At 38.7% G+C, this 53,014-nt stretch overlaps 3 protein-coding genes and 1 long non-coding RNA gene across 5 annotated transcripts; 1 reads left to right on the top strand and 3 right to left on the bottom strand.

The window, feature by feature from the left end:
• Nucleotides 1-5,147: 5,147 nt before the first annotated feature.
• nploc4 (NPL4 homolog, ubiquitin recognition factor) lies at nt 5,148-18,202 on the bottom strand. The gene is made up of 17 exons (XM_067575970.1): nt 18,008-18,202; nt 16,434-16,514; nt 14,517-14,626; nt 13,481-13,720; nt 13,329-13,377; nt 13,111-13,205; nt 12,899-13,022; nt 12,633-12,812; nt 12,390-12,476; nt 10,684-10,755; nt 10,460-10,586; nt 9,405-9,565; nt 9,211-9,282; nt 9,036-9,128; nt 8,428-8,544; nt 8,003-8,105; nt 5,148-7,041 (listed from the first exon to the last, which is right to left on the bottom strand). The coding sequence occupies exons 1-17, from the start codon at nt 18,020-18,022 to the stop codon at nt 6,881-6,883; spliced, it is 1,887 nt and encodes a 628-aa protein (XP_067432071.1). The 5' UTR covers nt 18,023-18,202; the 3' UTR covers nt 5,148-6,880.
• Nucleotides 18,203-25,430: 7,228 nt separating this feature from the next.
• Nucleotides 25,431-27,220, top strand: LOC137172388 (uncharacterized). The gene is made up of 3 exons (XR_010924963.1): nt 25,431-25,595; nt 25,712-25,758; nt 27,166-27,220. It is a non-coding gene; the product is annotated as an uncharacterized lncRNA (long non-coding RNA).
• A 1,699-nt stretch (nt 27,221-28,919) lies between these two features.
• Nucleotides 28,920-32,993, bottom strand: pde6gb (phosphodiesterase 6G, cGMP-specific, rod, gamma, paralog b). The gene is made up of 4 exons (XM_067576786.1): nt 32,903-32,993; nt 30,958-31,181; nt 30,832-30,872; nt 28,920-30,728 (listed from the first exon to the last, which is right to left on the bottom strand). The coding sequence occupies exons 2-4, from the start codon at nt 31,101-31,103 to the stop codon at nt 30,652-30,654; spliced, it is 264 nt and encodes an 87-aa protein (XP_067432887.1). The 5' UTR covers nt 31,104-31,181; nt 32,903-32,993; the 3' UTR covers nt 28,920-30,651.
• Nucleotides 32,994-38,948: 5,955 nt separating this feature from the next.
• oxld1 (oxidoreductase-like domain containing 1) lies at nt 38,949-42,991 on the bottom strand. 2 transcript variants are annotated; one of them, XR_010924893.1, is made up of 3 exons: nt 42,777-42,991; nt 39,642-40,918; nt 38,949-39,455 (listed from the first exon to the last, which is right to left on the bottom strand). XR_010924893.1 is itself a non-coding variant. In XM_067576393.1 (2 exons), the coding sequence occupies exons 1-2, from the start codon at nt 42,840-42,842 to the stop codon at nt 40,529-40,531; spliced, it is 456 nt and encodes a 151-aa protein (XP_067432494.1). In that variant the 5' UTR covers nt 42,843-42,991; the 3' UTR covers nt 38,949-40,528. The 2 variants fall into 2 exon arrangements, 1 of the variants encoding a protein (XP_067432494.1); XM_067576393.1 differs by having other exon boundaries at nt 38,949-40,918.
• Between the last annotated feature and the right edge of the window lie 10,023 nt (nt 42,992-53,014).

Below are 53,014 nucleotides of genomic sequence, written 5' to 3'. Positions count from 1 at the left end.
AACTTCAGATTTGATGACTTGCAAGTCAAAAGATGTCTAAATAAACTACATTTTAAAAGCTTTTAGATATCTAACTTACATACAACTTTTGTTAAAACTGCATTTCACTGATCATATCTTAAAGTATAACAGATTCCAGATGTAACTTTGACATGTGGACAGTTTTTTCCTACAAAACACTGAATCAGTACTCAGGCTACTTAGATTTAGAAGCATTTGCAATATTTCTCTCTGAAATGTGGTGAAGGAAAAGTAAAAAAAAACCTTCAAAAATGGAAATACACGAGTACTGTAAAGGTTCTTGAGTAAATGTTGTGTCCAACCTTCATTCTTATAATCCCACTCTGGTCTCTGGGTTATCTTCTGTTTCTGAGCAGCACACAGAGTCAGCGAGAAGATGATCAGAAGTCCAACAGTCTTCATCCTCACACCTTCATCTGTGAACAAACATACACAAACACACGTCACAAGTATCTTTTTTTACTATAAACCGGATTTGAAACGTGCACGTTTATCAAACCGACCTGCAGCGACAGACGCCTGAAGTCAAACAGTTCCAGTTTCTTTTGAAGAGATTATTATTAGGAGGGAGGAAGGAGGGTCTTAAGGCTCCACTCCCATCCGAGGCATCGTATGTCATGACTTCAGCTGAATCGCAGTCAAACAAGAACCTGTTGAAACTTGAAGAGCATCGCAAATGGCAACAAAGGTTTAAAATCGTTCCTACTAACACTTAACGTTTAATGATGTGCAACATTTCCACAGAGAGAGAGAAAAGAAGAACATGTACAGTATATGAATTATAAACGCTGTAATGTGAGAATGTGACTCTTCTGGGACCTTCAGCAGAGGTGTTTGATGTTTTTTTTACGGTCACGTCCGAACTTACACATTCCTTCATCTGTTGTCCATCTGCAGTCCGGAGGAGGCCGGCCGTCGTCTGAGATGATGAGGCTCACGATGCAAAAAAAGGATAAAAGTCTTATTTTTTCTTATCAAAGACAAATAATCTTGTCAAGCATCAGAAGCACTGTAGGAAATTTGTTTCAAGGTCATTTGTCTTGTGAAAAGTGAACAGTTATTGTCAGGGGCGTCACGATATACTGGTATTGGTGATAATCATGATATTTGAAAGATGAAATCTTGATATCATGTTAATAATACACATATGATAATATTGTTAAAATATGGATCTTTTGTTTATTACTATCCATTAAGTGTTCTTTTGTACAGTTACCTTCATTCTGAGTGTAATTAATTTGCCAGAAAAAGGGACAAAACACAAAGTTAAAGATGATTTTGACTGATAGCATTTTATACATTTTCTATAGATGTCGTGATAATATCGTTATTGTGAATTCTTTAGGCTGTGATCATCGTGTGATACTCGCTATATCTCTATTGTGAGAAAACAATAAAACAAAACTAAAATGTTTGAAAATATTAATCGCTAAACTGAGCTGAATTAAGGCCAGTTTAGTTTAAAGCATCTTTAACATTAGTTTCTGATGGTTCAACTCTTTTTTTTGGTAATTATCTTTATTTAATCAAATGTTTTCCATCATGAGGTTTTGCTAACAATCTAATAAATACCTAGAAACATAAGATATACTGTTAATTATGGCAGTCAAATACATGTACATTCATATTTCCTAAAACTGACAGTTTATTTCTTATATGAAGCCTTAAGTCTTTAAATGTTTGATGGTGGTTTCAACAAAACTTATTAAGTCTTTTTTTTTGCTTGAAATGATCAAATTTCACTAGTTTAAAAGAATATCATTCGGGGAGTTTTTGCAGCTCACTCACTGGGCTGCACATGCTCAGATAGCTTGTAAAAAGATTTATTTCAGTCCACACAGTGAGGCGAGTTACAATAAATCAGCAGAAATCTGAATGTATCCTGGAGATTAATGTACAACAGGACGAACTTCGGTTGTAGTTCAGCTGTGTAAAAATAAAATAATATTTCTGTGCAGCAGCCTGTTGACCCAGTTTTCATGTTGATATATTTGGTGTTTGACGTGCACATGATGATGAAAACCAGGCTGAATTCAAGTCTCATGAGACGATTGTCCACTTTTCAAAATATGCAATATGGCCAAAAGTATATGGACGCCCAATCGTGACTGTTGGACCACAGATATTAATTTAATTTAATTAAATTAATACACAGGTTCTTCACTTCAGGGATTAATATACTGGAACATGTGATGTATTGATTTTATTTTGAAAGGATCTAGCTTAAGGCTGCATTTAATGGTTATCTTCATTATCGATTCATCTGTTGATTATTATTTTCTCAATTAATCAGTTGTTTGTTCTATAAAATGTGAAAAATGTCAATCGTGGAACAGTCAAAGATATTCAGTTTAACTACAGAAGACTAAAGAAAGCAGGAAATATTCACATTTGAGAATCAGAGAATCTAGTTGATGCTTTCACTTGTAGAAATAGTTGAAGAGGCTGATAACAATAATAAAAAATACAGAGAGAGAACATTTTAATGGGTTCTACCTCATATCTTCAACTGCAAATAAAATCTTGCTTTCATGATACACTGCATGGCCAAAAGTATATGGACGTGTGAACATTACGCCCCCATATGTAACTGGATGTGTAATGTATGGATGTGTAATTCCACAACACAGCTATTAATCTGCTGCTTCAGGCTTTCCGGCAGATGTTGGAACACGGCTGCAGGGATGTTTTCATCACGTCTGGCTCACAGTTATTGTTCCAGTTCATCTCAAAGGTGTTGGATGGACGGGGGTCAGAGCACCGAACTGGGAAAAACCGTTTTAGGGCTGCAACTAACAATGAATCGTTTTATCTATAAAGTAGTCGTATTCAGAGCTCACGGTGTCGTCCTCAAAGGTTTTATTTTGTCTGATTAACAGTCTTAAAATAAATATTCAGTTTACTATCACGACAAAGAAAAGCCTCAAATCTTCACATTGGAGAAGCTGAAACCAGTTAATTTTTGGCATTTTTGTTTAAAAAGTGACTAAAACAAATGATCGAAATTGTTGCTGATTAATTATCTGTCAATCGACTAATCAATTAATCATTGCAGCTCTAAACTATTTCTTTATGGACATGGATTCGTGTCATGTAAGCACACTGCTGTCTAAAACAGAGCATCCTGCAGAGCTGAAATAATACATTGATTAGCTGATTGAAAGGAAATTAATTGGCAACTATTTTGATAATTGATTTATGATTCAGGCCTCTTAAATGTGAGAATTTGCTGCTTTTCCTCGTCTTAAGACATTTGATGACGAAACCTTTTTAAAAAGTATTGTCATAGGTTTTAAACACCAAGCAATTGATCAAAAAACTAATTTGAACAATAATTGATGATGAAAATAATTGTTAGTTGCAGCCCCAGTGTGCTGTAGCATTAAGATTTCCCTTAATTGACACTAAAGGGTTTTACCCAAATGAAAAAAAACAGCTCTAGAAGCAGAAAAGTGGTGGGGTGTCCAAATACTTTTGGCCATATAGTCTAAAAGTTTTCTAATCTTTGAGTTTGCAATTGTTATTTATTCCCTTTCTTCACTGCTTCTATTAAATTAAACCAGACACCCGAAACAAATCAGACGTTTCTCTCAGCAACAGGAATTCTTTGTCTTTTTTTTATTTTTATTTTTTTATTATTATTTTGTTTCAAATCCAGGTCAACAGCATACAACTTTCAGGGGTCCCCAGTTGCCTCCGTGGAAATCGAGGACCTGCTGTGACTCCAAGAGCATGCTTGCTCAGCAAACGGGCCCCTGGATCAATACAAAAGGAAAAAAAACAAAAAGAAAAGGTCGCTGCTGTCCATATTAGCATGACATCAGATAATCGCTCTCAAGAATTCACACATGGGGAGGGAGGGGGCGGAGGGGGGGCGAGAAAGATATCATCATCACCGGGCAAAAAAAACAAAAAAAAACAAACTTTTTTTTTTCTTTCTTCTCCTTTTAAGCATTTTCAAATTAATCTACAACTAAAAAATATATTCTCACTTCATCAATGGAATTACTGTCAAGCTTTTACAAAGAAGCAAACGTCTCATAAATAGTAAATCTGCAGCCCCGCTCTTAACCGAAGAGGCCCCGTTTCCCCCGGCAACAACCCGTCAGTATCTAGTGATTAGTCGCTCAGTTTTTTCCTGATCGTCCTTTAAGCTAAAAAAAAAAATCCCATGAAACTATTTAATATAACAGTGCACAAAGTTATGAGAGGAAACACTGAAGATGAAAAGTGAAAGTTGTCGGTCTACATCAGTCAGTGGTTAAAAAAAAACAAAACACATCAAGGACGTCGATTAAAAGAGATTCAAGAGGTTTTTTTTTTTTTTTTTTTAGAAATGTCCAAATGTGTTAAATAATCCAAGTTTATAACGAGCATTAGAAAAATTATAAATGCATTCAAGTCATGCACGCTCAATTTGGTCACAAACCTCAATACAATATTTGATTATGTTACAGTTAAATAGGATATTAGAGATGCTCTGTTAAGCTTTTATATGCAGATATTTTGTGTTATTTACATCTGGACTAAAGGTGATGCTACCAAAAATCATCCTTGCATCTCACTATGTTTTAAAAACACAACTGACTGTGTGAGGACAACAGCGATGTGTACTGCTTGTTGGAAACATTGTTTCGGGTGGAGCGGCTCAAATTAAATTAAATGTTATTGATGTGAAACCAGAACTGAACTTTCATGACTTAAATGATCTCACAAGTTTTGGTCCCAATGTTGTTGAAAATCCAAAAGAAACAAAAAATAAAGTAAAATAAAGTAAAAGGAACCAGTTTTAACCAAACATCCTGATATGCTCACTGACTGTATTATGTTAAAGGGTCAGTTCACACAAATTATTAAACAAAAACACCTACACTAGTTGTATCTATTCATGTTTTGAAAGGTTTTCACCGACTACTTTCTGCCGAAGGAATCTGCTGGCAGCTGGATCTTTTAAATATATATATATGTATATTTTTCAACACTGTGAGCACCACGAATTAAATTCCACACACGTCCATCGGACCGAGGCGGAGGCAGAGCGAAGAGGCAGATTAACTGCCATCATGGATAAATACAACTTATAGATGTAAGTGATGATTTTCTGGGGATTTTTTTTTTTTTCTTAAAGGTAATTTGGGTGAACTGACCCTTTAAAAGTGGCCTTTTTTTTTAGTGCTTTAGAGGAGAGTTAAGTGCTTTTCACATTGTTTTCAGGCTCAGACCCTTTTATTTTTTTTTAACACCACTGCTAACTGGAGAAACTTCTGCTGGAAGAAGAAGAAGCTCAGGGTTTTTTTGCTTGAAAGTCAACAAATCAAACAGACAATGCGATGCTCACTTCAAGGTTGTTCATTTCCTTTTTTTTTTTTTTTTGAAAAAAAGAAAACTGATCATCGTCGTCCTGCAGATTTACAGCGCAGACATCAGATGAGACATGCGATACGTTAGGCGTCTTTTTCTTTCCCTGCGGTGACCTTCGACCCCTTTTTTTGCACTCTGAGCAGCAAAGTCTTTGAAGGCTGAGTGATGGGAGAAAAAAAAAAAAAAAAAAGAATCCACCGGGGCCCATCAGCAGAAAAAAAACATTGGTTACGGCCTAGTTCCTCTGGACCGGCGCCAGCAAGAAACCAAAGAAGAAGAAGAACCACAGGTAGGGAGTGATAAAGAGGAAAAGTGGTGAGCACCAGTTGTTTCTAGAAGCACCTCACGACTAAAACAGTGCGAGTTAGTAACAATGATTATAAGTGACGGTGTCCTCGGCGAGGGGGGTGGAGGGTGGGGTGGGGGGGGGGGGGGGGGGGGGGACATACAGCTGATAGAATAAGCTACATATTGTGCCTGCTCAAATTCAAACCACCAAAATCTGAAAGCTACAATTCCAAACGAAGCAGCGAAAAGATGTTTAGGAAACACTTTTAAAAGAACGTCGCCAGCAGCACGTTGTTAAAGGAGAGTAGCCGTTTGCCTCGTCGAATTCTTTCTCAAAGTAATTTAATACTGAAAATATAAACTGTCTGCTTATAAGTGGAGCTCTCAGCGTTTTCAGGTCGTCTGGGATTGGACCGATGATTGTACTTTAAGAGAGAGAGAGAGAGAGAGAGAGAGAGAGAGAGGAGGGAGGGGGCCGCTTGTTAAAGAGACCTATAAAAACCTGACTGAGCACATTGAAGAATCAAAATTTTAAGGTATCGCTACGATCAGATAAAAAAAAAAGAAGCTTAATTAAATAAACAGTATCATTCCTCAAATGTATTTATACACAGCAAGATTTCCAGAAGACGTCGTGTGAGAGTGAGAGGGGCACTGATGTGAGAGAGATTCATCCAAACACTCGAGTCTTGTCGCTGTTGTCCTGAGTCACAGCAGGATTTATCTGAGCCATGAAGAGGCGGGTGATTATTTTGGGGGGGATGTGGTGGGTTGAGAGGGAAAAAGGGGCCTCAGTCAAAAGTGCTTTACCTAAACGTACTCCCCCCCCCTCCCCTCCCCTCCCCTCCTCATGCCGCCGCCGCCACTCACAAGAGCCGCTGTGAGGAGGGATACAAAAAAAAAAAAAAAAAAGAAACACAGTCTGGTTTTACTTTATTTACTGATGTAAACGAGTGCATCCTTCTGCGCGTCACAGCAGCCTGCGAGATGGGAAGGACAAGAGGCTTCGAAGTGAGGCGAAAGAAAAAAGGGGAAGAGAGGGAAGAGGGAGAGGGCGGGGCATCCAAATCTCACAGCTGGTCCAGGTGCAGTGATGTCATTGGCGAGTTAAGAGGAGGGCTGGGCGGGGCCGGATCAGATTAGGGACTAGCGGCGGAGCGTGGGAAGCGGGATGGGTGTAAAAGGGGGGTGGTGGCGGGGGGCGGGGGGTTTAACTGCGGGGCAGGCTGCACATTTCACAGTGCTCTGTGCCAGGCTGGTTCATGAAGGTGCAGTGGACGCAGGACCACATGGCTGAGGAGGAGGCGGGGGCGGAGGGGCCGCCCATCGCCCCGTAACCGAGAGAGCTGGAGGGCTGCCCGCCAACCGTACCTGGAGGGACGGGAGAGGACGGGACATTAGGACTTCAACTGTATCACTGATTCATTTTTCAATAAACTGATTCAACATTTGATCGATAAAATGTTACAAATGCTAACGAAGCTCTATGTAAAGTGGAAAAAAACGACATATTTCACATTTCAGCAACTAAAAAAAAGTTATTTACATGTAAAGCTGCAACTAAAAAAAATGATTTTCAGTATTGATTTATGTGTCAATTATTTTGTTGATTAACCGATTTGTCATTTGGTTCATAAAATGTCAGGAAATGGTGAAAAACAAACCAGAAATATTTAAATTTAGAGATTTTTTTCTTTCATCACGTTCCCAGAACCCAAAGTAACGGCTTCAAACTGCTTGTTTTCTTCAACCAACTAAGGCTGGAAAATACAACTCGCATTTTTATTCTTTTTTTTTTAAAAACACACTTTAAAAGACTAAATATGATTTAAATATCAACATGTTTAAAGGCTAACGGAGTAAACTAGATGAGCAAAAGTGACAGAAGTACTGACTGTCATCATAAAGTCTTCATGTATGAGACATCTAATGTAGCCAGTTATCACCTACACAACAACCTGACTGAAAATAACCTTTTCGTGCACATTGTAATAACTCGATTCTCACAACTTGGACAAACTGTGAATTAATCAAATTAATTTGATTTATCGCCGAGCACGACAACCAAAAGATCCCAAACCAGGATATGAAACAGCAACAGCAGCAAATCCTCACTTTTGAGAAGCTGAAACCAACAAATATTTGACTTTTTTTTTGCTTAATAAAAGACTTGAACAATTGTAAAATTAAAAATTGCCGTCAAATTTCTGTCGATCAGCCATCTTATGGACTGATTTAGTTTCAGCTCTACAGAACAGATACATACTGTGCACAAACTGAACTAAGATCAGGTAAAACTGAGCATGTGACTCATTGATCAGCAGCGACTTACTGCACAGCTGCTCGATTGTAGCCCACTGCTCTGACTTCTTCCAGGTCTGTGCTAGATCCTCGTTAGAAGTCTTCACTGCGTCTAGTAGCAGCCCGATGCTGTCCTGCAAAACATACAAACACAAAAACACATCACCTGCTTTTTGTTTGGAACATCTGGATTTCAGAGAAGACTTGCAAATCTGATCGAGCAGTTCATTATTATCTAAACATGTCGTCATGAACGGGGCCACGAGCCAGTTTGAAAATCTACTCGGCATGAAAGAGTCGCTGAGTGAAAACATCCTCACATCAGTAACGGCTTCCAGACCCGGACAGGAATGTGGCCATATTCTAACCTTTTCCTTGCATTACAAATGGAAAACAAATGAGACACCAGAGTAAGAAAAAGAAGAAGAAAAAAAAGGCTCGGAGGTAAAGACTTACGCTCAGAGGCATGACTTCATTGGTGACGAGGAAGAGGAGCAGATGGAAGTCCGACACGACGTCCAGGAATGCCGTGGAGGTGCACTGGGACAGGTATGTCGCTAAACTGTGGAAATCCTGCAGACACACATGAAATAAATAACGATGTATAACGTCCTCTGACCTCTGGAGGTTACGGCTTCGTAAGGGGACTCTAATTTTCTCAACTAGTGACCCGTCGTGTCAGAGAGAAATACAGACAGAGACTTTAATTATGTCAGTTAGTCTTTCGTTGCTGCATACGTGCTCGATAATTACACAACTCAGTGGACCTCAGTTGTCAGAGACATTTGATGATTACTGGGAAGTGAAACTGTGAATTTCAGACACAAACAGCATATAAATAAGATAACTTTGGATTTGTTTGTAGGCCTGGAGCTTTTTATTATTTTTCCAAGCGGCCAGTCTTTGTGCTAATTTCGGCTAAACTTGGTTTCTCTCTGTGCAGGACACATCGTCTTATCTGACGACAAGGAGGCATATTTCCCCAAAATGTGTCATTGTTTTTTCATCTCTTCATTGACACGAGTTGAATTAGAGGTGAGTCGGTTTATTCAAAAACGACTCACTTGTGTCTCTCCGAGGATATCACGATTCTCGATGGGGAAGCGTTGTGTGGAGCAGAAGGTGTACTGAGGGTCCTTTGGAAAAGTGGTGGTTATCTGTAGAGGAAAAACAAGGCAGGTGTCAGCACATTATATTATCTAAATATAAACATTGTATCTGCGAACACATCGTACTCACGTCTATAATAAGGTACTCCACAGGAAGAGGCCGGGCTAGAAATGTGACGTCATTTCCAAATTTGTCTTTGTCCTGTTGGATGGAAAGAAGAAGGAAAAAAAAAAAAGAGTCTTAACATGTGGAAGAACTGACTCATAATATCAGGCTGCAATTATATATATACACAGGTTGCCGTTAAATGTATGAAGTCTCACCTTGAAGAAGACGTCTGGTACGTACTGCTCGGGGCTGGACTCTTTAACGTAGCCCAGCTCGGGAGCGTCTTTGCAGGGCAGTAGGCACTCGTCTCTCACCAGAGCCATGCACTGATTGGACACCTGGTATCCCTCAAAGTGCACCTGGTTATCTGGACCACCTGCGCACGGAGACGGAGACGGAGAGATAATAACCTCAGTCATCAGATCATTTAAATCTTTTAAATCTTAACATAACTACAGCGCGGTCCAGTAACTACCCAGCCTTAGAGATCTCATATAAGCGCTGATCTCGGCTGCAGGAACTCCTTTAAATGGAATGAATCGCAAACTGCCTTCAAACTAGAGTCTTTCATACCTTTTACAGATTTAAAAAACTTTATTATAAGATGTTTTTATGACTCCTGTCACAGTTTTTATGAACTCATTGTTGATCGTCTGGCCTTAAGTTTTGTTGTTTCTATTTGCTGGTTGTGTGATTGTCTGATAACGTAAGTATAGGACCTGTTTTATATTCAAATACAATAAATACGGTTAATTCTATATAGGATTATTATAACATTATCAAACTGTGTCAGTGTGGTGTGTTCAGTGTCTGTCTAAAGCCTCTTCAGCTCCACATATGAAACTCATCATAAGAGAGGGAGAGTAAAAACAGATGGACTTTCCCCTGGCTGGCGTTAGATGTTTACCCATGATGCCAGTTTTGGCTGCCAGTTACTCATCGATGCAAATGACTGCTATGCGTTATGTTTTTTTTTGGGGGGGGGGGGGGGGGGGGGTAAATATATGAGGAATTTTGTAATGAAGGAAAGTGTAAACAGACGGCATGAATCCCAAAGAACAAACAAAGAGCGTCTGTCCTGGATTAAACTGCTTCACCAGCTTCAAAACTACCAAGTAAACCATGTCGATACTTAAGAATAAAAGAAAACTAACCCCGGGATTCCACCGAGCGCGTGTGCGCCACGTTCCGACACAGTTTTGCTCATATCATTTTAGTTTCACCCTGAAGCCAGACGGATAGTACAGAGATTATTTTCTGTCAAACATACCTGTCGCCACCACGGTCACAAATTTGGAGCCAAACTGGCCGTCTCGGGAGAGTCTGCAGGGGTTTGAGTGTTGATTCTGGAAGTATCCTGCTGTGATGCACTCCTCCGCGCTCAGGTAGTGTGAGTCCTGTACAGAAGGAGAGACGATGATAAAACGTCGGGTGGGGAAAGCGGTATACGTTAGTCTGGCGAACAGATCGTCTTTGAGGCGGCTGCATCCTCACATTGTTTCTCGTGTAGCGGACGGTGCCTCTCCTCATGTCCTCGGAGAGCAGGTCAGTGAAGATCCACCCCACCTGCACAGCGGAGGACAGGAAAACTGATCAGTCACCTTAATCCACATGTCACAAACATCCACAACAGTGCAGAGGAACTGCACCAAAGACAGGAAATATAAAAGCTGTTCACACACAAATCAGCCTGCACAAAAACAAAAAGGTCTTTTTTCCTTTTTGATGAATATTCTCTGTAATATATCAGGTTGATTTATAGCGTAGCTTTCCATTAGCCATGTAGCATGTTCAGGTTTTGCTAATAAATGCTCATTGAGCAGATTACATTTTTTAGATGAATTATAACTATTGCACACAGAGTATAATATGTAGAAATACAGCTGGTCTGACTGTTGTACACCGACACTTAAAGACAGAATCACTGCACCATTCAAGTCAGGTCATATACAGTATATAGCTTAAGTATTGTAAAGTTTATAGTCTATATAATGTACATAGACCTCTTTTTTTTTTTATTTATTACTCTTAGTTCTCATCTGTTTTCTGCCTCGTCTGCCTTGTTATAACATGTGAATTTCCCCTCTGGGCATCAATAAAGTTTTATCTTATCTTACACACCAATTCCTGTGCCAAAGCCGTCGATGTTTAGAAACACACTGATGGAAAAATATGAATCTGAGTTAAGCCTTGGGTTTACATTTCTGTCACACAGCTGGAGAACAATGAGTGTGAAACAAAACAAGGTAAGAAACAAGCTTATCAAGGTCACTGAGAAACACAAGCTGTGTCCTAAATCCAGACAACACACTGATTCTAAGCAGGTTTTGAGTCTGTGGTGTGTGTTCATACTGGAAAAGTGTCAAATCCCATAAAGCAATGCACAAAGGAAATAGAGGAGCTGCTCACAGAAGGAAAAAAATAATAAAAGGTAATAGTGGATGGTGGTGAAACTGCTCCAGGAGACACTCAAAAATGTGATAAAAAGGAAACATTTTCCTGTCTGTCTTTCTGTTCGGTTTGACTGGTGGTGACATTCTGAAGTCGTTGTTATTGCCTTCACACAGAGTAAATACAGCACCATTTCCTGTTCATACTGGCTATTAAAAGATCCTTCAAATGTGCTTTCAATGTAAGCGTCCACACAGTCATTTAAAGTTGATGTGAAGATTATATTCAGCTTCATCAGTCTGAGTTAGTCATATCAAGTGGATATCTGACACATTTACAGTCTTTTTAGCATCAAATTCCCTCTTTGTGTTTCCTCGGACAGTGTTTCCCTGTTGAGCTGCAGGTGGAAGTATAGTAACAAAAAGAGGAACTTTGGCACTAAAAAGACTGTAACGTTGAAAGATATCTACTTGATTTGACTCATTTGGACGCTGAAGCTTCAAATTAACTTCAGATAAACTTTTAAGTACATTTTTGCACAGAAGGAGAAGGTCATTATGAAGGGATCTTCTAATGGTCAGTATGAACAGGAGGAATGATTACAGCAAGAAAAAACAGGTTTCAATATTTATTTAAACTCCTGACTCTTGTTTTAAGAGACTTGAAACACTGTGAACCCGTCCTTTAAGCTGAGGATAAGCCACTTAAGATGCACCGAGGGGACATACTATGAAGATAAGTATATACTGTATACAATCAGTATGTAATATGACTGTCAAACAGAGCAGCTGAGAGAAAAGAAGGCCAACCTTGCGCAGGCCCAGTTTGGCAGCAATTTCATCCACAGCTGCAGCCTTGGGATCGTCCAACATTTCCAGGCTGTTCTGAGAGGCATTCTGAAACACAGCAGTGACAATATTAAAAGAATGAGTACAAGGTTAATAAGCTCTTTCACTCACAGATGGAAGGACGATTATAGCACATTAAACATATCAAGAAAAAGACTTGAAGAGTTGAAGCACACGGTGATATATTTAGAAGGAATCTCTCACCTGTGGGGGTTCGTAGATGGCGGCCACCTCGGCTCTGATTCCCAGAGGGATGTCTTTGTGCTCGGTGTACCTGCCGTACAAGTAGCCCATCCTCTGACTGCCCGTCTTCCTCCAGAAGTCCAGGAAGCGGTCAGCAATGGTATGGTTCTCAAACATGATGTTGTCCACGTGTCTGTATTTCTGGAAGAAGAAGAAGAAAAGAGAAAATTTAATTCATGCGTGTCTTCAGATCTGGCGAAAAACAACACGTCGGATCGAGGACGTACCTGTCTGTTTAGTGTGATGGCGCTGGGCTGGCATTTGGTGCAGATCCCCTCTGGCCAGGGAGGGTGGCCTTCACAGCCTGACTTGATCTTACAGCTAATGTTCTCCAGAGCTGCGAACTTCCCTCTGCGGGAGGTGAAAGCGGCGTTAGAATCTGACAGACAGATCGTGTGTATTTCCACAGATTAGATTAAAAATTGGTGGAGATTCTCACTTATCAGCTCCCCCGGTCAGCTTGCGAATGTATGCGTGGAATGACATGTGCTTGACCGGTGGGTCGAGGTGATTCAGGTAGTCTTCGTCAAAAGGCTGGAAACGAAAGAATCCAGAGCTTCAATTAATAAAATCAGGCTAAATCTGTCGTATAGCAGAGGTGCTATTATTGCAGCCTTTCAGGTTTAAGAAACTAAAAACAAGAACGGATTCTCTTACCTCTAACGGTACACAGTGCACACATTTGCCGAGGGAACCATGGCGACATCTGTAACAATAAAAGGACCATTTAGGGATCTTATCTGTTATCTTCATCTCTGTATTTAATCATAAATCGTTGGTGTAAAAACATGTGTGAGTCTCTTTCTCACAGCTGTGGATCTTTGTTCCTGTAGATCTTGCCGTCTTGCTTGGTCAGATACTGATCGATCTCATCCTCTGGGACCTGGGGTGCTGAGAAGGACCGAGGGATCATGGAGGACGATGAAGAGGAGGATGAAGAGGATGAGATGGATGGTAGTGATGAAGATGAATGTGGGGTAGCCGTGTCCATTACCTCCCCGGAGGAGGTTGAGGATCCTGAAGGGAACAGATATAGCATGTCGCCATGCCTGCGAGAAAAACCCAGATATAAAGACGATTAAAAGCTTCACAGTAGTTGTTCAAAGAATGGAGCTGAAAAACATAGCAGGTGGCAAGAAAACAAGGTTACCTGGTTGCTCGGGCAACACACTGTAACCTGGTTACCATAAATGGCCAAATACACGCAGCAGATCAGTAACCTACTGATCTGCAGTGAGCGTGACGGCATGAAAGTGTCTGAATTTAACAATCAGATGTTCGGCCGTGGTTATTAAATTATTTTAAATACGAGGGTCCTTTCGTCCAGCTGCTCCGCTGTGCTTTCTCTGTCTGCAGTCTTTTGTTGTGCACATGCGTACTCGTAAAAAAAAAACGATCAGAATCTCTGCTTTTACATGGCAGAGAAATCTATCAGAGGAAATCAGGTTTCTCTAATCCCCCAGTAACCCTGTTACTGAAGTGCATGTAAATGTACCATTTGTGTGTAAAAATATTACATAGCCGTCACACATGACTTCACTATGAACACTGCCAGAGTTAAAGTGTGTTTATGAGTCTTAGCTTCTATGTTTGAGTATTACTTTTTGTCTGATGGAATATTTGAATATCGCAGGTGATGTATTAGCAAAATGTGTACGATTCATTTTCATTCATTGAAGCAGACACATCTTCTAGCAGCCACACGTGATGTAAATTTGGCTTCATTAAAAACAAACACACTACTTGGTGTATCTTTCAAAGGATTCACGAAACTCATTTTGAAAATTAGACTAGGAAACTACTTTTTCTAGTTGCCAAATCTGACACTGGTTTGCTTTTACTCACTTGATCTTAAGCAGGCTGAGGGTTTTGTTCTGAGAAAGGATCTCCCCGGTCTTGTTGCGGTTCAGGTAAATAGAAAACCCGTTGGAATTGAATCCAAACTCTTTGGCCACCTGTGAGAGACACATATGTAATGTGCTGATTAGAGGAGTTGAAAAAGGCTCTGACAATTTATCAGCATACTGTCTAAAAAAAATCAACACATCCACGAAACTGATTTGATATCGAGAGGGTCAAAATACACAGTCTGAGATTATCACTGAGTATAAATGTCTTCAGAATCAACTAGCAGACAATTCAGATCAACATGTGCCAATGAAAAAGGTGCATGTAGAGGGTGTACCAATCTTTAAAAGATCCCGATCACCCAGTCAAAGCAGATTAGCAAAGAGCCTCTTGGCACGAGAGAATCTGAGCTAGCGGGAACTCCTCATGAGGTCGTCGTGGGTTGAGTGAGCCAAAATAAGCTATTAAGGGCACTGAGGTGGTTGGAAAGAGTATCCCATGGCACTTTTTAATCACCACAGTGCTTATCAAGCAGTGAATCAGCCCGGTGCTATATTTTGCCCCATCACTTGAGCTGTAAATAAGAGCTTAATGTACTTCTGAGCAGTACTGTTCACATAAGAAGAGGACGATTATCTCGGCATTAAATCTGAATTCCTAATGACACTTATTACAGAATAAATAGCTAAGACCACTTAACCAGCAGACCATCATAAACCATCTACCAGTGACTTTGTAGCATATTTCAAGGTGAAACCAGCATCACAGTTAGCACAGTGTGTGTTATTTATTCATCTTTAAGGTCAGAGTTGGCAAGACTAAGCGGAGAACAGTCAAGTATTCGAGTTCTTTGAGCATAAAATCATTATTTTATTCTCAAGCCGCAAAAATAGAACACAGTGTAAGATATAATCGATGCACGTCGGGTGAAACTGTTTCACTGTCAGCTGTATGAGACAGAATTTCGCTTTGAGCTCTTTTTATTCTGCCTCAGCTGCAGAAATATAACCCGCAGTGCTCAGACCTCAGTCTCTGTCCGTTCTGCCTCTCACCCGTGGTTTTCTATTCCACCCATCGCTGGCTGCACATCAGTCGGGAATGAACGCTACTCCTTCCATTGATCTCCAGGCTACATCATCCTGCCTCTACACAGATACATGAATTTTTAATGAGGTTCTGCTGCAATGCTCTTCTGTCTGTGACCGGCCTGCTGGAACACGCTTCTATTTTAGGCTTTTCATATCCCGTGATTCGAATGCATTTGTAATTATTATTTTTTTTGTGCTCATGTGTGAACAGAGAACAAAGCTGAGACATACCCTCTGTGGGAAGGCATGGAGAAGTACCTGGGCTGTAAATCATAACCTGTCAAGCAGTGATGACAAGGGTACAAAGTAATGCATCTACTACACTCCCTTAACACACATTCCCCCCGGAAAGCCACATGTCAATAGTGGAAACCAGAAGAGCGCTGCAGGAATGACCTGCTTTGCTAAAGCCTGCACGGCTTCATACATAAATGAACACTGAGCAGGCATAAGAAAAACCCAGGGAAACACAACTGTTCTTTATGACAACAATGTAAACCTCAGTGCTTGTACTGCTTTATTAAAAGATCCTTCAAATGTGTTTTCAATGTAAATGATGGAGGCCAAAATCCACAGTGTGTCCTCACAGTCATTTTGTGCAATTTAAAATGCATTTAAAAGTTCATGTGAAGCTTATATGAGGCTTCAGTGGAAGTATGGTAATACCAAATATGTGTTTTTTGTTGAAATTAATCAAAGAATTCAAGGTTTGAAGAGGCTAGAGTGACAAACAACAGTATGATGACCTCTGACGGCTAAAAAATACACATGTGAGAATTTGATATGACCCATTCTGACTTCAAAGATGTTGTTTTATACTCTGTACCTTCTTCAAAAAAGCAGCAGCAGTCTCCCTCTTGGTGGAAGGAATTTTCTTCATTCCATCTGGGGACTGTACCCTGATGATCTAAAAAAAAAAAAGACAACAACAAATAAAATGCATTCAGTTGTCAGAGTCAAAGTAACCACTTCAAACAGCTCTATTGTTAGCTACATACGAACAAAAATAACACGGGCCTAATATAGCACAGTACAGCACCTGTCAGCAGTGGTGGAAAGTAACAAAGTACATTTACTGAAGGACAGTTTTGAGGTACTTGTACTTTACTTGAGTATTTCCATTTGCTTCTACTTTATACTTCCACTCCACTACATTTCAGAGGGAAATATTGTACTTTCTACTCCACTACATTTATTTGACAGCTTTAGTTACTTTTCAAATGAAGATTTGACACAATGGATAATATGACAAGCTTTTAAAATACAACACATTGTTAAAGATGAAACCAGTGGTTTCCAACCTTTTTGGCTTTTGACGTCTTACAAAAAGCAGTGTGTAGTCACATTTCACATGTCTATGAGTTGTTAACAGCTCCACCAAATAGTGATTTTTCCCTCTAAACTTCTCACATGCTTTCATTTCAATAAATGTTCAAATGATCCAATATTTCAGCAAAAATCAAAGATTAGAGAAAAAACCCAAAAACTGAAAAGAGATTTGTGTATCGGAACTATCACGACCCCTCAGATTTATCTGTTGATCCTTTGGAGAGGCCCGACCCCTAGGTTGGGAACCACTGGACTAAACTAGCTACCTGTATATAAAGTAGTTGAAACTAGCTCAACCTCCAGCAGCTACAACAGTAACATGCTGCTCTAACACTGATGCTTCAGTATTAATAATCTAATGATGTCATATATAATAATATATCAGTCAGAGGGACCAAACCACTACTTTAACTGCAATACTTTCACTACATCAAGCTCATAATACTTATGTACTTTTACTGTAGTAGGATTTTGCATGCAGGACTTTTACTTGTAATGGAGTATTTTTATATTTCTGTATTGGCACTTTTACCTAAGTAAAGGATCTGAGTACTTCTTCCACCACTGCCTGTCAGTCAAAACACAGAAGCTACTCCCCCTCTGTGTCGGTGTCAGGACATTATGACAGCGATGACAGTGCAAAACAGTCATGTAAACGTTATCTCTCCTTAAAATTCATTCATGTGACTTTATGACATTTAGATTTAGACTGTGAACTAAGTAGAAATAAAGCTCAGTGTTGGGGTTATTCAGAGCCAGCAAAACAATGTCACTTTTAGTGAATCAACAACATGTTGTCATCCTTCACATCCACCGCGCGTATTCTAGCTCACGTTTAGCTACTAAGATGAGAAAAAGGAGAATTCAAGACATCTTTATTCGTGAATTTAGTTCTCCTGTTAGCCAGCAATGCCTCTTTTTCTTCGGATGTCGTCAGCTTAGAAGAGCCGGTTAGCTGAGCAGGCCCCGGCTAACGTTAGCTTCCAGGCTAATTCTGCTGCCTCATCACTCCGGACTTCGGCTAAGAGGCTAGCTGCCGTTAGCGTCAACACAACCAACCGTTATACTCACAATATTATCCGCCATATTGCTCAGGTGAGCGCTCCCGGTAGATGTACAGCCGTGTTATTAGACAGACTCGGTAAAAACAAAGTTCACGTAGCGTTTACTGTCTGTTTGTCAACGAAACTCCATCCCACACAACTCAAACACCGGGTGTAGCAGACATAAGTGCCCGATCGCCTCCCACCGGTCCCACACCGAAACGACCCCGGCTGAAACAAGCTGTGTTTCAACTGGAAGCGCGTTCCACCGTTCTGATTTTAATTACAGTGGTACAGTCTGGTTGTACAGCGGTGGAACAAGTTCTCACATCGTTTACTTGAGTAAAAGTAGCAATATGACAATATAAAATGATTCCATTACAAGTAAAATTCCTGCATTTAAGACCTACTTAAAGGACAGGTTCATTTTTTCAAGACTTTTAAAACAACAGTCAGGAGCTCAAATGAACATCGAAACATGTTTTTTCTTACAGTAATCATTCCTCCTGTTTATACTGACCATTAGAAGATCTTTTCATAATGCACTTACAATGTAAGTGACAGGAGACGACAAAATCCAAAGTCCTCCTTCTGTGCAAAAATGTATTTAAAAGTATATCTGAAGCTAATATGAAGCTTCCGTCCAAATGAGTCAGATCAAGTAGATATTTTTCAACATTACAGTCTTTTTAGTGCCAAAGTTCCCCTTTTGTTACCATACTTCTGCCGAAGCTCAATATGGAAACACTGTCACAACGCAAAGAGGGGATTTGATGCTAAAAAGGCTGCAAATATGGCAGATCAACTTTTAAATGCGTTTTTGCACAAAGTGACTGTGTGGACCAACTGTGGATTTTGGCCTCCGTCACTTACATTGAAAGCACATTTGAAGGGGATCTTTTAATAGCCAGTATGAACAGGAGGAATGATTACAGTGAGGAAAACCTCTTTCACTGTTCACATGGACACCTGACTGTTGTTTTAAGACACACTTCAAAAATTGTTAACCTGTCCTTTAATGTTAGCTCTGAATATCTTGTTAAGTTCTGAATAAAGCATAGTTATTGGCAGGCCCATGTGTTTTGTTTACTGCCAAAGAAAAGAAATAAATCTTTGGGTTATTTGCATAACCACAGTTCACTGAGCAGCAGGACATTGCCCTGCTGCCACCTCTTATCAGGCTCATTAACGCTACCAGCAGCTCTGTGTGAGAGGCACAAACTGAGGCTGCAGTTAGCAGTGTTATGATATCTATGCTCGGTGCTGCAGCTGATATATGAAATACACCTGAGTCTTGCCTTGGTATACTGTATATGTATTTGTTGGAAAAATCACCTAATCATCCCCCAGTCCCCCAATCACCATCATATGCCAATCGACCTATGTGATTATGTGTACAGTGTAAAAAAACAGTTTAGTGTGTAGTTCAGTGATGGAAAGTAAGTAAGTACATTTATTCAAGTACGGTAGGATGAAAATAAGGTACGAAGGAGGCCCCATAAGTACAATACTTGGAGGGGCCCATCCCTAGGTTGGAGGATTTGTTGGGACTGAGGGACCAAGAGTATTTTTACATTGCTGTATTGGTACTTTTACTCAAGTAAAGGACCTAAGTAACTACCATCACTGGTGTAGTTACACACAAAACACAGTGTCTTTGTTAGCATTTTAAAACTCCTTAGTCCTTCCTTTGTAGTCTGCTGTTGCCTAACAATAGAAACACAAGTTCTGCTTTTTACAGGACCTATATTTCAAGAAGTTAATCTCCTCTAGATATTTCCTGGTTAAAGTTTACTGTTACTTTTTCTCGCCATCGTGACAAGGATCATTTTCTCTGTGTGCAGTACAGGTAACTGACACTTTTCACTGTTTTATTGTTTTGTCTCCAGGGGCAAATTTAGTGATTTGGGGGCCCTGGACAAACTCAGTCATGGGGCCTCCTTTGTGCCTTATTTTCATCCTTTGTCTAATTGAGAATGTTGGTATTGGTGGTGGTAGATGAACTACTCAAAACGTGAAACTATTAATACCACCACCACCATAGTCTGTTAAAGTAAAAGTCTTGTATTTAAAAATGCACTTAGATATGAGTATGATCATATATTTTGTGTGTAAAATCTTAATCTCTAAAGTAACCAGTAACAAACTGTCAGATAAATGTAGTAGAATGACAAGTAGTGTTTCCTTCTGAAAGAGAAGGAACTGACTAAAGTTGCATAAAATTGAAATATTAAATTAATGTACATGTACCTCATGACTGTAAGCATAATACTTCAGCAAATGTACTTGGTTAGTTTTCAACAGATGGTACTAAATAGGTTGATGATTTCTATAATTTCTATGACTGCAATCATTTACCAGGTTTTTCCTTTCCTTCTCTGACATGAACTGCTCACTGAACCAGCCAGTGAAAAGTAACTCAATTCATTTACTCAAGTGAGGTAGGCTAATTGTACTCAAGGCTACTTGAATATTATACTACTTATACTACTTTATATCCTCCACTACATTTGCAGATTTGCAGTTTGCAGTTTTGATACAAAATATATGAACTGATAAAATAGGATGCATCATTATAGATTAAATTACCCAGTTTTTGGCCTATATAGGGTAGTCAAAGTTGCTTATAAGGTAATGCATCTGTAATAATAATACAAGTGACATGTAACATATTATAACAAAGTAAAACTTTAAATGCAGGACTTTGACTTGTTATGGAGTATTTCTATACTGCAGTCTGAATACTTCTTCCACCACTGAGCCCAGCAGATTGCTGCACATTGTCTTCCTCTGTCCCTCTGTCCTGAAAGCAGTTTTATTTTTTTATAAGCTACTAGTTGACTCTCTTTCTATATATTATCATCATTCTCTTTGACTGTTGTCATGGGGATTTGGGGGAAAGAGGGTCGGTGCTCCCATCATCTACCAAGTGAATCAATGGGACAGGAAAACATTAGAAACTGTGGTCCTGCTAGTTGTTTCGGGGGAACAACAGAGAAGCAGGTCACCTTCAATGATTGCATTACTTTTCCCCTTTGGTTTTTCCTTTGAAAGGCATAGCCCTGTCTCAATGCGTTGAATTGCACGTTACCTAAAGGAGTTTCTGCATCCTCAGCAACATGTTATTGTGCAACAGTCTCAGCTGCTCCTCCAGTGATGTAATAGTCCATTAATCTTTAGTGAGCATCGATAATGTTTTTTTTTTTTTTTTAAATGTGCTTGGGGGGTCCTTTTGCAAGTGCATGAGTTAGAATATTAACATAATTTTATGTTTTATATCATATCTAAATCATAATAATCTATAGCGACTGGAAGTGGCGTACCTTGCCTAATGGTAAAGTCTTCCCTGATCATCTCTCATTACTCTGATAATTTAATGTAAAAGGTGTTTGTGTTTGTCTTCAGATCAGATCAGATCAGATCTCTGTTAACCATTTGTGTTCAGGATCATGAACTGTTCTCAGGGTGGAGCTGGGCAGAGTCCTTAAATACCATCCTCAAGTACAAGTATTGTTTCTTTATAAGACATAATCAAAATAACTACTTGGGTAAGAAAGTATCTACTGAAAAAAATACTTGAATAGTGAGTAACTTCACAAGTAACTAAAATCAGTGTTCCATATTTTTCCCTATTCTTTTTGTGGACATGACTGACACCATTGATGTTGTTCCTCAGATGAAGGTAAAGAAGTGAGCACACACACCTGAAGGCCTAACGATATATATCTGTATCTGTTAACTACAAACAGTTAGATATACAGTGTAAGATCATATTCTCTAGTATTACCTCTTAAATGTAATCTCACAACACCAATGTAAATATTATATTACATTAATCCACAGTATCAGTACATTAATTAATTAATATTATATTACAACATGTTTTTATGCCGCACCTGCCATCTTGTCTCCTGTACTGTGAATGTGGATGTTTTTATATACATTAAGAACTAGTCCAAGAATTGATTCTTGAAGGCATTAGACAACTGTTTCCACAGACTGTGTAAATTAGTACTCCAGTAAAATAATTTTTTATGTATAAATATTTATGTGGCTTACTGCGTTGTTTGTTTCATTGCCATTATATTTTATTTGTTATTTTTACATGTTCGAAATAAAATAAATCTAAAAAATAATCTAATCTAAAAAAAATTAATAATAATCTAAAAGTAAACAAATTTAATGTGTGAAATAGCCAACCCTAACTGACAGTCAGGTCATTAACTTTAAGTAGTTTTTACTTCAATATTTTCATCATAGCCTACATGAATTACCATGTCTAATTAAATGTCTAATACCCCCACACAGACACACACTTTTAGCAGTGTAGCTTGAATATTTACATGTTGAGAGAAAGCACAAGTAGTTTAATGTTTAATATTAACAATAATAATGGATTAGATTTATATAGCACTTTATCTTGATACCCAAAATGTTTCTCAGTGAAGGGGGAAACTCACCTCAGCCAACACCAATGTGTAGCACCCACCTGAGTGATGCATGGCAGCCATTTTGCACCAGAACTCTCACCACACATCAGCTTGAGGTGGAGAGAGAGGGAATCATTGAGCCAGTTACACTGGGGAATGATTAGGTGGCCAGATGGAGAGAGCCAGGTTGGGGATTTTTGCCAGGACAGCAGGGAACCCCCCACTCTTTGCAATAAGTGCCATAGGATCTTTAATGACCACAGTGAGTCAGGCCCTCAGTTTAATGTTGCATCTGAAGGATGGCATCTCCAACAGCACAGTGTCTCCGTCACTGCACTGGGGCATTTGGGATTTATTAGGACTGGAAGGGAGAGTGCCCCCTACTGGCCCACCACCACCTCCAGCAGCAACTTAGTCCTTCCCAGGATGACCAAGATGATTATCAAGTGAGCTATAGATTTTAAAGGCAGTCACAGGTATACGGACATGAGAGGGAGAAAGGAGTAAATAAAAATTCACCAGAAAGACAAGCAGCCCTTTGTCCATGCTATTAGCAATCAGGAAGTTGCCCCTGTGCTTAGTCTTCAGTTCAGTCATCAGAATGATAATAATCACTGGCTAGCTTCATCAATGTTCAATCCAGTCACCACTTCAGATGCCGTACAGTCACCGCACAAATATAATGGGACAATAGGTAATGGCTATTTTCTGTACAGTGATAAGATGGAAAATTGTCTCAGCCAGAGCTCAGCAGCCGAGGTCAGAGGTTCCCAGTGATCAGTCTTCCCAGCAGCATCCAACAGACCTGCACTCCATATTTATGGTGTGTACATGTACAAACACACCTTTTACTATTAAATACTAAAGTACCATTCAGGTCTTAACAGTGTCCATGCTGCTCTGTTTAGACCAGCAGGCCTTCAGACTTACAGATGAATCAGATGTTTATCAGTTTAAATTAAATGTTCCGTTTTTCTCTGTTCCAGCTGCTGGAGGAGAACATTGTTACTTTTGTGAAGAATGAGCTGAGCAGAGTCCAGAGGGTTTTGAGTCCAGACTACCCAAAAGGCTTACAGAGTCAGAGGGAGGATGAGGAGGTGTTGGACAGTGAGGAGGAAGAGCAGAGGAGGAGCAGCAGAAAGGCATTTCTGAAGATCCCACTGCACTTCCTGAAGAGAATGAAGCAGGAGGGGCTGGCTGACCTTCTGCAGAGCAGTGAGATAATTTTAACAGATTTAACATGATAGAGAGGTAATGGAGACAACATGGGAGAAGTTTACATTTTGAAACTCTGATGCACACATATGCATCAGATCAGAGTCTGTTTGTACTCCACTGATGAGCTGAATAAAACTGATGGAGGATACAAATTATATAAATACACTTTAATGTTTGATCTTCCTGACTTTCTGTTGGACCCTATCACTGATTTTATTTATTGTTTGTTCATTCAAGAACATTCAGTTCTGCAGAGTGCCAACATAAACTCAAGTTTAACCTGAAGGAGAAGTTCCAGTGTGTGTTTGAGGGGATTGCTAAAGCAGGAAGCCCAAGCATTCTGAACCAGATCTACACAGAGCTCTACATCACAGAGGGAGGGACTGCAGAGGTCAGTGATGAACATGAGGTCAGACAGATTGAAACAGCATCCAGGAAACCTGTCAGACCAGAAACAACCATCAGATGTAAAGATATCTTTAAAGCCTCACCTGGAAGAGATGAATCAATCAGAATGGTGATGACAAAGGGAGTGGCTCGCATTGGTAAAACAGTCTTAACACAGAAGTTCACTCTGGACTGGGCTGAAGACAAAGCTAACCAGGACATACAGTTCATATTTCCATTCACTTTCAGGGAGCTGAATGTGCTGAAACAGAAAAAGTACAGCTTGGTGGAAAGAAAAAATAAAATTTTCAAACTGTTGTCATTAATATTTAGGCTTACTGGCTGTAAACTCTCAGAGAGAAGTTGTGAAGCTCTGTCCTAGGTTCTCAGCTCCCAGTCCTCTAATCTGAGAGAGCTGGAACTTAGTAACAGCAACCTACAGGATTCGGGAGTGAAGCTGCTGTCTGCTGGACTGGAAAGTCCCTACTGTACACTGGAATTTATCCGGTGAGGTCATAGTACAGTTTGTCTTAAATGAATTGAGAAATTTAACAAATATGAACTCTGGCTAAGACAGAGAATTCATTGATGCTTTGATATTGTGTATTTTATATTACTGAATGTTTGTTTTTCACTTTTTCAATCATAAACTGAGATCTTTGTTCCTTCTGTGTGTCCCTGTGACAAAAAAAAAATATTCGTCTTCTTGTTCATTATTGTCTCTTCAGGCTGAGTGGCTGTAACCTCTCAGAGAGAAGCTGTGCAGCTCTGTCCTCAGTTCTCAGCTCCCAGTCCTCTAGTCTTAGAGAGCTGGTCCGAGTAACAACAACCTGCAAGGTTCAGGAGTGAAGCTGCTGTCTGCGCTACTAGAGAGATCACACAGCAGACTGGTAACTCTCAGGTTAGTGTTCCATTGTTCAAAATGATGACCCTCTGAGCTCTAATTTACGTGAATTGACTGACTGAAATTCTTCTTCAGGCTGAGTGGCTGTAACCTCTCAGAGAAAAGCTGTGCAGCTCTGTCCTCAGTTCTCAGCTCGCAGTCTTCTAATTTGAGAGAACTGGATCTGAGTAACAACAACCTGTGGGATTCAGGTGTGAAGCCGCTGTCTGCTGGACTGGAGAGATCACATTGCAGACTGGAAACTCTCAAGTCAGTGTTCACATGTTTCTAAAGGTTATTTCAGCAAGTTTAGTTTGGATGAGTTGGCCTTCTAATTACATGAGTGGACCAACTGTTAAAGTGGAAACACTTCAAGGTTTGAAGATTGAGATTGAAACCTACAAAGACCTTACCCCAGTATATTTTTAGTCAGGGATTGCACTCTGAGAGTGACACTCTGTTTGCCAGAAATACTAATATTTTACCAAGTTTACCAAAGTTTGTGTGTGTGTTTGTGTATTTAGTCTGTCAGGGTGTCTGATCACAGAGGAAGGCTGTGCTTATCTGGCTTCAGCTCTGAGCTCCAACCCCTCTCATCTGAGAGAGCTAGACCTGAGCTACAATCATCCAGGAGACTCAGGAGAGAAGGTGCTGTCTGCTGGACTGAAGAATCCACACTGGAGACTGGACACTCTCAGGTATGAACAGACAGATGGACACACACTCTGACTAACTGAGGAACGCTGGTTCATGATAAATGGTGTATATGAGTTAAGTTGTATGAAGTTGATTGTGACTTTGTCTCTTCTTCCAGGGCGGACCATGGTGGACTGCAGAGACTGAAACCTGGTCTGAGGAAGTGTGAGTGTGTTTTAAGGATAATTACCGTTTATTTCAACTGGATGTATTTCCCATAAATGTTTTCATTGTGGCTTTATGGGTCAGGTTAACTTTACACTCTCAGCTCTGTTATAGAGATTTGGGGAAAATAAGGACTAAAACAAAACAATGTTTATTAGGACAAACTGCTGAGCCTTGTTGAAGAAATTATTCAAAAGCTCTCTTCTTTAAGATGCAAAATTAATTTTGAAGAACAAGACAAAAAGTTTGTATAAAATGTTGCTCCAGAACCTTTGCACATAGAGAGAGCAGAGGACTGGCCTCTGGCGTTGTTTCCTACACTACTGTATACCTAGTTACAAACAAGTCTCAAGTTACACCACTGGCCGTTGCTCTTTCAAAATGAATCAGTGCAAGATGATGGAAGCTTAGGACAACAGTGCAATGCAGAGTGACTCTGTTTCCTGCTCTGAGCTCTGATGCTCTAACCCTCGGCTCTGGTGTTAAATGCAGTGAAGTCAGCTAAACTAAAAAACTTTTTAAACAGACATGTACCAGTGTCTCTACCTACGCTTTTTATTTCTCTGACGTTTTCATATCACAAATGATGAACAACAGCATTAAAACATGAATCTTACAGGTAAACATGAGACTCATGTGGCTGTTATATCAATTTAGTGTGGGGCGGCTGCTCTGCAGGTGCACTTGATTTGATTTTAACTGCAGTAACCAGGTGGAGATAAGCATCCTGAATTTGCACTCGAAATGCTGTGAAAACTTTCATTTACAATTTCCACCGCAGCCTCCATGATAATCAAACGGGAAAGGCAGAAAAAAGGCATCATAGAGGCATGAGGGAGAGCGCACAGTTAAACCATTCCAAATAACAATCACTCTGATAAAACACTCAATGCAGAGTGAAAAATGAGAGACATCCGCAGAGTGAGACAGATGAAATAGCAGGGGGAGTCAACAGATAATTAGAATAGTTAGAATTAAAATTATTTCTCTTTCAAATCAAACATCCCGATATATGAGTGGACGACTTGTAACTGACTTTATAACCTTTTTTTGACTCAAACATTGCTTAACCATTTCATTAATATCATACCCTTATGAAGTAGCATATCACATTTCATGTGATATGCTACTTCAATACCCTTTACCATCAAATATTAGTGGGACAACTACAGAAAATTGTAGATGAACATTTGATATCCAGGAATTCACATTATAGACTAGTAATGATGCATTTGCACACATGAGGAATAAAACTGGTTTGTTGAATTATATCTAATATCATTCACAAAGGGGAAATCAACTATTAACAGCTATTAACATTTTAAGTGATTATGGATTATGGTTTTCTGTGAAACTAATATTTAACAGATGATAACCTGCAGCTGGATTGTGTCTTCTCTCGATCAGATGCCTGTGAACTGGAACTGGACACAAACACAACAAATGGATTCCTCAAAGTGTCAACAACAACAGGAAGGTTACACATGTGGAGGAGGATCAGTCATATCCTGATCATCCAGACAGATTTGACTCATGTCTTCAACTGCTGTGTAGAAATGAGCTGACTGGTCGCTGTTACTGGGAGGTCAAGTGGAGAGGAATGGTTCATATATCAGTGAGTTACAGAGGACTCAAAAGGAAAGAAGGGAAAGACAGAGCTGACTGTCTGTTTGGAATGAACGATCAGTCCTGGAGTCTGAGCTGCTCTGATGATGGTTACTATGTCTGTCACAATGACAGAAGAACACACATATCCATCCCCTCCTCCTCCTCTGCCTCTAACAGAGTAGCAGTGTATGTGGACTGCCCTGCTGGTATTCTGTCCTTCTACAGAGTCTCCTCTGGTACACTGATCCACCTCCACACCTCCAACACTACATTCTCTCAACCTCTGTACGCTGCATTTGGGTTTCAGCTGTTCTGGCCTTCTTCATCAGTGTCTCTGTGTTCCCTGTAGGAAGGAGAGTCTCTCCTGTGTACAGAGATTCAGAGAACATTACACACATTGCACTGTGAAGCAGAGCTGTCTCAGCATCAATTAGAAAATAATATTTTGTGTCATTTTGATTTCTTGTTTCTGTCAGTATCCAATGAGCAGCATCTAGCCCTGTATTCATGTTTTAATATAACAAAATCTTTAAACTGTCCAGTCACAGCGAGGGAGAATAAGCCATTTATCTTAACTAGTGCAGTGCAGTACTGTTTGGAACAGGCCGATTTACATCGGATGACTGGTTCTCGAGATGCGTGAAGGACAAACCCACATGCATACATACATAGAGACAGACAGAGATTCCTTGCTTTATATAGAGAGATGTATTTATCAATACATCATTCTACTATTTTTCAGCACACATATTGTATGTGCAGTTATTTTTCCCATTTACTGATTGGTTACTCACTGTTAAAAGAAGCTGAGTGAAACTGCTTTTATAGAGTTGTAATTGATCTTAAAAAGTTGTAATGTGATTCATGCTGTACACATTGCAACCTATTTGTTATTATTATAGTTTCTATTTTCTGTAACAATGCTACTTTAATTTCTTGATGTAGGATATATTATATATTCCATTATATAAATTACAGCTCTAATGATTAGCCAATTCATAACTGTAACTGTTTTCATTTCATTTTAGTCTTTATTTTTCTTTAGCAAATATGCCAACAGTTTGCTGGTTCCACCCTCTGAAATTAGATGATTTAATGTATTTTTTGTAGTCATCTTTAATTGACATAATGATTAATCAATTAATCTTTAAGCATTTTGTTAATTAATTGATTAAAAAATCAGCAGATCCATAATTTAAATAATTGTCAGCTGCAGTCTTATGTTATATTACATTTATTATGGTGTTTATTGAAATACTGTTCAAATAATTCAAATACTGACATTATAGTGATTTTTTTCTGAAAGACTGTTGACTTTAATAAACAATGAATACTTGGATACCTGCTTTTCACATTGTTAATCAAGTTGGAGATCACCCCTCCCTATTTTTGATTAAATACTGTATGAAAGCACCGATTATGAAATCCAAAATATCACATTATCAACTGTGTATGTATTCTTGTGTGTGCATGTGACTGTATATACATGTAGTGTACATGTACTTCAAGACCAAAATAAAGATCAATCAATCTCTCAATATCAAAGTACTGACTCATAATCTGAGGAACAATTTTAATGAGAATAAAGAAATCACAGTTTTTATTTTCCTCTTTTTATGCTTTATTTTTATTCCTCATCCTGTAGAGAGGGCAAAGCTCCATTACACATTTCCTCAGATCTGTGCATGTACTGAAACATCTATCCCACTTGTCCCTCTGCTGTCCTTTAATACTACAGTGCAATCATTCATTGTAAACATAATTTGAGAAAAAAAACCTCCAATGTTGCCATCACCAGCTTCTTATCATCAGGGCAAAACTTGTTTGTTGTTATCTTAAATATGAAAGACAAAGCCAAGATAATAGAAATTACATTGCAAATCTAAACACAACTCATGGTGTGAATGCACTTATCCTATATGTACAAATCACTGGTTTAATTATGGAGGTTAACACTTCACTGTCTAAACATGAACAGAATGAAGGATAAATGACGATGAAGAAGACAATGGAGATGAAACGATGATGATGAAATCAAAAACACTGAACGGACGGATGAATGGATGAAAGGCAGGACAATGAGGAAAAGAATGTAAAACTCTACAAGAAAACAACAAACAAGCTAAGATAATGAGCTTAAAAACACAAATATAAACACACAGGGAACAGTGTGAAGGTGTGATGAATAAACATGCAAACATAAAATACATATTATCATATACATTAATATTATACAAGGGAGATATACAAATAAGAAGATATGTCAACCTAATGTTAATACATGCAAACACAATGATGGAAGATGCTGTACCTCTTCGGTTAAGATGTGTTGTGGGTAAATGATGAACGATACACATTAATGCCCTACTAAATCACACACTGGTATGTTGCAAAGGTTTCTGTACCAGCAATTATTCTCTGCAAAGGTGATTTTGAAATGATTTTTATCATGAACATAAGGTCAAATGTTGCCTGAACTGTCAATTTTCCCTGAAAACACTTATACACATGTATCACCTATCCATTGACTTCCACACATTATGGTGGTAGAAAATTTAGCAAAAAAACCCCAAATGATCTATGTATCCTGACGAAGATGGGTGCAGTTAAAGGTTGTTCAGAACAGAGTGAAAAGAGGGACATCTGATGATGATTGACTTTTATCCCATTGAAAGTTTACGCTCAGCAATGGCAAGCTGGTGTCCAGTCTCTACAGAATTCAGGATTTGTATTTTATAAGTTCGGCATTGATGGATAAGCCCCTAAAGGTGACGAAAAAGAGCCGCCGAAGCACATGAAGTGGGAACCCACCCACTTCACAGGTTTGTCACTTAAACTCAATTTTGAGGCTGCCTTGCTTGCATAAGTTTCATGTTTTGTCCGTGAGAAGAATAGAAAAGTAGAAGAAAGTAGAAAAGCATGCAAGGAGAGAAAAGAGGAAGAAAGAAAGAGTGAAAGAGAGCAAGAATAGAGAAGAGGATGCGTTTTTAGCATAACAGTGCAGATCTAGTGAAGATCAAATCAACAGATGCTAAACGTGAGCAGATGTGTTTGAATTGCAGAATCAGAAGAAGAATCCAGAGTAAGAGAACAGAAAGTTTTTTGGTTTTTTTTGTAGATCTTTTTTTCTCTTTTTTCCATTTTTTGTGTTTGTTACAGTTTGTTGTAGTGGTTTGTTGGGAGTAGTTCCATTTAAAGCTATGAGACGGAGCCTGAGGCAGATGGTTTGAAGTGCGTGGACGTGGCCTGTAATCCTCAGGAGATTGCAGGGACATGCAGGAAGGCTCAGATGATACCATACTGGGCCAGCTCATGCAGCTCCAGGTGATTAAAGGCCTCCCAGGGGCAAATGACGGTGATGTCTGCACAAAAAAAAAAAAAAAGACAAAGATGTGATGTTGATCAGGCCTCTGAAAGTAGCAGCAACTGATATAAGGTACATTTTAAAAAGAAAACGTGTCTTACCAGTGCCTAAGCCCTCCATTCCAGGGATATCATCACCAAAGCTGCAAAGAAAAAGATCATTACACACCATAACTTGTTATAATTCTGCAAATTTCTAAGATAAATTGTGCATCTTTTAATGCATACCCCTGGATTCCCTTCTTTGGAGGCTTGCTCTTGAACTGACGGGTCTGCCTCTGCTTGAATTTGGGGGGTCCCTTGCGTGGGGTGGCAGGGCCTCCGGTGACACGGGTGGCCGACTTGATCTCAGCTTTGGGTGGCTCAAGATTCATTTTGAGCAGTTATGGTACCTGTGTGCAGGCTGTTGGCTTTCGATGCACCTCTCTGAAGTGTAGTCGTCGTGATGATATCTTTTCATTGTGGAAATGAGAGAGACAAGATAAGTGAGACAAGATATCACTTAAAAAATGGCCACTTTTACCTGTTTAGTCACTAAAGTATGATATAAAATGCTTTATTAAACCATTAATTGTGTGTAACAGTTAGCATGCAGCCTCTGTCACCTCTATCTGACATTACAGGCCTTAATCCTCTTACTGATCTGACAAGCACCAAGCAGGATTTACCCTCATATTTCACAGTAATTGAATATCTGAGATGGACTACCTGTGCACCGTGTTCTGCGAGGATGACCCAATTTCCCATAATCCCTGGCTCAAGTTAATAAGTACCCCCCTCTCTCTGTTTCAAGTCGACTGTCCACACGTAATCCTGTTAGAACAAGGACAGCGCAGCAGATATGCTGAGCTCGCACTGAGGCTCTAAATGATCAATCCGCTCACTGTGTCCCTGCTGACAATGACAGTCCTGATCAAGTCTTATCTAGTAATGTGGTTTTAGTGCTTTGATAACTGCATAAATGTATATAATAATTTATAACAACCAACAAACTTCATCCATGCAAAAGATTCTGTGAGTGTACAGTAGCTTTATATCAAGTCACATGTAACAAAATGTAACTCACAAAGAGGACGTTGACATGTGTATTTGTTAAAATAGTAGTAGTAAATACTGCTTTTTCATGTCAACAATCAACAAGTTAACCTGTTTAAAGATGCTGCAACCTCTTATTCACTCATTAAAATGTGTTAAATGCTCTAGAATTCATATTCTGAAAATGTTAATGTAAGTTGCACCTTTCATCGTAAAGCAATAACAAGTTATTCATAGGGCTGAGTATTCAACATCCATCCTTTAAGGTATTGACAGATACAGTATGTGTACATTTTTGTACCACTGCTTATGATTAGATAAAATGTAATATTTGAGAACTTTGTAGAAAAATACATTTATATTTCTCAAAGTAAGTGAAAAAAACATTATTGATATTTGTACAAAATATATCGACAGTAAAGTATCATAAAATGTTAAATAATACCAGCTGAAGCAAACCAAACACCTGACTGATAAATCTTCCACAAAAGGTACAAAGGAACGAAACTGTCTGGTAAACACTAACTAAATAGAAACTGTGTCTTCTACTTACTTCACAGTTTTTAAATATTTTTTCCTGAATCTTTTATCTACTGTCAAACTAACCTCAATACCACTAAAGGATATTTGCACTGTAGTCACTGTAAGCATTTTATCGACAGATCCATCATGTTGGTCTACTTATGGGTCCTAAAAGTGTCCCAAACTTCCTCTTTCATCACTATTGTTTGAAGCCTGATGGAGGTTACAGTGACAAAACAATCTTTATAGAATAAATTGTGCATCATTTGCAACACAAGACATCAATTAGTAGCTTATTTTCATATGTTTAACCACATTATGATTAAAAAAAAACCACTCTAGGTCTTGTCTTTTTAAAAAATGATGTCAAAATTTGTTATCTTGCTTTTATCTTTACCTCAAAAACAAAAAAACACTAACTTCAAAGCTTTCAAAGTAATAAAAGTAATATCCATTGCATTGCATGCATTGACTTCCATGCAGCTCCAGAGTCGCCACATCAATCATCCAAAAGCTGTCACAGTGGTCTCTAACACTACATTACATCTCAAATATCTCAATAACAACAGTGTTTGCGATGGTGGTGATGGTGATGTCTCTCAGTGAGTCTACTCACCGGCTGCTTGGGTGAAGAACAGCCAGACGAGTGTGTGTGAGCGCAGCACCGGTCTGTCCAGCAGATGAGTGGAGTTCTATGCTAGGATTGCTGTGAGGGCCAGTCAGGGCTTAGGGTCCCTCTTATATGCTGAGCCCCGCAGAAGATTACCAACGCACCGCCTACCTGCTCTAATGTCAACAGTTCACATGTTTCGGTTTGGGTCAAAGAGGGTGAGCATGTAAAGAAGACCAAACTCAAGGTTTTCATTTGTATTATGGATGAAACTCATATGTATCCGACTTTATAAAGTATGTGTGATAAAACTTTGGATTTGAGTTGTTTGCTTTGATCGCATGACAAAGACTTACTGTGCTGCGTGTCTCCAGAAAGTTCAAGAAAATACCAAGCAGTGCTAATCAATCCAACGATTTGAGACAATAGGATACATGAGATAATACAGTGTGTAATATATGTTGATGCAGATTAAGGTTGGAGCAGGAAGCTTCCTGAAAGGTCTCCTAGCCCACTCCTTCTTTGTTACACAATCACCACACCATCTGCTTCAGGCAAAACCCTTCAACTCACCATCCTGCAAAAGTCCATTCGATCGTCTTAACCTATGTTTCAGTGTCATTTCCTGCAGTGAGAATGTTCTCCAATGAGCAGAGCAAGTAGCCCAACACATCAACACCTTTGATACCATATCTACAGCATATCTATGGATATATCTACGACAACCTTTTGTTAAAGGGGTACTCCACTGATTTAGTTTTTTAGTTTCCAGTTGCGAGCGGTAGATTTAAAAAAAAGACGACTGTCAGAATTTCTGCAGCAAAGAGTAATAAAATGACTTTTAGATCTCCAAAATCTCTGGATCCTACAATTCCCATAATGCAACTCAATCTCAAACTCATCTCTCATTTGTAATGCAAGTTTACCATTAAAAACGGTGAAGTCTCTAAGCCCAACTTTAAACAGTCAGGGACTCCCTACTTACTATATAGTGCACCGTATTTACTGTACACCAATTTTAGCGTCAAAACTCTATAAATTATAAACTCTATAAACTCTATAAATTTATTCACTATATAAATTTCACAATATATAGGCATGTACACTACTTTCTGCAATCCCACAATGCGTCATAGATGTGAAAATGACGGTTGTGTGACTCTACAGCCATCAGTGACGACGCAAATTGATGATGATTAGTAAATGTCAGAAATCTGAGTGAACAACTGAGTGATTTCAGCCACAGAAGACATTAAACAAACGTGTTCAGAATCAGAATCATAGCAAAAAACTTTATTGTCCACCACAAGGTGATGGGAACTGATCTGATGGTGAAGACTGGAAGGTGTATGCAATTTTTCTTGCATTGTTGATGATCTGAGAAAGTTTTGAGATCCCGTTTAAGGTCAAATCCACCCGAAAACAAAGTGTCAACATTTCACTATCAAAATACTTTTGGACAATGACATCAACAAAAGTCCACCTGAAGTGATCATTTCATCAGGTTATACTTTTGGGGTTTTGGAGTGTGTCCATTGAATCTGAATTAGTGATTGACTTTGTGGGTTCATAGAACTTTAGTTTGAATTAATTTTTTCAGCTCTGAAACACAAGATGTGCAAATATTCCAGTGAAACGTCCTACAGGTTGAGGTTCAAAAGTCATTCTTGATCTCAACACAAGGTCCATTTAGCAGCTGTTTGTGGGCTTTTGATTATATCACATGATCTTCATCAACAGATGGAGGTTGCCCAGCTGTCACGAGATTGGTTAATTGGTTGATTAATCGATTAGTCAGTCAACACAAAATTAATTGCCAATTATTTTGATAATTAAATAATTGTTTCTGTCATATTTCAAACAAAATATGTCAAACTTTTGATGGTTCCAGCTTCATAAATGTGATAATTTGATGCTTTTTAGATTGCAAACGGAAGACATTCCTGTTCTATCTGAGAAATTGTGGATGCCATTTTTCCCTTATTTTTTAATATTTCATAGCCTAATAATGAGCAGCAGATTAATCAATTAGTTGCAGCTGTAGGGCAGTTTGAAGTCTGTCTCCACTCATGAATGTGTTTTTCCAGTTGGATGTTGGTCTCTTCTCTGTGAGTTTCTTTTCACATTCATCTGCCGAAAATCAAAGTTTCTGTTCACACCGTAAATCTGAGGTTTAAGTTCTGCATGTACGAGATGATTTTGCGACATCAAGACTAGTTTGGAAACCAGTTGTGGTCTAATGTGCAGCTTATGCAAGTGTGATGTAGAAACTTGAAGCCTCCTGTTCACAGACACACTGAGAATGAACTTTTAGGAGACTAAAACTTTTTAAATGAATGAATGAATGAGAGGGGAGAAGGAATAAATCTGCTTTTAAGAATGTTTAAGCAGTAGTAGTATCAGACAAACTATTCTGATATAGTTCTGTTTTGAATATATAAATTATTCTGTCTGTGGAGCAGCACGAGGACTTTTGTCTCAATGTCATCATCGCTACAGTTGAAGTTCAACGTTTTTTCTGTCTTGTGAAACAACAGTTGAGAAAACAATTAAGGCCCATTTAGCAGCTGCTGATGAAGACATTATGACCCTTCTGAAAGCTACTAAATGGATGTTGTGGTGAATTTGTTCTCTCAATCACTACAGTTTGTCTCTCTGCTGTTCATGTTTACATTCATAAATAAAAAATGTACATTTCAAGTCATTTATACCTTAATAAGCATCAGTGATGCTCCAACATTTCAGTGCCTCTGATGGTGATGTTTACGGTTTACGCTACGAATATTTGCACATTCCCTGTCAATATATTATATATACATTCAATTCTCTCCATTTAATCCCATAACAACCCATTTCTCCTTAAAGGAAAATGATGGGGAATATATAATATTTTTTTTGAAATTCAACCTTCAGTGTCAAAGATCTGTAATGTCACATATATGTCATAACGATATTTGCCTAACTTGTTTTATATCAATTTGTTCAAGAAATGTGGTCGGAACAGGTTAAATGTAATACAGGGCGTCTTATTAATGTATCAGAATTGTTAAATGGGTTGAAACCTACCTTTAGTAACAAAAAACAAGCTTTTTAAAATTAACTAGTTCTGTCACATTTGCTGACCAGGCACATCGCCGCCATTATGGAAGTGATGTCATGGGTACACAGATTCACACGTTGTCACATGACTGCACCACGATGTTCAGTAAATGTCACTTTAGGGACTTCATGAGTTAAAATCAAGGATAAAGCTGTATAAGGAATTTTCCAGAACATTGAAAGGGTTGGTGACACCTGTGTCACCGTGAGTTCTTATGGGTTAAACTCTTAGAGCTCTTTCCTATTTAGAATACATTTTTCATTTCTTTTATTGTAAATTTCTATTTTATATTATTTACAGTTGACTTGTCGCACTTGTATTCTCTCTTTAATTGTATATTCTGATAATTCACCACTTCAGGGCAAATTCCTTGTATGTGCAAACCTACTCAGCAATAAACGTGATTTTGATTGAATATAACCCCAAATTACTATAAAATGTTCATCTTACTCAATAAAATGATGGGTTAACAATTAAAAATTGATTTGTCCCAATCAATTTCCTAGGATATGTGCAGTGGGAGGGGCTTATTGTTGATGACCCCTGCTCTCTCAAGTGTATGATCCAGCAGAAATATATAAGGTGTTTCTTTCTATCTATCATTAACTGATTGCTAAATATTATAGGTTCTCAATTAAAAAAACATGTTATGCACTAAAAGTGATCAGCTAACATCAATATGATGAATAAGATCTCTAAATGTTATATATAATATAACAAATATATAATATATATATTATATATTTGCATATAATGAGATTTGGTGTGTTGTCTCTCTCATGCATGTCAAAGTGCAACAATATATACAGTGAATAATATAATATATAAAATAATTACAACTCATGGAGTCATAGAGTAATATTAAATACAGATATGTGTATCAGTGATGCAACCATTATCCATCTCTGTGACACTTTAAGTCCCCAAATTTAGCATTTATAAGCACTATAATGTAGTTGTAAGGAAATATAAGGACATTTTCCAGTGTTTATTAATGTACAGTATTTATCAGCAATTATCACCGATTATTATGACTCCAATGAAGACATAACTTATATTATTAAAACTGTTTTACTACATTGTTATTCTGTTTAAGATATGACTTTATTGTACAGAGTAATTCAACAGTAATACACATCATATATCTCATAAATACCTAAATAATAAATAGTTGTACATAATACATAAATCAGGATAAATACTAAAAATCAATAAAAACTCAAAATAAAAGAAAAAAAACACTCAAATACTTCATCCTATCAGGAGGAGTTATGGCTGTTGACGAATACATTAACACTTATATTTGCTTACAACTTCATTATAAAACATTTATTAATGGTTACAGTATATACTGATTATTAATGCTAAATAAGGGGACGTTAAATTAAGTGTTATAAGTTTTAATGATGTCAGACCTGAAGTGTCTGCATTTGACTGGTGATCAGTTTTCATTCCTTGCACCCTGGCATGATGCAGAGTGACACTGACATACAGTGATGCAGCGGTGGCATCAGCATTTATCTGTCTTGAGTATTTTTTTCCGTCACGTCACAGTCGGCGGGTTCATTGTGCTGTATAAGATCAGTGAAACACCTCATTTGTAATCCCCTGTATAACCCAGGTCAAACAATAACTGTGTATGCTGTGTGTCTGGCAGCTGCCCACTGGGCTGTGTAATCAGGACTTACAGTGCATCACTATTACCAGACTAGTGCTGACTCAGTGGTGGAGATCAGGGTCACTGTCACCTCAGAACCCGGACCTGTGAGACATTCAGGCAGCAGACGCTCAGCTGACTTAAAGACGTCACGCTTACATGGCAGGACTGAGCTCTGCTGCTGTTCTGACACAGCAGGTTTCTGGTCTGCATGTGTTCACATTGACATATTCTGTTAATTTTGGTCTTTTAATGCACATTACATACATTAGCTTTGCACTACCTGCACTCACACTACTGCCTCAAGCTTTTATGGCACTATAACTTGCATATTACATTTATTTTTCCACATATTGTGAAAACATGTGGGTACTAAATATACAGTATATACTATTTGCATGTGCACTCGAAAAGCACTTTATTAAGAACACCTGTGCAATTTAAGGCAATCCAATAAAACAGCACTGCCATAAATTCTGAATGTTTTTCAGTTTTTGTTAACATTTTTCAGAAAGGTGAAATTTATGTGGTGTACATGTTATATATGTTATATTGAAATTTCACCACCACCCATTACGACCTCAATAATAAAATAAAGTGGAATTATCACCTTTCTGACAGTGTGTTCCTAATAAAGTGCTTGATGAGTTCATCTATGTCACAGTATTAGAGCTGCAATAGAAGAATTTCTGTTTATTCTTTTTCATGAATATTTTAACATTTCATTGTTTTAGCAAATTAAAGATTGTGCAAGAAAATAATCAGCAAATTAATAGATAATAACAATAATCATTAGTCGGAGTCCTACGCTGTATATTCCTTGCAAATATAATGTAGTTTTTCCTTTAATTTCCTCTTCAGAGCTACTTTTGAATACTTACTTCTATTTTATTGCCTAATTGTTTTCTTCTGTTCTAATTTCAAACATTTTAATATTTGTGAACACACTCTCTATGTGAGTAGCGTGGAGGAGGTGAACTCATGGTGCAGTCCTGTATTGTATAACGACAATTCAAATGAAAACCACTTTTCAAACGTATTGAAAGATTTTGTTTTTCACTCAAGTGTTGTGCGTGAAAATTATGATTATTATAGTGAATACAGTCTGATGACAATCAACCCTGGAAAGCAGCTGCTCTGGTCTGCTGGATAAACACATGATGATGAAATGAACACATTAAGAGGATCAGAGAACATATTTTATCTTCATGAGAGCAGGAAGGTTCAGTGTCTCTCTGGCGCTGCCTCGTGGCTCCACCTTGTGCTGAAAAGACGCCGATGAAAAGAGATAAACACTGTTTGTTCACGTCATACGAGACTGAACATTTATTTAACAAACAGCTCTTAAAAATAAACTACACAATTTAAATAAACTCTTAAATATAATGAAGCAAATAAAAGTAAAGACATAAAAATAGACTTTAAGCACTTCAAGCTTCAAACTGATTGATAAAAAAATTGTGCAAATCACCTTCATGACTAAAAGAACATGACAATGAATCAATTATGTGTATAAATTATACAGATCACTGAATCAAACTGTAAAAAGTGAGACCTTCAGCAAGGACTTGTCTTATATTGAATATATATCTGATGCCACTTCTCTGTAGGAATATTATAATGCACACATCAACAAACTACAGCAAGGGTCAATCTGACAGTAATCTAGGGCTGCAACAACTAGTCGATTATCAATTATTCAGTCAAAGGAAAATTAATCAACAACTATTTTTCAAGCAGAAATGCAAAAGATCGGTGGTTCCAGCACATCAGATGTGAGGATTTGCTGCGTCTCTTTTAGACTGTTGGTCGAACACACAGAGACATCTGAAGAGGTCACACTGGCCTCTGGTGAACTGAGATTTTTTTTTTTTTTTTTTTTACTAAATTTTGACATTTCATAAACAAAATGTCAGAAGGTTAATTGATAATGAAAATAATCGTTAGTTGCAGCCCTACAAACAATTCAAGTATTTCTTAGGTGTAACAGGTTGGGCTTGTTGGTTTTGTTCTGAGTAGAAACCAAAAGAATCATTCAAGTTTCAAACATACTGTAGGTCTTAATTTCATAGTTCATTTCTATCAGTGATAATATCATTGTACTACACGTTAATTGCTGAGAAGGTCATGTGGTTGATAAGATTTTAAAAATTTCCAGCTACCTTAATAAAAGGAGGAGGGAGTGAAAACGTGGAGGTGAAATGGGTGAGCGGAGTGAGTTATAAAGTGCTTAAAGGTGCAATATGTAAGATTGGCCACCTGCCCCCCAAACAAATAGGGGGCAGCGTATCATCACGGAGACATTAGAGAGAGAGAGAATTACCAAAGTGCAGCACAGATCAGTTCACTGGGTCATGTAGCTGAGATGATCAGCAGCGGCATCTCCGACAACGTCAGAGCAAATTTCCAAATAGGCGTCATTTGGATAAGCTGACTGGGAATCTAAATGGTTACTTTCTCACCTGAAACTTAATAAAATGACATATTAACAGTCCTGCAGCGAAACCTACAGCAGCACCATTGCTGCCGTGACGGCTCAGCGCAGCGCTAATTCTTCTTCCTCTCATGTTGGACTGAGGACGCTACAGTGACTCACTATCGCCTCTTGAGGTACAAAGTGGTATTACAAGACCGGACGGGCCGGTGCTAGCTGGTTAGCACGCTAACTTCAGTAGATATCTCTGCAACACAATACATAGACGTCTTTGACAGAACATCAAAACTGTTATTTCTTCACATTATGTTATTTCTGATATTTTTTGTTAATTTTTGAATGTTTTAAACTAAGATTCTGGCCAAATCTTACATGCACCTTTAAACTCAGTCAGTGACATGTTTTTACATAAAAATATTCGTAAACATGTCGACATATCAGTCACGTCTTCTTCAGGAGCCTAATCTCCATCTTTAGGTAGGTTTTAAGGTTCTCGTCGAGGACATTTTCCTCGATAGCGGCGAGCGCGCGGTCGCCACCGTCATGGTAGTACTCCAACAGCTGCTCTGCGTGTTCGATCCACACGCAGTTATGACAGCCGCTCATGCAGCAGTGTGTGGGAGCGGGCGGTGGACCCTGCTCAGGGGACCAAGCAGAGGTGCTGCGACTGGGCTCTGCGTCGGTGCACTCAGACGAGTCCGTTAGTGCGGGAGGGGCAGGTGAATGTGGTCCAGCAGACAGGCTGCGAACAGTCCCGCTGTGCAAACTTCTACTCCACAACTGCTGATGGCCACGACATCTCCTCGTGTGTAGCAGGGAGAAGACGCACAGCTGAAAAACAGAAGAATATATCTGTTGGAGCTGTGTTTAGATGTAATTATAGTGTGGTGGTTTTATTTCCAGACAATCCTTTTATATTCTACAAAATTTTCATTTTAATAAGCTCAATAAAATTGTGTCAATCAACTACTTCAAGTGGCGTTTTCATAATTAAACTTTCAACACCTCTGGCTTCTTTGCCTGTTTGTATTTACCTATTCTAACTTTTGGTTCTGTTGGTTATTCAGATTGTTTTTTTTATACGGAAATCAGAGAGGACAGCAAACAACAATTCTTATTTAAGATAATGTATTTGTCGTTGTAAGGCAACACTGAGGCAGACAACACAGGATGAGGAAATAATTCAGACGTGTAAATTAAGTGAGACAGTTTGGTGACAAGGGGCCCGAGTAATAGCACAGCTAAATGGGATGCAGACCTTATTGTCATTATTAATATAAGGCTACAATGATTATTTTCATACTCGATTAATCTGCAGAGCATTTTCTCAGTTAATTGATGAATTGTTTGGTCTATAAAATATCAGAAAATAGTGAAAAATTCCCATCACATTTTCTCAGAGTTCATTCAGTTTACAGTGATGCAGCATATCCTCACACTGGTGAAGCTGCTACCTGAGAATTTTAAGGCATTTGTGGCACTAAAATGATTAAATAATTATCAAAATAGCTGGTGATTATTTTTCCCCCTGCATCTAATTGATTAATTGACTAATCTTTGCTGCTCTAGTTACAAAAATGTGCACTGAGACAGATCTATTACATACAGCTCAGGACACGTCAAGTCTTTTTTTAAAATCCTAAATAGAGATGATATATATCCAGTTTCTGCTTTTCATGTAACATCATCAATTTTATGTTGACACAATATGTTGATATTTTAATTTCACAGCAACATCCTTTTAAATGTCTTAAAGCTGCAACGATTAATCAGAAAATTAACTGCCAAATAATGTGATAACTGATTAATCGTTTAGAGTCATTATTTAAGAAAAAATGGCAACATTCTCTGGTTCCAGCTTCTAAAATATGAATATTTTCTGGTTTATTTAGTCCTCTGTGACAGTAAACTTATTATGTTTAGGTTATGGACAAAAAAATTTGAGGTTGATTGACAATTTACACCATTTTCTGACACTTCATAGATTGAGTCAAACCAAGTTTATTTATAAAGCACATTTAAAAACAACCAGAGTTGACCAAAGTGCTGTACAATAAAATAACTAAAATAAAATAAATTAACATGGTAACGACAAAAAAGGAGAAGTCATAACATAACAATACTATCCCATAAGCATACACAAATAAATACGTAGTAGTGAAACATAAAGCCTTAAGGACATTCAAAGGCCTGAGAAACAAATAACATCGATTAATCGAGAAAATAATCGAAAGATTAACCAACAATGAAAATACCAGTTAGATGCAGCTCTTGTTTAAAAACGGCTGATAGCGTTACATAAGAGGTACAAACTGGGACTAATGTTAGAGGTAATCAAGACTCTAATCTGAATGTCACCGGAAACTAAAGATTATGATGCTCCGATAGTTAAACTCGCAAACTGACATTTTGTGGGCTAATTTAATAACTTTAGAAAGGAGGTGATTTCTTCTCTGGCATCGAGCTTTAGCTCAAGCTAACTTTCATAATCTCAGTGGTACGTAACTACATGGAGCTCTGTCTCAGAAATGTAATTCAAAATATAATCGACACTTTCCGCTGTAATATAACCCATCATGTGTATTTATTTTTAAATAAACCAACAGAGCTGAATAAAGTAAAGGTTAGGCCAAAGTCATCCAACGTTTGGTATCTTAGCAGCTACGCTAATGTTAGCTAAGCTACCAACCTTTTGTACGGACACCGACGACCTCACCGCATTTACACCCGAACACAGCATCGTCGGCACAAACATTAAGCTTCGTTATGTGTCTAAATAATTCATTTTCTCGGGAATTGCGGGTTGACAAAGATAACTTCTCCCTCCAGGGATAAAATCCACGGCTCCCGGCAGCTTGCTATGTAGTTGCGTCACTTCATTTTCTCCTGAACTGTGACCTCAGTGTGGGATTGTAAACAAAGGCGTTGATTGGCCGAGAGAAAATAATATGACCAATCAACGGAAACTTCTCTGTATTTGAACCAATGGAAAGCGTTGAACAGCCTCTGGGCGGGACCATAACCCACGGGTTGCATTTACAGCCTCTGTCCAGCAGGTGTCAGTATTTTATATGTATGTAAGATCTAAAGATGCGATAAAAAGGTGGTATAATGATGTAATACAGAGAAACAGAAGAGAGAAACACCTCTATACATATATTACTAAGTTTTATTTATGTATTTTTAAACCAAATAATATATCTACCTATGTCTTTATAATTTTCTAATATTTTATGATGTATAACATTTTAATACATATAATTTGTCTTAGGCTATAATAAAGAATATATTATATGACAGTGAGCATTTTTTTTTCAGTGGAAGCGGCTGTAACTCTGAGGGCAGCACAAACCCTAGACTCCTTTCAAACAGGCTTAAAACCTTTTTATTCATGAAGGCTTTTTCATCTTATCTCATGTAATTTTCTTCATGTTATATGTTTTTAATGCTGTAGCACTTTGAAATTCACTGCAAATGAAAAGTGCAGTACAAATTAAATGCGTTTATTGTTGTTACTATTATTATGTTTTCATATAGTTGTTGATGCATCACTTTACAAGCCCAGCTAATTGCTCTGAAGTATACCATTTACAGCTGAGTGACTGCATGTACCTAATCAGTGCCATTTCTGTTGCTAAGACTGAGCAACATAATTTCTGTTTAGCTGTAAAGATCAGCACTTTGATATGACTTACCAAGTGTTTGTTAACAAGTGAGATTCTGGGCTTATTTGTTGTGTGCCCACAATTTCTTTTATAATGTTCTTTTGTCTGACTATGACAAAAAGGCTATGATACAGTATGTCTTTTCTCCTCACAGTTATTTGTCCTCTGTGTCACTCGCCATATTTTGGCCTTTTCTGTTCGTGATACCATGATCAGAAGTACTAGAGGACATAGGCGTGGATTTGAGTCACATGACCTGGACTTGAGTCACAAATCAGCACCAAAACTCTTTAACGTGTCTTGCCTTTTGACCCTTAATGATTTGATACTCCCATCAAGCTCAAACATAAAAAATGTATATTATACTGCAGCAGCCAATCACATTGTTTGAGCAGGAAGGACAGGTATGTTTTGCAGTACCGACCAGCAGGCAAACAAAACGTGAGACCTCTATTACGTAATAAAACGTTGAATGTAAAGACTGTGGTCAAAAAAAAAAAAAAAAAAAAAAAAAAAAAAGATGCAACATGCAAAACATTTGGTTCTCTAATAACTGTAACTGTGTCACATGAATAACACACCCAGGCAGGCACACAGGATCCATTTACTTTTAACACATTTAAAAAAGTACCTTACTGTTAGAATACTGTTAATATTTAAATTAAAAACGGCATTAAATTTGTAGAGGGGCATATGAAGAGTTTCTTAGGGACCTGAAACACAACCTTTAACTTGTAACTTGCAAAACAATGCCTTTGTCCCACCTCTGGTAGATGAAATCGATCTCCTAGTGTCTCATGCACCTGTATGGAAGCTGGAGTCATATTTAGATTATATAATGTAAGCAGAAACCATTATTAAAGGCTTAAAAATCTCCTCGAGGTTCTTTCACTGACCTATTTTGATGAATTATGTTTCACCGCGCTCAAAGAGCATTACAACCACAAGAAAGCAGATTTGGTCAGTTAAACGGCTCCTTTATGGTCATGAGTGAAAATAAACCCTCTTTTGATAGTGTTTCTTTGTGTGACTGTGGTTCAACACAATACTTTCCATACCCTGCCACTTATTTGACCCATTCACTGATGCGTGAGGAGATGTGTGTGTGTGTTTAGTATAAGGAAGAGAAGCAATGTGAGTCTGAGGTCCCCACAGACATCAGTGTTTGCAAGCCACATCCATGGTAACGTTGGGTGGAAACACAGCAGCTGCTCGGCCTGGCATGAGATACCAGGTGTGTGGTGGGGCATGTTATCTCACCAGAGGCCTGAATCACAATATGACTATATCCCAAGGAGAGGCTCTCCCACAGTCACAGTCACGCTTCATAGAAACTCAGACCTTTATTCAAACACATGAAGCTAACCGCACTTAAAACGCTGCTGGTATTCTTCTGAAAGAACAGTTGGATCACAAATAGACTACAGAAGGTATTTGTGTGCACAGACATCAGTTTTAATATCAACAATGACTCAGACATTCAGACTATTATTCAGTGGGTTTATCATTATCATAATAAAATCCATTCCACGGAGGATTTTGTTATCATGAGGTGTGTCAATCTATTACATCGTAAATGTGACATATCAGATAAACTGTGATGTGATAAGTGTGCAAACCATAGGATTACATTTTATACCCATGTATCTGTTTTTTTGTTTTTGATAGCAACAGTAGACTACTAGATAGGCAGAAAGACAGTTAAGGTGCCGTAAAACCAAGACAACGAGCTGAAAGACAATGAAACTCTCTGTCGAGCTGAGGGGAGCTGCAGAGTCTTTGTAGGTTTGTCACTACGAGCGACACCTCTCACATTACTCATACTCATTTGATCCACTCTTAATATACAGTAGAAATATTGTATCGGAGCAGTGCAATAAGCTAACACAACACTGACATATTATCACCTTATAAAGTTGATATGATGAAAGTGTTAGTTAACAGTCACCTGTTTCTGGCCACCTGATGACTGTTAGTCCAGTGTTCACTCTCTTTTATTCATGTTTTTGCTCTCTACTAACTCCTGAGGGAAATATCTGGCTCTCTAGCTGCTAAATGCTCCACTATGTTCACCAGCTAGTCGCTATCTTTGTCTGTCTGCCATTTGGTGCTGAGCAGGTAGTGTACAGTGGGTTTATCAGGGCTTTTTTTTACTGAAAATTGCCACCAGCTGTGGCTAGAAATGTGGTTGATGAGAGCGTTGAGACGGAACCAAAAGCAGTAAAACTGCAGGTTGTGACATCAAATCAATGAGCAGAAAGATGCTAAAACGCTCCGCAGAGCTGAGAGCAACTGCAGAGTCAGGGAATATTTTTCTGCAGGTTTGTCACTATTAGTTCAAATTAGATGTAATCATTTGATCAATTTTTACTATAAAATATTGATTAGTGCAGTTTTAAAGGGGAATACCACTGATTTTACATCGTGTTGGGGAGTACTACTATATATGTGTAAAAAGTAGTATAAAATATTTTGTGGCTCCAGAGGGAGTGTCACTTGAGTCAGCGTCGGTTAAAGACTACAAGTTTGACACACCCAAATCTCTAAACCAACTGTCTGCAGTCAAGCTGCATTGTGGGTAATTTAGTTGCTGATTGATCAATCTGTGGAGTACTCTTTTAAGTAACATTTTGCAACACTTCTACTTGTAACGAAATATCTTTTACATGGTGATATTGCTACTTAAGTAAAGGATGTTAATACTTTCTCCACTAACAGTTTTTATATGTACAGGGTATAATGACGTACACTACAGACATTTGACGCTAGCTAACACAATCACAGACAGCGAATGTTTGCTTTTCACATCATGTCAATAAGAGGTTGCTTTTCACTTACATTGTGATTTAATATAGCTCATGATTAAGATGACCTCAGAGTGTTCAGTGTCAGTTTGTGAGGGTCAGCTCAGAGTTTCTTAGGTATGTCAGGTATGTGAGCAAAGAGGAGGCTGAGGGGTCCATTTTCTCCAAGACTGCCACTAGCCTCTCCTCACAAACAGTCCCCCCACCCTCAGCCCCACTACTGGATTAGGTTTCTCTCAACACCTTTTCCCTTGGAAATCCTGGAGCCGAGACCCTGCTTTACCTCCGGCAGGCATTTCCTGAGGGGCCCATTTTCCTTGCAGATTGAGGGAAAGATAGATTAAGTAGGGCACATGACAAACAGCTAAAGACGCTGAGGGGAAGGAGGCTATTTTTGATAAAGTTTGATGCTTTTGAAACATTTCACATGACCCAGTGGTTCCCAAAGTAACTCCCACGGGTTCTCAGGGAATTACCAAAGGCCTCGTAAAGTTGTGTTACGGACATCTGCATAAAAATAATGTTGTATGTATAAGAAGGTGATTTTCCTAATTTTAAATTCCTACTCATACTGCTTGCAAACTCTGGTCAGCTCACAGTTTCATTTTACAATGTCAGCATCAAGATGTGTTTTTTTTTTAAGTTTGGGGTGGTATTGGCACTATTACAGTAAACAACAACAACAACAACAACAACACACACAGACACACACACACTCCCTCACTCTCTCTCTCACTCTCACACACACACAGCTCTGGCTGCAGGCATTCTGCAGGAGCTGATGGATTAGCTTCATCACTGATAATCCTGGTGAAACCCTGCATGCACAAAAGCCCTGGCAGTATTTCTAACAACTTGTTGCACAATCTACAACACTGTGTTGCTCCACTATATGGGAACAATTTTCCAGGAATGCAACCCAAACAAAGATAAAAAAAGAAGGAATTTTAGAAATGCATCAATGTAAAACAATGGTACGTGCTAATAATCAAATCTGACAAAAGTCATGTTTACTCTCTGTTGAAGGGTTTAGCAGATGGCTGAACAGAGTTGGGTTATCTGGACTGTAATACACCTCTGATACGGTAGTGGTGCCTGAATTAGGAAGTTTTTCTAGTTACAGCTGTGTCAACAGTCTGGGCAAACAGCTTCCCTCAAGTTCTCCAAAACAGAGAAAAATGGCAACAAGGTATTTTCTGTTCCACTGCACACTCTCTAAATGACACCTCAGACTTTGCTGAAATGCACCAACAGTGGCGTTTCTGATAATGAAGCGTGTTTTCCATTTGTGATCTGCGAGGATGAGCTGAGAATCTGACAGCCTGTGTTAAAAAAAGGTAGCAGGGAGGTGTTTTGGTGCTCAGGTGTCCGTCCTCAAGGTCTTCCTGGCCGACTCACAACACCAGCTTTGTTCTGAGTGCACAAAGACCACACTGTTCATTTACCCAGAGCGTACGGCGGCCGTGCCACTGCTCCAAAATGACAGGTCAATGACACACCTCAAATGGTAACATGTCAGAATTGGCAGGAACATGTTTGTGTTTGGTCAAGAGGCCGAAACAGGAGACTGGATGGAGTTAACTAAGACAACAAACAAAACAGAAACAGTTAAACTGATGTTAAATAATTAAATAAATGAATATCAGTTTGTTACCAGAAAGAATGCATTAAAAATTTCTGCACTCTTCATAGATAGATAGCAAGGTAGCTAGCACCAATAACATAGATAGATAGATAGATAGATAGATAGATAGATAGATAGATGGCTTTTTAAAATTCTTTTTGCTGTTGAAAAGTGACCTCTAGAAGTCATTGGATAAATGTCAAGGGTCGTGAGATGATTAACTGGCAAGAAAAGCAGAAAAAATATTACTATAATATTTATGCATCACTAAATTATGTTGTTTTTCCAGACTTTGTTCTAATCTTGTGAATTTCTGTTTGATGCGGTCTCCTCAAGTCTCCAAAAATACAAACAAATCACTCAATGTGAAAAATTACTCCTTGGCTAACTAGTCACAACTCATAGACTGCATTCAGAAAACAGCCCTGCGTTTCAACAGTGCAAGGGTCTGTGGTGGTGGGGGCATATTGTTTAAGTACTGGTAAGAAATATGATCCAGGAAGTCCAGCTGTAGCTACAGATGAATGCGTTTTTAGGTTTATCAGAAACTAACACAAAACTAAATTCTCAGGATTAGTGCGGTGGAAAATATTTAATCTTTCTTCACAACAATCGCAACGTAAACAGCAGAAACACAGCACCTTGCCAGAAGACGTCATGTGAACCAACTTTTTTGGCAGACGACCCTGTGTTGTTTTGGCACCTACGCTTATCAGTGTACTGCCCCCATTCAAATGAATGAGAGGGTTTTTGCACGCAAGGCTCAAGTTGGTCTGAACAGGGCCATAGACAAGGGGTTTACAAGTAGACATTGCTCTGTTTTAAGAGGTTACAAGCCAAAACTGTTGGGAACCACTACTAACATGATCTCACCAGAAATGGTCAAAGACGTTTAAAACCTTGCATTAAAATGCGTTTTGGGTGATCAGATTGCAGTCAGATAGCGTTTGACCACATGAACATACAGGTGTAAATGCACCCAAGAAGCATTGAGGACGGATTGTAATCCGATTGGCCAAACCACCTCCGGAGGTGGCCAGGGACGCATTGTGACGACATTGAACAAAAGTGTAAATGCAATTGCGTTGTCAATCCATATACAACAACTAAGTGGGCAGAAAAATGTAATCACATGCAACTGTTCCAAACCAGCAAGGTAGCAGCCATTAGCCAGTTAGCAAGCTAAGCTACTAGCAAGAAAGCAGCAAGACAGCTATGGAAAGAAAGATATATTCAAGACACTCGTGGATGCAGTCAATACAAGACCAAGTGTCAGCTTCTTCTCCCATTTCAAAAAGTAAGTAAAAGTCATACAATAGCATAGCTTCATAGATGGCTACCATCTTTTTGTTGTTGTTGTTGTTCTTTTGGACCCGCACAAACGAAAGGAGGATGTAACGCTCAGTTGTTTGAGTTGGACAGAGTGATCGGATCTCAATGTGGACACTTGAGACACATATTAATACCAGATGTTAATGTAATCAGGTTAAATCATAGCTAGAGACAATCTGGACATGAGACGCATTCTAATGCAAGGTGTAAAGGGGGCCGTAATGAAATTCATTCATGCCAGCTACATGCAGCTCCTACAGCCTCCTGCTCTCTTTGTTCTTTAAGAAGTCGGCAATGTCAAGACTCTTTACAATTGGTCAGCAGTGCAAATTTCACCAAAAACTCTTTACGAAAAGCTTTTACCTATGAAGAAATCCACTGATCATGGCAATACCATTGAAAGAATGGTTCTGTTTTAAATTTTGGTCCAAAGTTTCAAAAATTCTTCTAAATACCAGATGATGCAACCTCAAAAGTGAACTGCATTCTTTTGCTGTATCTCTGTAGACGTCTTATACCCAAAACGTTGTTACATTTTTGAGGAGGACCAGCCACGTTAGCTATAGCAGCTCAAACATAGACTCTGTAGTTATGCTGTAACATCTTATCGCACAACTTATGCAAATTATGTTGCATAACATTGGATGTATATGAAAACTTTAGGAACCAAACTGTCCAGCCAATCACCTCACTTTGAGTTTCCCCTGAATACAGTTCAGGTCAAGCTGCTAGTAAATCATTCTTTAGTTTGTTGGCGAGGTCACATGAAGGTTGAGTAACAGCAAATGAAGAGGCCTGAATGCACAGTGTGTTTCTGTCAAGTTAGTAAAGGTACACAGTGGCCCTGGATGTTAAGACCTCAGTCACTAAACACCTTCATCGCTCAAACCTTTGTCACCGTCCAGTTGTTCTGTATAGTAGCAGAGTTCATGAACAACAGACTGGTTTACTGTCTGGAATAGTTTTAAAAAGATCTGTATAACACAAGCAAATTTATGATTATAACAGTTTATATTTTATACTTGCAACAAGGCAGAACCAGAACAGTCGAGGGCTGTGAACGTGGCTTTTAATATAAACTCATCGATGGTTTAGAGGTCTGCTGCAGTTTGCTGAGGTGTGGGGGTGAGGCCAGCAGGGTTTGGATGGAGGGGGCTGCACACTGGGAGGGAGGTGGGGGTTATTTTGGACAGACAGAGGTGCTTTGACTCAGGCTATGGAGTGCCAGAGCTCTGGGCTCAGGTTTGGCTGGTTTCTGCCAACCATGCTGGGCTGAGCTTATCAGTCAGTGCCCTGCTGGGATAAATAAAAGGTGAAGCAAAAGGGAAAATAACAAACTTTAACCAACCAATTTTACTTAAGTGTGTTTCCACAGAGCAGGTTTAAAGGCAGTTTTAATTTGAGTATTTTTAAACTGCACTAATCTATATTTTTATATCAACAATGGATCGATTGACTACATAGGGGTCGCTTGTAGTGATGAACATTCAGAGAATTATCAGCTGACTCTGCAGTTCCCCTCAGCTCTACAGAGTCTTTTAATCTCTTTCAGCTCATGTTTTTTTTTTTTACATTCCGAAACTTTACTTTTTTAGTTCAGTTTTGTTGCTCTTGTCAGCTTCACTTCAACACCAGCAGACAGTTGTTTTTAAAGTCTAAAAAACCCACCTGCTCAGCACCAAACGGCAGCCAGACGCAGCAACTAGCTGGTGAACATAGTGGAGCATTTAGCAGCCAAAGAGCCAGATATTTCCCTCAGGGGTTAATAGAGAGCAAAAACAGAGCTAAAAGAGAGTGAATACTGCATTTACATTCATCAGGTAGCCACATAATATAATTCTGCTGTGTATAAAGTGTTTTATTCATTTGTTGGGACTATAGGTACAAATTAGCTGTTGAGCCAACCCTGGCACATTTACATTGTTAAAATGTCAGTGTTGATGAATGTGCGCTGTCATCGATAAATACACAAATAAATAAAAATGACAAGGATAACCTGCCCTCAAGTGGCCAAAAAATGAATAAATGCAGCTTTACATTAATCTTAAAGGACCAGTGTGTAGGATTTAGCGGTGAGGTTGCAACAAACTGAACACCTCCCCTTCCCCTTCCAAGTGTGTAGGAGAACCTATGGTAGCCGCAAAACCCGTAAAAAACACGAAAGGCCCTCTCTGGAGCCAGTGTTTGGTTCTGGGCTACTGTAGCAACATGGCGGTGCAACATGGCGGGCTCCGTGGAGGAGGACCCGCTCCCTATGTAGATATAAAAGGCTCATTTTAAGGTAACAAAAAGGTGATTATACACTAATTAAAACAAAATTATGAATATTTTATTCCATTTCTGCCAAGTCTGTTCCACTAGGTGCCACTAAATTCTACACACTGCACCTTTAATACTTTTACTTCACCACTTTTCATAGGTATATAATTAAAATGAAACTAAGTCTAATTATGTCCATAATTTACGACCATGATCAGGTTTTATATGTCAACAGTTGTGACCAATTCAGCCTCAGCGTGAGTCCTCCTTCTCAGATTGTTTTTTTTTAAACATTTGTTAAATAGAATGAAAAGGTAAATGCAACTATTATAGTTATTCACAAGAAAGGAAGCCTAAAATATCATGATTGTGTAGCAGAAATATGTTTCTTCTATATACGACCACCTGTTGTCATGTGACCAAAGGCCTGTACTTTTAATCAGAATCAGAATCAATCAGCTTTATTGGCCAAATATGTTTGGCCACACACAAAGAATGTGAGTCCAGTTTCCAGGGATCACATGATGACAACTAAGCTGTCTCCATGACAACTGAGCAACTCCCCCATCTGCTGAGGACGTCCACAACATGTGGTTGAAAGCCTCGCAAAAAGCTAGTAAGTTTTTTTTGCTTTGCAATCGTGTTCATCATCATCATGTCACAATCCAAGTGACATAATATATGTACGTCTATCCTGTCAGACTTTTAGTTTAATATTTTTACAGTGTAGTACTGCAATTTCTGCTCAAGCATGAGATGTGAGTACATCCTCCGCTATTGGCAAACTGTACATGCATTGAAATAAAATTTAAAAAATGTGTTTGAATTGGTTATCAGCCTTTCCAATGCAGCACCTGGCAACAGTGTTATATCTCACTTAATACCAAATGACACTGGCTTTCATGCTGTGTAAACATCTTCACCTACTGTACATTATGTCCTCTGTGCTGAGCTAATCTCAGCAGCATTTATGGATATTAAACGATCCATGACAGTTTTTCCTCTTGTCATTTTGTTCAGCGGAGCATTGACAGTTCACTGCAGTTCATGCCCTGGCTCGATCACACGCTGTGTTTGTGTGTGTGTGTTTGTGTTTTATTAACTGATTGGACAAACAGCTCGCTGCTCCAGATATCTGTGCTATCAGCAGGATGGAGGCGCTGCCTTCCAGCACCAATTAGCGCACAATGAGAAGTCTCTTACCTTCATGATACCTCTGTTCCAGGAAGCTGCACTGGACAAA

This window comes from Thunnus thynnus, chromosome 20 (genome assembly GCF_963924715.1).
Source record: "Thunnus thynnus chromosome 20, fThuThy2.1, whole genome shotgun sequence".
NCBI classification, from domain to species: Eukaryota; Metazoa; Chordata; class Actinopteri; order Scombriformes; family Scombridae; genus Thunnus; species Thunnus thynnus.
The sequence above is the reverse complement of the archived record's forward strand: the minus strand, read 5'-3'. Positions and strand labels throughout refer to the sequence as shown.

Bases quoted from the DNA above. Each gene is read 5' to 3' on its own strand.
- nploc4 (XM_067575970.1), bottom strand. The intron at 13,721-14,516 runs GTGAGTAAAAGC...TTTTTCTCGCAG, and splicing joins CTCAGCCTGCTTAAGATCAA to GCATGGCGACATGCTATATC. The intron at 13,206-13,328 runs GTAAGAGAATCC...TTTCGTTTCCAG, and splicing joins TGCACTGTGTACCGTTAGAG to CCTTTTGACGAAGACTACCT.
- pde6gb (XM_067576786.1), bottom strand. From the start codon at position 31,103: ATGAATCTTGAGCCACCCAAAGCTGAGATCAAGTCGGCCACCCGTGTC. The intron at 30,873-30,957 runs GTATGCATTAAA...TTTTCTTTGCAG, and splicing joins CCAAAGAAGGGAATCCAGGG to CTTTGGTGATGATATCCCTG. The intron at 30,729-30,831 runs GTAAGACACGTT...TTTTTTGTGCAG, and splicing joins AATGGAGGGCTTAGGCACTG to ACATCACCGTCATTTGCCCC.
- oxld1 (XM_067576393.1), bottom strand. From the start codon at position 42,842: ATGTTTGTGCCGACGATGCTGTGTTCGGGTGTAAATGCGGTGAGGTCG. The intron at 40,919-42,776 runs GTTGGTAGCTTA...TCTGTTTTTCAG, and splicing joins CGTCGGTGTCCGTACAAAAG to CTGTGCGTCTTCTCCCTGCT.